Below are 60,948 nucleotides of genomic sequence, written 5' to 3' on the forward strand. Positions count from 1 at the left end.
GCCGACCTCTGATTCCCAGGCTATAGTATGAGTAAACAGCTCTGCAGACTCAACCATCTGTTCTACCTCATACTCAGACGGGCAGCTGGAGATTTGGGAGCTGTGAGGAAGCAACTGCGATTGGGGTGACACCTCTGAGGACTGGAGTATTTGTGATGTTGAAGTTGATGTGGAGGAGAGCCCACTTAAAGGAGCACTTGATATCCGTTGAAGCACCTGCTGTTTTTGTGCCTCATCTGGAATTTGTAGCGATTGGCGTGGCCATAAGAAAGGGATCTTATCACATTGTCCGCTAAAAGAAGTAGACATTTTAGTTTGGCTGGAAGATGGTCTTTCTTCTGCAGATGTAACTGTTGCTTTAACACCTACCCCATGGACACAACCTTTTTTCCCCTTCCCAACACGCCTATTCCCCTTTCCACCAGCAGCAGTCCTTTTTCCACTCATTTTGGTGGTTAACTAATTCACAACTCTGGAGTTGTTTGCACAAAATAACAATGGATGGGAACCGAGCAGAGCTGAGAGGCCAAACTGTGATATTAGGCCAAAACTAGCGTCTGGGTTAGATGCAGAAAAAAATTATATTCAATTTGCAACCTGATGGAGGTCAGTATAGATGGACTAATAGAACAAGTCCCACACACTGCTAGAAACTCAATTATTTTTTTAGAGCTAGATGCAGAAAAAAATTATATTCAATTTGCAACCTGATGGAGGTCAGTATAGATGGACTAATAGACCAAGTCCCACACACTGCTAGAAGGCCAAATATTTTTTCAGAGCTAGATGCAGAAAATTTTTTTTAATTTGCAACCTGATGTAGGTCAGTATAGATGGACTAATAGAACAAGTCCCACACACTGCTAGAAGGGAAAATATTTTTTCAGAGCTAGATGCAGATAAAAATTATTTTTAATTTGCAACCTGATGGAGGTCAGTATAGATGGACTAATAGAACAAGTCCCACACACTGCTAGAACTGCAAATATTTTTTCAGAGTTAGATGCAGACAAAAAATTATTTTTAATTTGCAACCTGATGGAGGTCAGTATAGATGGACTAATAGAACAAGTCCCACACACTGCTAGAAGGCCAAATATTTTTTCAGAGCTAGATGCAGATAAAAATTATATTCAATTTGCAACCTGATGGAGGTCAGTATAGATGGACTAATAGAACAAGTCCCACACACTGCTAGAAGCCCAAATATTTTTTCAGAGCTAGATGTAGAAAAAAATTATATTCAATTTGCAAACTGATGGAGGTCAGTATAGATGGACTAATAGACCAGTTCCCACACACTGCTAGAAGCCCAAATATTTTTTCAGAGCTAGATGCAGAAAAAAATTATTTTCAATTTGCAACCTGATGGAGGTCACTATAGATGGACTAATAGACCAAGTCCCACACACTGCTAGAAGCCCAAATATTTTTTCAGAGCTAGATGCAGAAAAAAATTATATTCCATTTGCAACCTGATGGAGGTCAGTATAGATGGACTAATAGACCAAGTCCCACACACTGCTAGAAGCCCAAATATTTTTTCAGAGCTAGATGCAGATAAAAATTATTTTTAATTTGCAACCTGATGGAGGTCAGTATAGATGGACTAATAGAACAAGTCCCACACACTGCTAGAAGGGCAAATATTTTTTCAGAGCTAGATGCAGATAAAAAATTATATTCAATTTTGCAACCTGATGGAGGTCAGTATAGATGGACTAATAGAGCAAGTCCCACACACTGCTAGAAGCCCAAATATTTTTTCAGAGCTAGATGCAGAAAAAAATTATTTTTAATTTGCAACCTGATGGAGGTCAGTATAGATGGACCAATACACCAAGTCCCACACACTGCTAGAAGCCCAAATATTTTTTCAGAGCTAGATGCAGATAAAAATTATTTTTAATTTGCAACCTGATGGAGGTCAGTATAGATGGACTAATAGAACAAGTCCCACACACTGCTAGAATGGCAAATATTTTTTCAGAGCTAGATGCAGAAAAAAATTATATTCAATTTGCAACCTGGTAGAGGTCAGTATAGATGGACTAATAGAACAAGTCCCACACACTGCTAGAAGGCCAAATATTTTTTCAGAGCTAGATGCAGAAAAAAATTATATTCAATTTGCAACCTGATGGAGGTCAGTATAGATGGACTAATAGAACAAGTCCCACACACTGCTAGAAGCCCAAATATTTTTTCAGAGCTAGATGTAGAAAAAAATTATATTCAATTTGCAACCTGATGGAGGTCAGTATAGATGGACTAATAGACCAAGTCCCACACACTGCTAGAAGCCCAAATATTTTTTCAGAGCTAGATGCAGAAAAAAATTATATTCAATTTGCAACCTGATGGAGGTCAGTATAGATGGACTAATAGAACAAGTCCCACACACTGCTAGAAGGGCAAATATTTTTTCAGAGCTAGATGCGGACAAAAAATTATTTTTAATTTGCAACCTGATGGAGGTCAGTATAGATGGACTAATAAACCAAGTTCCACACACTGCTAGAAGCCCAAATATTTTTTCAGAGCTAGATGCAGATAAAAATTATTTTTAACTTGCAACCTGATGGAGGTCAGTATAGATGGACTAATAGAACAAGTCCCACACACTGCTAGAAGGGCCAATATTTTTTCAGAGCTAGATGCGGACAAAAAATTATTTTTAATTTGCAACCTGATGGAGGTCAGTATAGATGGACTAATAGAACAAGTCCCACACACTGCTAGAAGGCCAAATATTTTTTCAGAGCTAGATGCAGATAAAAATTATTTTTAATTTGCAACCTGATTGAGGTCAGTATAGATGGACTAATAGAACAAGTCCCACACACACTGCTAGAAGACCAAATATTTTTTCAGAGCTAGATGCAGAAACAAATTATATTAAATTTGCAACCTGATGGAGGTCAGTATAGATGGACTAATAGAACAAGTCCCACACACTGCTAGAAGCCCAAATATTTTTTCAGAGCTAGATGCAGAAAAAAATTATATTCCATTTGCAACCTGATGGAGGTCAGTATAGATGGACTAATAGACCAAGTCCCACACACTGCTAGAAGCCCAAATATTTTTTCAGAGCTAGATGCAGAAAAAAATTATTTTCAATTTGCAACCTGATGGAGGTCACTATAGATGGACTAATAGACCAAGTCCCACACACTGCTAGAAGCCCAAATGCTTTTTCAGAGCTAGATGCAGAAAAAAATTATATTCCATTTGCAACCTGATGGAGGTCAGTATACATGGACTAATAGACCAAGTCCCACACACTGCTAGAAGCCCAAATATTTTTTCAGAGCTAGATGCAGATAAAAATTATTTTTAATTTGCAACCTGATGGAGGTCAGTATAGATGGACTAATAGAACAAGTCCCACACACTGCTAGAAGGGCAAATATTTTTTCAGAGCTAGATGCAGATAAAAAATTATATTCAATTTTGCAACCTGATGGAGGTCAGTATAGATGGACTAATAGAGCAAGTCCCACACACTGCTAGAAGCCCAAATATTTTTTCAGAGCTAGATGCAGAAAAAAATTATTTTTAATTTGCAACCTGATGGAGGTCAGTATAGATGGACCAATACACCAAGTCCCACACACTGCTAGAAGCCCAAATATTTTTTCAGAGCTAGATGCAGATAAAAATTATTTTTAATTTGCAACCTGATGGAGGTCAGTATAGATGGACTAATAGACCAAGTCCCACACACTGCTAGAAGCCCAAATATTTTTTCAGAGCTAGATGCAGAAAAAAATTATTTTCAATTTGCAACCTGATGGAGGTCACTACAGGTGGACTAATAGACCAAGTCCCACACACTGCTAGAAGCCCAAATATTTTTTCAGAGCTAGATGCAGAAAAAAATTATATTCCATTTGCAACCTGATGGAGGTCAGTATACATGGACTAATAGACCAAGTCCCACACACTGCTAGAAGCCCAAATATTTTTTCAGAGCTAGATGCAGAAAAAAATTATTTTTAATTTGCAACCTGATGGAGGTAAGTATAGATGGACCAATACACCAAGTCCCACACACTGCTAGAAGCCCAAATATTTTTTCAGAGCTAGATGCAGATAAAAATTATTTTTAATTTGCAACCTGATGGAGGTCAGTATAGATGGACTAATAGAACAAGTCCCACACACTGCTAGAATGGCAAATATTTTTTCAGAGCTAGATGCAGAAAAAAATTATATTCAATTTGCAACCTGGTAGAGGTCAGTATAGATGGACTAATAGAACAAGTCCCACACACTGCTAGAAGGCCAAATATTTTTTCAGAGCTAGATGCAGAAAAAAATTATATTCAATTTGCAACCTGATGGAGGTCAGTATAGATGGACTAATAGAACAAGTCACGCACACTGCTAGAACGGCAAATATTTTTTCAGAGCTAGATGCAGACAAAAGATTATTTTTAATTTGCAACCTGATGGAGGTCAGTATAGATGGACTAATATAACAAGTCCCACACACTGCTAGAAGCCCAAATATGTTTTCAGAGCTAGATGTAGAAAAAAATTATATTCAATTTGCAACCTGATGGAGGTCAGTATAGATGGACTAATAGACCAAGTCCCACACACTGCTAGAAGCCAAATATTTTTTCAGAGCTAGATGCAGAAAAAAATTATATTCAATTTGCAACCTGATGGAGGTCAGTATAGATGGACTAATAGAACAAGTCCCACACACTGCTAGAAGGGCAAATATTTTTTCAGAGCTAGATGCGGACAAAAAATTATTTTTAATTTGCAACCTGATGGAGGTCAGTATAGATGGACTAATAAACCAAGTTCCACACACTGCTAGAAGCCCAAATATTTTTTCAGAGCTAGATGCAGATAAAAATTATTTTTAACTTGCAACCTGATGGAGGTCAGTATAGATGGACTAATAGAACAAGTCCCACACATTGCTAGAAGGGCAAATATTTTTTCAGAGCTAGATGCGGACAAAAAATTATTTTTAATTTGCAACCTGATGGAGGTCAGTATAGATGGACTAATAGAACAAGTCCCACACACTGCTAGAAGGACAAATATTTTTTCAGAGCTAGATGCAGATAAAAATTATTTTTAATTTGCAACCTGATGGAGGTCAGTATAGATGGACTAATAGAACAAGTCCCACACACTGCTAGAAGACCAAATATTTTTTCAGAGCTAGATGCAGAAACAAATTATATTAAATTTGCAACCTGATGGAGGTCAGTATAGATGGACTAATAGAACAAGTCCCACACACTGCTAGAAGCCCAAATATTTTTTCAGAGCTAGATGCAGAAAAAATTTATATTCAATTTGCAACCTGATGGAGGTCAGTATAGATGGACTAATAGACCCAGTCCCACACACTGCTAGAAGCCCAAATATTTTTTCAGAGCTAGATGCAGAAAAAATTTATATTCAATTTGCAACCTGATGGAGGTCAGTATAGATGGACTAATAGACCAAGTCCCACACACTGCTAGAAGCCCAAATATTTTTTCAGAGCTAGATGCAGAAAAAAATTATATTCAATTTGCAACCTGATGGAGGTCAGTATAGATGGACTAATAGAACAAGTCCCACACACTGCTAGAAGGGCAAATATTTTTTCAGAGCTAGATGCGGACAAAAAATTATTTTTAATTTGCAACCTGATGGAGGTCAGTATAGATGGACTAATAAACCAAGTTCCACACACTGCTAGAAGCCCAAATATTTTTTCAGAGCTAGATGCAGATAAAAATTATTTTTAACTTGCAACCTGATGGAGGTCAGTATAGATGGACTAATAGAACAAGTCCCACACACTGCTAGAAGGGCAAATATTTTTTCAGAGCTAGATGCGGACAAAAAATTATTTTTAATTTGCAACCTGATGGAGGTCAGTATAGATGGACTAATAGAGCAAGTCCCACACACTGCTAGAAGGCCAAATATTTTTTCAGAGCTAGATGCAAATAAAAATTATTTTTAATTTGCAACCTGATGGAGGTCAGTATAGATGGACTAATAGAACAAGTCCCACACACTGCTAGAAGACCAAATATTTTTTCAGAGCTAGATGCAGAAACAAATTATATTAAATTTGCAACCTGATGGAGGTCAGTATAGATGGACTAATAGAACAAGTCCCACACACTGCTAGAAGCCCAAATATTTTTTCAGAGCTAGATGCAGAAAAAAATTATATTCCATTTGCAACCTGATGGAGGTCAGTATAGATGGACTAATAGACCAAGTCCCACACACTGCTAGAAGCCCAAATATTTTTTCAGAGCTAGATGCAGATAAAAATTATTTTTAATTTGCAACCTGATGGAGGTCAGTATAGATGGACTAATAGAACAAGTCCCACACACTGCTAGAAGGGCAAATATTTTTTCAGAGCTAGATGCAGATAAAAAATTATATTCAATTTTGCAACCTGATGGAGGTCAGTATAGATAGACTAATAGAGCAAGTCCCACACACTGCTAGAAGCCCAAATATTTTTTCAGAGCTAGATGCAGAAAAAAATTATTTTTAATTTGCAACCTGATGGAGGTCAGTATAGATGGACCAATACACCAAGTCCCACACACTGCTAGAAGCCCAAATATTTTTTCAGAGCTAGATGCAGATAAAAATTATTTTTAATTTGCAACCTGATGGAGGTCAGTATAGATGGACTAATAGAACAAGTCCCACACACTGCTAGAATGGCAAATATTTTTTCAGAGCTAGATGCAGAAAAAAATTATATTCAGTTTGCAACCTGGTAGAGGTCAGTATAGATGGACTAATAGAACAAGTCCCACACACTGCTAGAAGGCCAAATATTTTTTCAGAGCTAGATGCAGAAAAAAATTATATTCAATTTGCAACCTGATGGAGGTCAGTATAGATGGACTAATAGAACAAGTCCCACACACTGCTAGAAGGGCAAATATTTTTTCAGAGCTAGATGCGGGCAAAAAATTATTTTTAATTTGCAACCTGATGGAGGTCAGTATAGATGGACTAATAAACCAAGTTCCATACACTGCTAGAAGCCCAAATATTTTTTCAGAGCTAGATGCAGATAAAAATTATTTTTAACTTGCAACCTGATGGAGGTCAGTATAGATGGACTAATAGAACAAGTCCCACACACTGCTAGAAGGGCAAATATTTTTTCAGAGCTAGATGCGGACAAAAAATTATTTTTAATTTGCAACCTGATGGAGGTCAGTATAGATGGACTAATAGAACAAGTCCCACACACTGCTAGAAGGCCAAATATTTTTTCAGAGCTAGATGCAGATAAAAATTATTTTTAATTTGCAACCTGATGGAGGTCAGTATTGATGGACTAATAGAACAAGTCCCACACACTGCTAGAAGACCAAATATTTTTTCAGAGCTAGATGCAGAAACAAATTATATTAAATTTGCAACCTGATGGAGGTCAGTATAGATGGACTAATAGAACAAGTCCCACACACTGCTAGAAGCCCAAATATGTTTTCAGAGCTAGATGCAGAAAAAAATTATATTCCATTTGCAACCTGATGGAGGTCAGTATAGATGGACTAATAGACCAAGTCCCACACACTGCTAGAAGCCCAAATATTTTTTCAGAGCTAGATGCAGAAAAAAATTATTTTCAATTTGCAACCTGATGGAGGTCACTATAGATGGACTAATAGACCAAGTCCCACACACTGCTAGAAGCCCAAATATTTTTCAGAGCTAGATGCAGAAAAAAATTATATTCCATTTGCAACCTGATGGAGGTCAGTATACATGGACTAATAGACCAAGTCCCACACACTGCTAGAAGCCCAAATATTTTTTCAGAGCTAGATGCAGATAAAAATTATTTTTAATTTGCAACCTGATGGAGGTCAGTATAGATGGACTAATAGAACAAGTCCCACACACTGCTAGAAGGGCAAATATTTTTTAAGAGCTAGATGCAGATAAAAAATTATATTCAATTTTGCAACCTGATGGAGGTCAGTATGGATGGACTAATAGAGCAAGTCCCACACACTGCTAGAAGCCCAAATATTTTTTCAGAGCTAGATGCAGAAAAAAATTATTTTTAATTTGCAACCTGATGGAGGTCAGTATAGATGGACCAATACACCAAGTCCCACACACTGCTAGAAGCCCAAATATTTTTTCAGAGCTAGATGCAGATAAAAATTATTTTTAATTTGCAACCTGATGGAGGTCAGTATAGATGGACTAATAGAACAAGTCCCACACACTGCTAGAAGGGCAAATATTTTTTCAGAGCTAGATGCGGACAAAAAATTATTTTTAATTTGCAACCTGATGGAGGTCAGTATAGATGGACTAATAGAGCAAGTCCCACACACTGCTAGAAGGCCAAATATTTTTTCAGAGCTAGATGCAGATAAAAATTATTTTTAATTTGCAACCTGATGGAGGTCAGTATAGATGGACTAATAGAACAAGTCCCACACACTGCTAGAAGACCAAATATTTTTTCAGAGCTAGATGCAGAAACAAATTATATTAAATTTGCAACCTGATGGAGGTCAGTATAGATGGACTAATAGAACAAGTCCCACACACTGCTAGAAGCCCAAATATTTTTTCAGAGCTAGATGCAGAAAAAAATTATATTCCATTTGCAACCTGATGGAGGTCAGTATAGATGGACTAATAGACCAAGTCCCACACACTGCTAGAAGCCCAAATATTTTTTCAGAGCTAGATGCAGATAAAAATTATTTTTAATTTGCAACCTGATGGAGGTCAGTATAGATGGACTAATAGAACAAGTCCCACACACTGCTAGAAGGGCAAATATTTTTTCAGAGCTAGATGCAGATAAAAAATTATATTCAATTTTGCAACCTGATGGAGGTCAGTATAGATAGACTAATAGAGCAAGTCCCACACACTGCTAGAAGCCCAAATATTTTTTCAGAGCTAGATGCAGAAAAAAATTATTTTTAATTTGCAACCTGATGGAGGTCAGTATAGATGGACCAATACACCAAGTCCCACACACTGCTAGAAGCCCAAATATTTTTTCAGAGCTAGATGCAGATAAAAATTATTTTTAATTTGCAACCTGATGGAGGTCAGTATAGATGGACTAATAGAACAAGTCCCACACACTGCTAGAATGGCAAATATTTTTTCAGAGCTAGATGCAGAAAAAAATTATATTCAGTTTGCAACCTGGTAGAGGTCAGTATAGATGGACTAATAGAACAAGTCCCACACACTGCTAGAAGGCCAAATATTTTTTCAGAGCTAGATGCAGAAAAAAATTATATTCAATTTGCAACCTGATGGAGGTCAGTATAGATGGACTAATAGAACAAGTCCCACACACTGCTAGAAGGGCAAATATTTTTTCAGAGCTAGATGCGGGCAAAAAATTATTTTTAATTTGCAACCTGATGGAGGTCAGTATAGATGGACTAATAAACCAAGTTCCATACACTGCTAGAAGCCCAAATATTTTTTCAGAGCTAGATGCAGATAAAAATTATTTTTAACTTGCAACCTGATGGAGGTCAGTATAGATGGACTAATAGAACAAGTCCCACACACTGCTAGAAGGGCAAATATTTTTTCAGAGCTAGATGCGGACAAAAAATTATTTTTAATTTGCAACCTGATGGAGGTCAGTATAGATGGACTAATAGAACAAGTCCCACACACTGCTAGAAGGCCAAATATTTTTTCAGAGCTAGATGCAGATAAAAATTATTTTTAATTTGCAACCTGATGGAGGTCAGTATTGATGGACTAATAGAACAAGTCCCACACACTGCTAGAAGACCAAATATTTTTTCAGAGCTAGATGCAGAAACAAATTATATTAAATTTGCAACCTGATGGAGGTCAGTATAGATGGACTAATAGAACAAGTCCCACACACTGCTAGAAGCCCAAATATGTTTTCAGAGCTAGATGCAGAAAAAAATTATATTCCATTTGCAACCTGATGGAGGTCAGTATAGATGGACTAATAGACCAAGTCCCACACACTGCTAGAAGCCCAAATATTTTTTCAGAGCTAGATGCAGAAAAAAATTATTTTCAATTTGCAACCTGATGGAGGTCACTATAGATGGACTAATAGACCAAGTCCCACACACTGCTAGAAGCCCAAATATTTTTCAGAGCTAGATGCAGAAAAAAATTATATTCCATTTGCAACCTGATGGAGGTCAGTATACATGGACTAATAGACCAAGTCCCACACACTGCTAGAAGCCCAAATATTTTTTCAGAGCTAGATGCAGATAAAAATTATTTTTAATTTGCAACCTGATGGAGGTCAGTATAGATGGACTAATAGAACAAGTCCCACACACTGCTAGAAGGGCAAATATTTTTTAAGAGCTAGATGCAGATAAAAAATTATATTCAATTTTGCAACCTGATGGAGGTCAGTATGGATGGACTAATAGAGCAAGTCCCACACACTGCTAGAAGCCCAAATATTTTTTCAGAGCTAGATGCAGAAAAAAATTATTTTTAATTTGCAACCTGATGGAGGTCAGTATAGATGGACCAATACACCAAGTCCCACACACTGCTAGAAGCCCAAATATTTTTTCAGAGCTAGATGCAGATAAAAATTATTTTTAATTTGCAACCTGATGGAGGTCAGTATAGATGGACTAATAGAACAAGTCCCACACACTGCTAGAAGGGCAAATATTTTTTCAGAGCTAGATGCGGACAAAAAATTATTTTTAATTTGCAACCTGATGGAGGTCAGTATAGATGGACTAATAGAGCAAGTCCCACACACTGCTAGAAGGCCAAATATTTTTTCAGAGCTAGATGCAGATAAAAATTATTTTTAATTTGCAACCTGATGGAGGTCAGTATAGATGGACTAATAGAACAAGTCCCACACACTGCTAGAAGCCCAAATATTTTTTCAGAGCTAGATGCAGAAAAAAATTATATTCCATTTGCAACCTGATGGAGGTCAGTATAGATGGACTAATAGACCAAGTCCCACACACTGCTAGAAGCCCAAATATTTTTTCAGAGCTAGATGCAGATAAAAATTATTTTTAATTTGCAACCTGATGGAGGTCAGTATAGATGGACTAATAGAACAAGTCCCACACACTGCTAGAAGGGCAAATATTTTTTCAGAGCTAGATGCAGATAAAAAATTATATTCAATTTTGCAACCTGATGGAGGTCAGTATAGATGGACTAATAGAGCAAGTCCCACACACTGCTAGAAGCCCAAATATTTTTTCAGAGCTAGATGCAGAAAAAAATTATTTTTAATTTGCAACCTGATGGAGGTCAGTATAGATGGACCAATACACCAAGTCCCACACACTGCTAGAAGCCCAAATATTTTTTCAGAGCTAGATGCAGATAAAAATTATTTTTAATTTGCAACCTGATGGAGGTCAGTATAGATGGACTAATAGAACAAGTCCCACACACTGCTAGAATGGCAAATATTTTTTCAGAGCTAGATGCAGAAAAAAATTATATTCAGTTTGCAACCTGGTAGAGGTCAGTATAGATGGACTAATAGAACAAGTCCCACACACTGCTAGAAGGCCAAATATTTTTTCAGAGCTAGATGCAGAAAAAAATTATATTCAATTTGCAACCTGATGGAGGTCAGTATAGATGGACTAATAGAACAAGTCCCACACACTGCTAGAAGGGCAAATATTTTTTCAGAGCTAGATGCGGGCAAAAAATTATTTTTAATTTGCAACCTGATGGAGGTCAGTATAGATGGACTAATAAACCAAGTTCCATACACTGCTAGAAGCCCAAATATTTTTTCAGAGCTAGATGCAGATAAAAATTATTTTTAACTTGCAACCTGATGGAGGTCAGTATAGATGGACTAATAGAACAAGTCCCACACACTGCTAGAAGGGCAAATATTTTTTCAGAGCTAGATGCGGACAAAAAATTATTTTTAATTTGCAACCTGATGGAGGTCAGTATAGATGGACTAATAGAACAAGTCCCACACACTGCTAGAAGGCCAAATATTTTTTCAGAGCTAGATGCAGATAAAAATTATTTTTAATTTGCAACCTGATGGAGGTCAGTATTGATGGACTAATAGAACAAGTCCCACACACTGCTAGAAGACCAAATATTTTTTCAGAGCTAGATGCAGAAACAAATTATATTAAATTTGCAACCTGATGGAGGTCAGTATAGATGGACTAATAGAACAAGTCCCACACACTGCTAGAAGCCCAAATATTTTTTCAGAGCTAGATGCAGAAAAAAATTATATTCCATTTGCAACCTGATGGAGGTCAGTATAGATGGACTAATAGACCAAGTCCCACACACTGCTAGAAGCCCAAATATTTTTTCAGAGCTAGATGCAGAAAAAAATTATTTTCAATTTGCAACCTGATGGAGGTCACTATAGATGGACTAATAGACCAAGTCCCACACACTGCTAGAAGCCCAAATATTTTTTCAGAGCTAGATGCAGAAAAAAATTATATTCCATTTGCAACCTGATGGAGGTCAGTATACATGGACTAATAGACCAAGTCCCACACACTGCTAGAAGCCCAAATATTTTTTCAGAGCTAGATGCAGATAAAAATTATTTTTAATTTGCAACCTGATGGAGGTCAGTATAGATGGACTAATAAAACAAGTCCCACACACTGCTAGAAGGGCAAATATTTTTTCAGAGCTAGATGCAGATAAAAAATTATATTCAATTTTGCAACCTGATGGAGGTCAGTATAGATGGACTAATAGAGCAAGTCCCACACACTGCTAGAAGCCCAAATATTTTTTCAGAGCTAGATGCAGAAAAAAATTATTTTTAATTTGCAACCTGATGGAGGTCAGTATAGATGGACCAATACACCAAGTCCCACACACTGCTAGAAGCCCAAATATTTTTTCAGAGCTAGATGCAGATAAAAATTATTTTTAATTTGCAACCTGATGGAGGTCAGTATAGATGGACTAATAGAACAAGTCCCACACACTGCTAGAATGGCAAATATTTTTTCAGAGCTAGATGCAGAAAAAAATTATATTCAATTTGCAACCTGGTAGAGGTCAGTATAGATGGACTAATAGAACAAGTCCCACACACTGCTAGAAGGCCAAATATTTTTTCAGAGCTAGATGCAGAAAAAAATTATATTCAATTTGCAACCTGATGGAGGTCAGTATAGATGGACTAATAGAACAAGTCACGCACACTGCTAGAACGGCAAATATTTTTTCAGAGCTAGATGCAGACAAAAGATTATTTTTAATTTGCAACCTGATGGAGGTCAGTATAGATGGACTAATATAACAAGTCCCACACACTGCTAGAAGCCCAAATATGTTTTCAGAGCTAGATGTAGAAAAAAATTATATTCAATTTGCAACCTGATGGAGGTCAGTATAGATGGACTAATAGACCAAGTCCCACACACTGCTAGAAGCCCAAATATTTTTTCAGAGCTAGATGCAGAAAAAAGTTATATTCAATTTGCAACCTGATGAAGGTCAGTATAGATGGACTAATAGAACAAGTCCCACACACTGCTAGAAGGGCAAATATTTTTTCAGAGCTAGATGCGGACAAAAAAATATTTTTAATTTGCAACCTGATGGAGGTCAGTATAGATGGACTAATAAACCAAGTTCCACACACTGCTAGAAGCCCAAATATTTTTTCAGAGCTAGATGCAGATAAAAATTATTTTTAACTTGCAACCTGATGGAGGTCAGTATAGATGGACTAATAGAACAAGTCCCACACATTGCTAGAAGGGCAAATATTTTTTCAGAGCTAGATGCGGACAAAAAATTATTTTTAATTTGCAACCTGATGGAGGTCAGTATAGATGGACTAATAGAACAAGTCCCACACACTGCTAGAAGACCAAATATTTTTTCAGAGCTAGATGCAGAAAAAAATTATTTTTAATTTGCAACCTGATGGAGGTCAGTATAGATGGACCAATACACCAAGTCCCACACACTGCTAGAAGCCCAAATATTTTTTCAGAGCTAGATGCACATAAAAATTATTTTTAATTTGCAACCTGATGGAGGTCAGTATAGATGGACTAATAGAACAAGTCCCACACACTGCTAGAATGGCAAATATTTTTTCAGAGCTAGATGCAGAAAAAAATTATATTCAGTTTGCAACCTGGTAGAGGTCAGTATAGATGGACTAATAGAACAAGTCCCACACACTGCTAGAAGGCCAAATATTTTTTCAGAGCTAGATGCAGAAAAAAATTATATTCAATTTGCAACCTGATGGAGGTCAGTATAGATGGACTAATAGAACAAGTCACGCACACTGCTAGAACGGCAAATATTTTTTCAGAGCTAGATGCAGACAAAAGATTATTTTTAATTTGCAACCTGATGGAGGTCAGTATAGATGGATTAATAGAACAAGTCCCACACACTGCTAGAAGCCCAAATATTTTTTCAGAGCTAGATGTAGAAAAAAATTATATTCAATTTGCAACCTGATGGAGGTCAGTATAGATGGACTAATAGACCAAGTCCCACACACTGCTAGAAGCCCAAATATTTTTTCAGAGCTAGATGCAGAAAAAAATTATATTCAATTTGCAACCTGATGGAGGTCAGTATAGATGGACTAATAGAACAAGTCCCACACACTGCTAGAAGGGCAAATATTTTTTCAGAGCTAGATGCGGACAAAAAATTATTTTTAATTTGCAACCTGATGGAGGTCAGTATAGATGGACTAATAAACCAAGTTCCATACACTGCTAGAAGCCCAAATATTTTTTCAGAGCTAGATGCAGATAAAAATTATTTTTAACTTGCAACCTGATGGAGGTCAGTATAGATGGACTAATAGAACAAGTCCCACACACTGCTAGAAGGGCAAATATTTTTTCAGAGCTAGATGCGGACAAAAAATTATTTTTAATTTGCAACCTGATGGAGGTCAGTATAGATGGACTAATAGAACAAGTCCCACACACTGCTAGAAGGCCAAATATTTTTTCAGAGCTAGATGCAGATAAAAATTATTTTTAATTTGCAACCTGATGGAGGTCAGTATAGATGGACTAATAGAACAAGTCCCACACACTGCTAGAAGACCAAATATTTTTTCAGAGCTAGATGCAGAAACAAATTATATTAAATTTGCAACCTGATGGAGGTCAGTATAGATGGACTAATAGAACAAGACCCACACACTGCTAGAAGCCCAAATATTTTTTCAGAGCTAGATGCAGAAAAAAATTATATTCCATTTGCAACCTGATGGAGGTCAGTATAGATGGACTAATAGACCAAGTCCCACACACTGCTAGAAGCCCAAATATTTTTTCAGAGCTAGATGCAGAAAAAAATTATTTTCAATTTGCAACCTGATGGAGGTCACTATAGATGGACTAATAGACCAAGTCCCACACACTGCTAGAAGCCCAAATATTTTTTCAGAGCTAGATGCAGAAAAAAATTATATTCCATTTGCAACCTGATGGAGGTCAGTATAGATGGACTAATAGACCAAGTCCCACACACTGCTAGAAGCCCAAATATTTTTTCAGAGCTAGATGCAGATAAAAATTATTTTTAATTTGCAACCTGATGGAGGTCAGTATAGATGGACTAATAGAAAAAGTCCCACACACTGCTAGAACGGCAAATATTTTTTCAGAGCTAGATGCAGACAAAAGATTATTTTTAATTTGCAACCTTTTGGAGGTCAGTATAGATGGATTAATAGAACAAGTCCCACACACTGCTAGAAGCCCAAATATTTTTTCAGAGCTAGATGTAGAAAAAAATTATATTCAATTTGCAACCTGATGGAGGTCAGTATAGATGGACTAATAGACCAAGTCCCACACACTGCTAGAAGCCCAAATATTTTTTCAGAGCTAGATGCAGAAAAAAATTATATTCAATTTGCAACCTGATGGAGGTCAGTATAGATGGACTAATAGAACAAGTCCCACACACTGCTAGAAGGGCAAATATTTTTTCAGAGCTAGATGCGGACAAAAAATTATTTTTAATTTGCAACCTGATGGAGGTCAGTATAGATGGACTAATAAACCAAGTTCCATACACTGCTAGAAGCCCAAATATTTTTTCAGAGCTAGATGCAGATAAAAATTATTTTTAACTTGCAACCTGATGGAGGTCAGTATAGATGGACTAATAGAACAAGTCCCACACACTGCTAGAAGGGCAAATATTTTTTCAGAGCTAGATGCGGACAAAAAATTATTTTTAATTTGCAACCTGATGGAGGTCAGTATAGATGGACTAATAGAACAAGTCCCACACACTGCTAGAAGGCCAAATATTTTTTCAGAGCTAGATGCAGATAAAAATTATTTTTAATTTGCAACCTGATGGAGGTCAGTATAGATGGACTAATAGAACAAGTCCCACACACTGCTAGAAGACCAAATATTTTTTCAGAGCTAGATGCAGAAACAAATTATATTAAATTTGCAACCTGATGGAGGTCAGTATAGATGGACTAATAGAACAAGTCCCACACACTGCTAGAAGCCCAAATATTTTTTCAGAGCTAGATGCAGAAAAAAATTATATTCCATTTGCAACCTGATGGAGGTCAGTATAGATGGACTAATAGACCAAGTCCCACACACTGCTAGAAGCCCAAATATTTTTTCAGAGCTAGATGCAGAAAAAAATTATTTTCAATTTGCAACCTGATGGAGGTCACTATAGATGGACTAATAGACCAAGTCCCACACACTGCTAGAAGCCCAAATATTTTTTCAGAGCTAGATGCAGAAAAAAATTATATTCCATTTGCAACCTGATGGAGGTCAGTATAGATGGACTAATAGACCAAGTCCCACACACTGCTAGAAGCCCAAATATTTTTTCAGAGCTAGATGCAGATAAAAATTATTTTTAATTTGCAACCTGATGGAGGTCAGTATAGATGGACTAATAGAAAAAGTCCCACACACTGCTAGAAGGGCAAATATTTTTTCAGAGCTAGATGCACATAAAAAATTATATTCAATTTTGCAACCTGATGGAGTTCAGTATAGATGGACTAATAGAGCAAGTCCCACACACTGCTAGAAGCCCAAATATTTTTTCAGAGCTAGATGCAGAAAAAAATTATTTTTAATTTGCAACCTGATGGAGGTCAGTATAGATGGACCAATACACCAAGTCCCACACACTGCTAGAAGCCCAAATATTTTTTCAGAGCTAGATGCAGATAAAAATTATTTTTAATTTGCAACCTGATGGAGGTCAGTATAGATGGACTAATAGAACAAGTCCCACACACTGCTAGAATGGCAAATATTTTTTCAGAGCTAGATGCAGAAAAAAATTATATTCAATTTGCAACCTGGTAGAGGTCAGTATAGATGGACTAATAGAACAAGTCCCACACACTGCTAGAAGGCCAAATATTTTTTCAGAGCTAGATGCAGAAAAAAATTATATTCAATTTGCAACCTGATGGAGGTCAGTATAGATGGACTAATAGAACAAGTCACGCACACTGCTAAAACGGCAAATATTTTTTCAGAGCTAGATGCAGACAAAAGATTATTTTTAATTTGCAACCTGATGGAGGTCAGTATAGATGGACTAATAGAACAAGTCCCACACACTGCTAGAAGCCCAAATATTTTTTCAGAGCTAGATGTAGAAAAAAATTATATTCAATTTGCAACCTGATGGAGGTCAGTATAGATGGACTAATAGACCAAGTCCCACACACTGCTAGAAGCCCAAATATTTTTTCAGAGTAAGATGCAGAAAAAAATTATATTCAATTTGCAACCTGATGGAGGTCAGTATAGATGGACTAATAGAACAAGTCCCACACACTGCTAGAAGGGCAAATATTTTTTCAGAGCTAGATGCGGACAAAAAATTATTTTTAATTTGCAACCTGATGGAGGTCAGTATAGATGGACTAATAAACCAAGTTCCATACACTGCTAGAAGCCCAAATATTTTTTCAGAGCTAGATGCAGATAAAAATTATTTTTAACTTGCAACCTGATGGAGGTCAGTATAGATGGACTAATAGAACAAGTCCCACACACTGCTAGAAGGGCAAATATTTTTTCAGAGCTAGATGCGGACAAAAAATTATTTTTAATTTGCAACCTGATGGAGGTCAGTATAGATGGACTAATAGAACAAGTCCCACACACTGCTAGAAGGCCAAATATTTTTTCAGAGCTAGATGCAGATAAAAATTATTTTTAATTTGCAACCTGATGGAGGTCAGTATAGATGGACTAATAGAACAAGTCCCACACACTGCTAGAAGACCAAATATTTTTTCAGAGCTAGATGCAGAAACAAATTATATTAAATTTGCAACCTGATGGAGGTCAGTATAGATGGACTAATAGAACAAGTCCCACACACTGCTAGAAGCCCAAATATTTTTTCAGAGCTAGATGCAGAAAAAAATTATATTCCATTTGCAACCTGATGGAGGTCAGTATAGATGGACTAATAGACCAAGTCCCACACACTGCTAGAAGCCCAAATATTTTTTCAGAGCTAGATGCAGATAAAAATTATTTTTAATTTGCAACCTGATGGAGGTCAGTATAGATGGACTAATAGAACAAGTCCCACACACTGCTAGAAGCCCAAATATTTTTTCAGAGCTAGATGCAGAAAAAAATTATATTCAATTTGCAACCTGATGGAGGTCAGTATAGATGGACTAATAGAACAAGTCCCACACACTGCTAGAAGGGCAAATATTTTTTCAGAGCTAGATGCGGACAAAAAATTATTTTTAATTTGCAACCTGATGGAGGTCAGTATAGATGGACTAATAAACCAAGTTCCACACACTGCTAGAAGCCCAAATATTTTTTCAGAGCTAGATGCAGATAAAAATTATTTTTAACTTGCAACCTGATGGAGGTCAGTATAGATGGACTAATAGAACAAGTCCCACACACTGCTAGAAGGGCAAATATTTTTTCAGAGCTAGATGCGGACAAAAAATTATTTTTAATTTGCAACCTGATGGAGGTCAGTATAGATGGACTAATAGAACAAGTCCCACACACTGCTAAAAGGCCAAATATTTTTTCAGAGCTAGATGCAGATAAAAATTATTTTTAATTTGCAACCTGATGGAGGTCAGTATAGATGTACTAATAGAACAAGTCCCACACACTGCTAGAAGGGCAAATATTTTTTCAGAGCTAGATGCAGATAAAAATTATTTTTAATTTGCAACCTGATGGAGGTCAGTATAGATGGACTAATAGAACAAGTCCCACACACTGCTAGAAGGCCAAATATTTTTTCAGAGCTAGATGCAGACAAAAAATTATATTCAATTTGCAACCTGATGGAGGTCAGTAAAGATGGACTAATAGAACAAGTCCCACACACTGCTAGAAGCCCAAATATTTTTTCAGAGCTAGATGCAGAAAAAAATTATATTCAATTTGCAACCTGATGGAGGTCAGTATAGATGGACTAATGCACCAAGTCCCACACACTGCTAGAAGCCCAAATATTTTTTCAGAGCTAGATGCAGATAAAAATTATTTTTAATTTGCAACCTGATGGAGGTCAGTATAGATGGACTAATAGAACAAGTCCCACACACTGCTAGAAGCCCAAATATTTTTTCAGAGCTAGATGCAGATAAAAATTATTTTTAATTTGCAACCTGATGGAGGTCAGTATAGATGGACTAATAGAACAAGTCCCACACACTGCTAGAAGGGCAAATATTTTTTCAGAGCTAGATGCAGATAAAAATTATTTTTAATTTGCAACCTGATGGAGGTCAGTATAGATGGACTAATAGAACAAGTCCCACACACTGCTAGAAGGCCACATATTTTTTCAGAGCTAGATGCAGACAAAAAATTATATTAAATTTGCAACCTGATGGAGGTCAGTATAGATGGACTAATAGAACAAGTCCCACACACTGCTAGAAGCCCAAATATTTTTTCAGAGCTAGATGCAGAAAAAAATTATATTCAATTTGCAACCTGATGGAGGCCAGTATAGATGGACTAATAGATCAAGTCCCACACACTGCTAGAAGCCCAAATATTTTTACAGAGCTAGATGCAGAAAAAAATTATATTCAATTTGCAACCTGATGGAGGTCAGTATAGATGGACTAATACACCAAGTCCGACACACTGGTAGAAGCCCAAATATTTTTTCAGAGCTAGATGCAGAAAAAAATTATATTCCGTTTGCAACCTGATGGAGGTCAGTATCGATGGACTAATAGACCAAGTCCCACACACTGCTAGAAGCCCAAATATTTTTTCAGAGCTAGATGCAGATAAAAATTATTTTTAATTTGCAACCTGATGGAGGTCAGTATAGATGGACTAATAGAACAAGTCCCACACACTGCTAGAAGCCCAAATATTTTTTCAGAGCTAGATGCAGAAAAAAATTATGTTCAATTTGCAACCTGATGGAGGTCAGTATAGATGGACTAATAAACCAAGTTCCACACACTTCTAGAAGCCCAAATATTTTTTCAGAGCTAGATGCAGATAAAAATTATTTTTAACTTGCAACCTGATGGAGGTCAGTATAGATGGACTAATAGAACAAGTCCCACACACTGCTAGAAGGCCAAATATTTTTTCAGAGCTAGATGCAGACAAAAAATTATATTCAATTTGCAACCTGATGGAGGTCAGTATAGATGGACTAATAGAACAAGTCCCACACACTGCTAGAAGCCCAAATATTTTTTCAGAGCTAGATGCAGAAAAAAATTATATTCAATTTGCAACCTGATGGAGGTCAGTATAGATGGACTAATGCACCAAGCCCCACACACTGCTAGAAGCCCAAATATTTTTTCAGAGCTAGATGCAGATAATAATTATTTTTAATTTGCAACCTGATGGAGGTCAGTATAGATGGACTAATAGAACAAGTCCCACACACTGCTAGAAGCCCAAATATTTTTTCAGAGCTAGATGCAGATAAAAATTATTGTTAATTTGCAACCTGATGGAGGTCAGTAGAGATGGACTAATAGAACAAGTCCCACACACTGCTAGAAGGCCAAATATTTTTTCAGAGCTAGATGCAGACAAAAAATTATATTCAATTTGCAACCTGATGGAGGTCAGTATAGATGGACTAATAGAACAAGTCCCACACACTGCTAGAAGCCCAAATATTTTTTCAGAGCTAGATGCAGAAAAAAATTATATTCAATTTGCAACCTGATGGAGGCCAATATAGATGGACTAATAGATCAAGTCCCACACACTGCTAGAAGGCCAAATATTTTTTCAGAGCTGGATGCAGAAAAAAATTATATTCAATTTGCAACCTGATGGAGGTCAGTATAGATGGACTAATACACCAAGTCCCACACACTGGTAGAAGCCCAAATATTTTTTCAGAGCTAGATGCAGATAAAAATTATTTTTAATTTGCAACCTGATGGAGGTCAGGATAGATGGACTAATAGAACAAGTCCCACACACTGCTGGAAGGCCAAATATTTTTTCAGAGCTAGATGCAGATAAAAATTATTTTTAATTTGCAACCTGATGGAGGTCAGTATAGATGGACTAATATAACACGTCCCACACACTGCTAGAAGAGCAAATATTTTTTCAGAGCTAGATGCAGACAAAAAATTATTTTTAATTTGCAACCTGATGGAGGTCAGTATAGATGGACTAATAAAACAAGTCCCACACACTGCTAGAAGGCCAAGTATTTTTCAGAGCTAGATGCAGATAAAAATTATTTTTAATTTGCAACCTGATGGAGGTCAGTATAGATGGACTAATACACCAAGTCCCACACACTGGTAGAAGCCCAAATATTTTTTCAGAGCTAGATGCAGAAAAAAATTATATTCCGTTTGCAACCTGATGGAGGTCAGTATAGATGGACTAATAGACCAAGTCCCACACACTGCTAGAAGCCCAAATATTTTTTCAGAGCTAGATGCAGATAAAAATTATTTTTAATTTGCAACCTGATGGAGGTCAGTATAGATGGACTAATAGAACAAGTCCCACACACTGCTAGAAGCCCAAATATTTTTTCAGAGCTAGATGCAGAAAAAAATTATATTCAATTTGCAACCTGATGGAGGTCAGTATAGATGGACTAATAGAACAAGTCCCACACACTGCTAGAAGGGCAAATATTTTTTCAGAGCTAGATGCGGACAAAAAATTATTTTTAATTTGCAACCTGATGGAGGTCAGTATAGATGGACTAATAAACCAAGTTCCACACACTTCTAGAAGCCCAAATATTTTTTCAGAGCTAGATGCAGATAAAAATTATTTTTAACTTGCAACCTGATGGAGGTCAGTATAGATGGACTAATAGAACAAGTCCCACACACTGCTAGAAGGGCAAATATTTTTTCAGAGCTAGATGCGGACAAAAAATTATTTTTAATTTGCAACCTGATGGAGGTCAGTATAGATGGACTAATAGAACAAGTCCCACACACTGCTAGAAGGCCAAATATTTTTTCAGAGCTAGATGCAGATAAAAATTATTTTTAATTTGCAACCTGATGGAGGTCAGTATAGATGGACTAATAGAACAAGTCCCACACACTGCTAGAAGACCAAATATTTTTTCAGAGCTAGATGCGGACAAAAAATTATATTCAATTTGCAACCTGATGGAGGTCTTTATAGATGGACTAATAGAACAAGTCCCACACACTGCTAGAAGCCCAAATATTTTTTCAGAGCTAGATGCAGAAAAAAATTATATTCAATTTGCAACCTGATGGAGGCCAGTATAGATGGACTAATAGATCAAGTCCCACACACTGCTAGAAGGCCAAATATTTTTTCAGAGCTAGATGCAGAAAAAAATTATATTCAATTTGCAACCTGATGGAGGTCAGTATAGATGGACTAATACACCAAGTCCCACACACTGCTAGAAGGCCAAATATTTTTTCAGAGCTAGATGCAGATAAAAATTATTTTTAATTTGCAACCTGATGGAGGTCAGTATAGATGGACTAATATAACACGTCCCACACACTGCTAGAAGAGCAAATATTTTTTCAGAGCTAGATGCAGACAAAAAATTATTTTTAATTTGCAACCTGATGGAGGTCAGTATAGATGGACTAATAAAACAAGTCCCACACACTGCTAGAAGGCCAAGTATTTTTCAGAGCTAGATGCAGATAAAAATTATTTTTAATTTGCAACCTGATGGAGGTCAGTATAGATGGACTAATAGACCAAGTCCCACACACTGCTAGAAGGGCAAATATTTTTTCAGAGCTAGATGCAGATAAAAATTATTTTTAATTTGCAACATGATGGAGGTCAGTATAGATGGACTAATAGAACAAGTCCCACACACTGCTAGAAGGCCAAATATTTTTTCTGAGCTAGATGCAGAAAAAAATTATATTCAATTTGCAACCTGATGGAGGTCAGTATAGATGGACAAATTGAACAAGTCCCACACACTGCTAGAAGCCGAAATATTCTTTCAGAGCTAGATGCAGATAAAAAATATTTTTAATTTTCAACCTGATGGAAGTCAGTATAGATGGACTAATAGACCAAGTCCCACACACTGCTAGAAGCCCAAATATTTTTTCAGAGCTAGATGCAGAAAAAAAGTTATATTCAATTTGCCACCTGATGGAGGTCAGTATAGATGGACTAATAGAACAAGTCCCACACACTGCTAGAAGCCCAAATATTTTTTCAGAGCTAGATGCAGATAAAAATTATTTTTAATTTTCAACCTGATGGAGGTCAGTATAGATGGACTGATAGAACAAGTCCCCCACACTGCTAGAAGCCCAAATATTTTTTCAGAGCTAGATGCAGATAAAAATTATTTTTAATTTACAACATGATGGAGGTCAGTATAGATGGACTAATAGAACAAGTCCCACACACTGCTAGAAGGCCAAATATTTTTTCAGAGCTAGATGCAGATAAAAATTATTTTTAATTTTCAACCTGATGGAGGTCAGTATAGATGGACTAATAGACCAAGTCCCACACACTGCTAGAAGCCCAAATATTTTTTCAGAGCTAGATGCAGAAAAAAATTATATTCAATTTGCAACCTGATGGAGGTCAGTATAGATCGACTAATAGAACAAGTCCCACACACTGCTAGAAGACCAAATATTTTTTCAGAGCTAGATGCAGATAAAAATTATTTTTAATTTGCAACCTGATGGAGGTCAGTATAGATGGACTAATAGAACAAGTCCCACACACTGCTAGAAGCCCAAATATTTTTTCAGAGCTAGATGCAGAAAAAAATTATATTCAATTTGCAACCTGATGGAGGCCAGTATAGATGGACTAATAGATCAAGTCCCACACACTGCTAGAAGCCCAAATATTTTTACAGAGCTAGATGCAGAAAAAAATTATATTCAATTTGCAACCTGATGGAGGTCAGTATAGATGGACTAATACACCAAGTCCCACACACTGGTAGAAGCCCAAATATTTTTTCAGAGCTAGATGCAGAAAAAAATTATATTCCGTTTGCAACCTGATGGAGGTCAGTATCGATGGACTAATAGACCAAGTCCCACACACTGCTAGAAGCCCAAATATTTTTTCAGAGCTAGATGCAGATAAAAATTATTTTTAATTTGCAACCTGATGGAGGTCAGTATAGATGGACTAATAGAACAAGTCCCACACACTGCTAGAAGCCCAAATATTTTTTCAGAGCTAGATGCAGAAAAAAATTATGTTCAATTTGCAACCTGATGGAGGTCAGTATAGATGGACTAATAGAACAAGTCCCACACACTGCTAGAAGGGCAAATATTTTTTCAGAGCTAGATGCGGACAAAAAATTATTTTTAATTTGCAACCTGATGGAGGTCAGTATAGATGGACTAATAAACCAAGTTCCACACACTTCTAGAAGCCCAAATATTTTTTCAGAGCTAGATGCAGATAAAAATTATTTTTAACTTGCAACCTGATGGAGGTCAGTATAGATGGACTAATAGAACAAGTCCCACAGACTGCTAGAAGGCCAAATATTTTTTCAGAGCTAGATGCAGACAAAAAATTATATTCAATTTGCAACCTGATGGAGGTCAGTATAGATGGACTAATAGAACAAGTCCCACACACTGCTAGAAGCCCAAATATTTTTTCAGAGCTAGATGCAGAAAAAAATTATATTCAATTTGCAACCTGATGGAGGTCAGTATAGATGGACTAATGCACCAAGCCCCACACACTGCTAGAAGCCCAAATATTTTTTCAGAGCTAGATGCAGATAATAATTATTTTTAATTTGCAACCTGATGGAGGTCAGTATAGATGGACTAATAGAACAAGTCCCACACACTGCTAGAAGCCCAAATATTTTTTCAGAGCTAGATGCAGATAAAAATTATTGTTAATTTGCAACCTGATGGAGGTCAGTATAGATGGACTAATAGAACAAGTCCCACACACTGCTAGAAGGCCAAATATTTTTTCAGAGCTAGATGCAGACAAAAAATTATATTCAATTTGCAACCTGATGGAGGTCAGTATAGATGGACTAATAGAACAAGTCCCACACACTGCTAGAAGCCCAAATATTTTTTCAGAGCTAGATGCAGAAAAAAATTATATTCAATTTGCAACCTGATGGAGGCCAGTATAGATGGACTAATAGATCAAGTCCCACACACTGCTAGAAGGCGAAATATTTTTTCAGAGCTGGATGCAGAAAAAAATTATATTCAATTTGCAACCTGATGGAGGTCAGTATAGATGGACTAATACACCAAGTCCCACACACTGGTAGAAGCCCAAATATTTTTTCAGAGCTAGATGCAGATAAAAATTATTTTTAATTTGCAACCTGATGGAGGTCAGGATAGATGGACTAATAGAACAAGTCCCACACACTGCTGGAAGGCCAAATATTTTTTCAGAGCTAGATGCAGATAAAAATTATTTTTAATTTGCAACCTGATGGAGGTCAGTATAGATGGACTAATATAACACGTCCCACACACTGCTAGAAGAGCAAATATTTTTTCAGAGCTAGATGCAGACAAAAAATTATTTTTAATTTGCAACCTGATGGAGGTCAGTATAGATGGACTAATAAAACAAGTCCCACACACTGCTAGAAGGCCAAGTATTTTTCAGAGCTAGATGCAGATAAAAATTATTTTTAATTTGCAACCTGATGGAGGTCAGTATAGATGGACTAATACACCAAGTCCCACACACTGGTAGAAGCCCAAATATTTTTTCAGAGCTAGATGCAGAAAAAAATTATATTCCGTTTGCAACCTGATGGAGGTCAGTATAGATGGACTAATAGACCAAGTCCCACACACTGCTAGAAGCCCAAATATTTTTTCAGAGCTAGATGCAGATAAAAATTATTTTTAATTTGCAACCTGATGGAGGTCAGTATAGATGGACTAATAGAACAAGTCCCACACACTGCTAGAAGCCCAAATATTTTTTCAGAGCTAGATGCAGAAAAAAATTATATTCAATTTGCAACCTGATGGAGGTCAGTATAGATGGACTAATAGAACAAGTCCCACACACTGCTAGAAGGGCAAATATTTTTTCAGAGCTAGATGCGGACAAAAAATTATTTTTAATTTGCAACCTGATGGAGGTCAGTATAGATGGACTAATAAACCAAGTTCCACACACTTCTAGAAGCCCAAATATTTTTTCAGAGCTAGATGCAGATAAAAATTATTTTTAACTTGCAACCTGATGGAGGTCAGTATAGATGGACTAATAGAACAAGTCCCACACACTGCTAGAAGGGCAAATATTTTTTCAGAGCTAGATGCGGACAAAAAATTATTTTTAATTTGCAACCTGATGGAGGTCAGTATAGATGGACTAATAGAACAAGTCCCACACACTGCTAGAAGGCCAAATATTTTTTCAGAGCTAGATGCAGATAAAAATTATTTTTAATTTGCAACCTGATGGAGGTCAGTATAGATGGACTAATAGAACAAGTCCCACACACTGCTAGAAGACCAAATATTTTTTCAGAGCTAGATGCGGACAAAAAATTATATTCAATTTGCAACCTGATGGAGGTCTTTATAGATGGACTAATAGAACAAGTCCCACACACTGCTAGAAGCCCAAATATTTTTTCAGAGCTAGATGCAGAAAAAAATTATATTCAATTTGCAACCTGATGGAGGCCAGTATAGATGGACTAATAGATCAAGTCCCACACACTGCTAGAAGGCCAAATATTTTTTCAGAGCTAGATGCAGAAAAAAATTATATTCAATTTGCAACCTGATGGAGGTCAGTATAGATGGACTAATACACCAAGTCCCACACACTGCTAGAAGGCAAAATATTTTTTCAGAGCTAGATGCAGATAAAAATTATTTTTAATTTGCAACCTGATGGAGGTCAGTATAGATGGACTAATATAACACGTCCCACACACTGCTAGAAGAGCAAATATTTTTTCAGAGCTAGATGCAGACAAAAAATTATTTTTAATTTGCAACCTGATGGAGGTCAGTATAGATGGACTAATAAAACAAGTCCCACACACTGCTAGAAGGCCAAGTATTTTTCAGAGCTAGATGCAGATAAAAATTATTTTTAATTTGCAACCTGATGGAGGTCAGTATAGATGGACTAATAGACCAAGTCCCACACACTGCTAGAAGGGCAAATATTTTTTCAGAGCTAGATGCAGATAAAAATTATTTTTAATTTGCAACATGATGGAGGTCAGTATAGATGGACTAATAGAACAAGTCCCACACACTGCTAGAAGGCCAAATATTTTTTCTGAGCTAGATGCAGAAAAAAATTATATTCAATTTGCAACCTGATGGAGGTCAGTATAGATGGACAAATTGAACAAGTCCCACACACTGCTAGAAGCCGAAATATTCTTTCAGAGCTAGATGCAGATAAAAAATATTTTTAATTTTCAACCTGATGGAAGTCAGTATAGATGGACTAATAGACCAAGTCCCACACACTGCTAGAAGCCCAAATATTTTTTCAGAGCTAGATGCAGAAAAAAAGTTATATTCAATTTGCCACCTGATGGAGGTCAGTATAGATGGACTAATAGAACAAGTCCCACACACTGCTAGAAGCCCAAATATTTTTTCAGAGCTAGATGCAGATAAAAATTATTTTTAATTTTCAACCTGATGGAGGTCAGTATAGATGGACTGATAGAACAAGTCCCACACACTGCTAGAAGCCCAAATATTTTTTCAGAGCTAGATGCAGATAAAAATTATTTTTAATTTACAACATGATGGAGGTCAGTATAGATGGACTAATAGAACAAGTCCCACACACTGCTAGAAGGCCAAATATTTTTTCAGAGCTAGATGCAGATAAAAATAATTTTTAATTTTCAACCTGATGGAGGTCAGTATAGATGGCCTAATAGACCAAGTCCCACACACTGCTAGAAGCCCAAATATTTTTTCAGAGCTAGATGCAGAAAAAAATTATATTCAATTTGCAACCTGATGGAGGTCAGTATAGATCGACTAATAGAACAAGTCCCACACACTGCTAGAAGACCAAATATTTTTTCAGAGCTAGATGCAGATAAAAATTATTTTTAATTTGCAACCTGATGGAGGTCAGTATAGATGGACTAATAGAACAAGTCCCACACACTGCTAGAAGCCGAACTATTTTTTCATAGCTAGATGCAGAAAAAAATTATATTCAATTTGCAACATTATGGAGGTCAGTATAGATGGACTAATAGACCAAGTCCCACACACTGATAGAAGCCCAAATATTTTTTCAGAGCTAGATGCAGAAAAAAATTATATTCAATTTGCAACCTGATGGAGGTCAGTATAGATGGACTAATAGACCAAATCCCACACACTGCTAGAAGCCCAAATATTTTTTCAGAGCTAGATGCAGATAAAAATTATTTTTAATTTGCAACCTGATGGAGGTCAGTATAGATGGACTAATAGAACAAGTCCCACACACTGCTAGAAGGCCAAATATTTTTTCAGAGCTAGATGCAGACAAAAAATTATATTCAATTTGCAACCTGATGGAGGTCAGTATAGATGGACTAATAGAACAAGTCCCACACACTGCTAGAAGCCCAAATATTTTTTCAGAGCTAGATGCAGAAAAAATTATATTCAATTTGCAACCTGATGGAGGCCAGTATAGATGGACTAATAGATCAAGTCCCACACACTGCTAGAAGCCCAAATATTTTTTCAGATCTAGATGCAGAAAAAAATTATATTCAATTTGCAACCTGATGGAGGTCAGTATAGATGGACTAATACACCAAGTCCCACACACTGGTAGAAGCCCAAATATTTTTTCAGAGCTAGATGCAGATAAAAATTATTTTTAATTTGCAACCTGATGGAGGTCAGTATTGATGGACTAATAGAACAAGTCCCACACACTGCTAGAAGGCCAAATATTTTTTCAGAGCTAGATGCAGATAAAAATTATTTTTAATTTGCAACCTGATGGAGGTCAGTATAGATGGACTAATATAACACGTCCCACACACTGCTAGAAGAGCAAATATTTTTTCAGAGCTAGATGCAGACACAAAATTATTTTTAATTTGCAACCTGTTGGAGGTCAGTATAGATGGACTAATAAAACAAGTCCCACACACTGCTAGAAGGCCAAGTATTTTTCAGAGCTAGATGCAGATAAAAATTATTTTTAATTTGCAACCTGATGGAGGTCAGTATAGATGGACTAATAGACCAAGTCCCACACACTGCTAGAAGGGCAAATATTTTTTCAGAGCTAGATTCAGATAAAAATTATTTTTAATTTACAACCTGATGGAGGTCAGTATAGATGGACTAATAGAACAAGTCCCACACACTGCTAGAAGGCCAAATATTTTTTCTGAGCTAGATGCAGAAAAAAATTATATTCAATTTGCAACCTGATGGAGGTCAGTATAGATGGACAAATTGAACAAGTCCCACACACTGCTAGAAGCCGAAATATTCTTTCAGAGCTAGATGCAGATAAAAAATATTTTTAATTTTCAACCTGATGGAGGTCAGTATAGATGGACTAATAGACCAAGTCCCACACACTGCTAGAAGCCCAAATATTTTTTCAGAGCTAGATGCAGAAAAAAGTTATATTCAATTTGCCACCTGGTGGAGGTCAGTATAGATGCACTAATAGAACAAGTCCCACACACTGCTAGAAGCCCAAATATTTTTTCAGAGCTAGATGCAGATAAAAATTATTTTTAATTTTCAACCTGATGGAGGTCAGTATAGATGGACTGATAGAACAAGTCCCACACACTGCTAGAAGCCCAAATATTTTTTCAGAGCTAGATGCAGATAAAAAATATTTTTAATTTGCAACATGATGGAGGTCAGTATAGATGGACTAATAGAACAAGTCCCACACACTGCTAGAAGGCCAAATATTTTTTCAGAGCTAGATGCAGATAAAAATTATTTTTAATTTTCAACCTGATGGAGGTCAGTATAGATGGACTAATAGACCAAGTCCCACACACTGCTAGAAGCCCAAATATTTTTTCAGAGCTAGATGCAGAAAAAAATTATATTCAATTTGCAACCTGATGGAGGTCAGTATAGATCGACTAATAGAACAAGTCCCACACACTGCTGGAAGACCAAATATTTTTTCAGAGATAGATGCAGATAAAAATTATTTTTAATTTGCAACCTGATGGAGGTCAGTATAGATGGACTAATAGAACAAGTCCCACACACTGCTAGAAGCCGAACTATTTTTTCATAGCTAGATGCAGAAAAAAATTATATTCAATTTGCAACATTATGGAGGTCAGTATAGATGTACTAATAGACCAAGTCCCACACACTGCTAGAAGCCCAAATATTTTTTGAGAGCTAGATGCAGAAAAAAATTATATTCAATTTGCAACCTGATGGAGGTCAGTATAGATGGACTAATAGACCAAGTCCCACACACTGCTAGAAGCCCAAATATTTTTTCAGAGCTAGATGCAGATAAAAATTATTTTTAATTTGCAACCTGATGGAGGTCAGTATAGATGGACTAATAGAACAAGTCCCACACACTGCTAGTGTGGCACCCCAGGGGTCTGGTTACCACAGTAATAGAGATATTATGTCTGAGAGCAAGTGGGAGGTTTCTCCGGTCAGGAGCCTTAAGTATGCAACACTGCCCGCCCAGACCTGGGAGGGGAGGAATCTGCCCTTATAAACTGGGTCTGGGGCAGGATTAGGGAGTGAAGTCCCAGACAGAGACAGAGCCTGCAGAACAAGCAGAGCAGTCAGAGCCTGGAGAGGGAAAGTAAGAATCAGGAGCTCTGTAGGAACAGTAGCTGAATACCAGGGGCTGGAGCTGAGCAGAGTTCGCCCTGGTTGAAGACACTGAACCCGGACACGGAGTCCGAGGCTGTGGGGACATCCAGATCCAGCAGCAGAATCCAACCGGTAGGGGATTCCATGTCCTCTGGCCTTAGAAACCCGAAGGCACGGTCACAAGCAAGGGACCAGCACCGCCACCGTGAAGCGGAGGCTAACGGATGGCCCCAAGTCACCGGCCATACGGGTGAGCACCACACGGTATACTCAGGGACGTGGGCTACTTCTACCCGCATAGAGCAACTTAGCCAGGAAAGAGTGCAGATAGTCGGGGAGGCCTACAACTCCACCTGGCCAGGGGAGATCCTGCTTGCTCACAGACTGACCAGGCCCCTACTGCTAACCAGTACTCCCGGGAGGGTCTGCTTTATACCATCAGTAAAGACCCTGAACTGCACCACACGTCTCTGTGTTTCATCGCCGCACCAGCACCATTACTACTGGGACGCTCACACCATCACTCCCATCATCCACACTAGCTGCCCTGAGGCAATACTTCTCCCGTGGGGAGTTATCCCATACTCGGCTGCGCAAACAACATCAGCCTCAGCGGTCGGCAGCGCAGTGGCGGTCCCCACTGACCGCAATCCACGGGTGGCGTAGTCGGACATTGTTATTACTTAAGACCGCCACTGGTTTGACCGCCCTGGGCACGGACCGGGTCACCGCCACGGAGAACTACAACCCCCAGCGATCCGGCTCCCGGTATCCCCCTGCACAGCACAGGCCCAGGGGGCACGTTACTAGAAGGGCACATATTTTTTCAGAGCTAGATGCAGACGAAAAATTATTTTTAATTTGCAACCTGATGGAGGTCAGTATAGATGGACTAATACACCAAGTCCCACACACTGCTAGAAGGCCAAATATTTTTTTCAGAGCTAGATGCAGATAAAAATTATTTTTAATTTGCAACCTGATGGAGGTCAGTATAGATGGACTAATAGAACAAGTCCCACACACTGCTAGAAGGCCAAATATTTTTTCAGAGCTAGATGCAGATAAAAATTATTTTTAATTTGCAACCTGATGGAGGTCAGTATAGATGGACTAATAGAACAAGTCCCACACACTGCTAGAAGGCCAAATATTTTTTCATAGCTAGATGCAGAAAAAAATTATATTCAATTTGCAACCTGATGGAGGTCAGTATAGATGGACTAATAGACCAAGTCCCACACACTGCTAGAAGGCCAAATATTTTTTCAGAGCTAGATGCAGATAAAAATTATTTTTAATTTGCAACCTGATGGAGGTCAGTATAGATGGACTAATAGAACAAGTCCCACACACTGCTAGAAGGCCAAATATTTTTTCATAGCTAGATGCAGAAAAAAATTATATTCAATTTGCAACCTGATGGAGGTCAGTATAGATGGACTAATAGACCAAGTCCCACACACTGCTAGAAGGCCAAATATTTTTTCAGAGCTAGATGCAGATAAAAATTATTTTTAATTTGCAACCTGATGGAGGTCAGTATAGATGGACTAATAGAACAAGTCCCACACACTGCTAGAAGGCCAAATATTTTTTCATAGCTAGATGCAGAAAAAAATTATATTCAATTTGCAACCTGATGGAGGTCAGTATAGATGGACTAATAGACCAAGTCCCACACACTGCTAGAAGGCCAAATATTTTTTCAGAGCTAGATGCAGATAAAAATTATTTTTAATTTGCAACCTGATGGAGGTCAGTATAGATGGACTAATAGAACAAGTCCCACACACTGCTAGAAGGCCAAATATTTTTTCATAGCTAGATGCAGAAAAAAATTATATTCAATTTGCAACCTGATGGAGGTCAGTATAGATGGACTAATAGACCAAGTCCCACACACTGCTAGAAGGCCAAATATTTTTTCAGAGCTAGATGCAGAAAAAAATTATATTCAATTTGCAACCTGATGGAGGTCAGTATAGATGGACTAATAGAATGATACTATGCCCAAAAGGTTTTACTTCACTAGGTGCAGTAAAAAAATTGGTATTCTATACATAGTTGACGTAGCTTGCAACACAGATAGGCTACTCCACTGACTAACACACTCTGCAATTGGCCAAAAAGGATTAGCTTTGCTAGATTTAGCCAAATGCTGTGAAAAAAACTTGCACAGCACTGGCACAGACCCGCCTGGCAAAAACTGATAGGAACTGATGTAACTTAGTCCTGAAAAGGACTACAATTGCAATTAGTCTTTACTCCCAACCTATCTATTTAAGAGCACAGACCTGCCTGATAAAAGTCGTAGGAAATGCTGTAACCTAGTCCTTAAAAGTACTGCAATCACAACTATTCCCTATTCCCAAGCTATCTGTAGATTTGTGCGAAAATTGGCTTGAAATTAACAAGGTATAGCGCACACAGCAACAGCGGTGCCGTCTAACACGCAGCTGCAGCAGTGAGAAAATGGTGGCGACAGGGAAAATGGCTGGGTCTTATAGGGCAAGGACATGTGACATACACTGCCAATGACACATGCCCTTGCTTGTGTGAAAAAAAGCAGTTCGCTCCGTTTGTGCTCTGCTGATAGGCTGACAGATTGCACCTCCCCACTGTAAATGCAGGAAAGAGAAAAAAAAAATGGAGATCTTCATTATTCCTGCAGAGATCCATCCCCTGCCCCTCCCCCTGCCCCGCTGTACACACAAACTGCGTATTAACATTAATTTTCAGCATTACTGAGAAAAAATCCAGTTATGATTTTGGTGCACAAACAGTTATCGAACATAACCTCGAACAGCCTAATTTTTTTCAAATCGTTCGTGTTCGCCAAACGGCTCGAACACCGCCCAAAACAGCTCGAATTTGAGATTGGCGAACAGTTCGAGTCGAACAACGCTCATCTCTAGTCCCGTTACTGTCGGACCTATAGAACTCATATTATTTCATAACTAATATCGGAGTCAGTTCGTCTACAAACTTTCCTTTGAGGCTCAGGATCTAGTCTTCACAAGTACACGTAAATTAGTGCAAGCCTGCGGTTGTAATTACCCCCCGCTCTCTCAGAGACAAGAGGCTTGGTTCCCTAACGAAGTTTTAACACTTCTTCCCTGGCCGTGTGTGAATAACTATTTATCAGTCGTGCGTTAATTGGGTCTTTGTGCTGGCAGAAGGAGTGGGTGAGGGAGGGGGTGAACATGTGTGTCACGCAGATGGAAGGACATTTTCCTGATATTAATATTTTCCTTACATCTCCCCCTCTTTGAGGTGGCATAAGGGGTGATTTCCAGATCGCCCCTTGAGCCCACCTCCTGGCCCACCCTTCCAGCTGATCCGACAAGCCTCAGATCCACTTGCCCACCAACCTGTGGGTCCAGCTTTCCGATCACCCTGACTGGTTTGGGATACATTTTCCCCACACCTCTGACAGGCTATGGGTACCTTCCTCCTATTCTCCTGACAGACAGGGGGACACACTTTCCTGTTACCTTGCCTATTTGTGGGGCCTACCTTTTTACCTGTCATCTTCTTTACCTTGGGAGCTGTGCTCTCTAAGGGGGAGCTATGACCGGCCATGTCACTGTCCGTCGTGACACTGGTCATCGGCACGGGACCACTTTCCCTATGATCCCCGTGTTTCTCCCCATCCTTCCACATCACCTCTGGAGCCGTGCTAGTCATGGGGCAGCTACCACTGACCATGTTACCATCTGGTGTGACACTGGTCACCTGCACGGGACGACCTACTTCCTGGTGTCTGTGCCTGCTCCCCTTGCCCCTAGCATTTATACTGGCTCGCTTTAGGGGATCCTCAGCAGCATCACCCCGCGGGGTGAGGTGGCCGAGTTCCCCTTTATCACAACACACACTTTTATTAGACATCACATTGACATTACTGACAGTTGTATTACATGACATATCAGATCTGGGAGGGTTGTCAGGAATGTATAGGGTAACCAACCGTCCCAGATCAGTTCCCAATAGCACATTAATGGGGAGATTCTCCGACACCCCCACTTCCCTTAACCCCCTCCCCGCACCCCAGTCCAGGAAAACTCGGGCCATCGGTATGGGACGGCGAACACCCCCAAACCCGGTGACAGTCAGGGTCTTCCCAGGAATGAGTTCCTCTGGTAACACAAACTCAGGGCGGATCAGGGTGCGTTCTGCGCAAGTGTCCTTAAGGCCGACAGTGACTGTGTTTCCCACGGTAAAGGGTTGTAAGTTCTCCCGGGCCCGGCCAAACGCCCCACCCACAAAAAGAATGGCTGCAGTAGGCCCTGGGGCCTCAGGTGTGGGGTTCATCTTCTGCCTCTCTGGGCAGACAAGGCTGTTGTGACCCGTTTGGTCACAAGTACAGCACTTACGGGAGTCAAATGCAGTCCAGGTTCTGGAAGAAGGGGCAGGACCCACTGAGGGCCGGCTGGCTGGCACACTTGGGGTGGTTGTCAGCTTACCCTCTTTCCAGCTGGCGGTGGCTGACTTCCGCACCTCTGGTGTACGGTTGGCCTCATAGGTATCCGCGATCTGGGCTGCTTTGGCGGCTTCCTTCAGCTCCCGGTCAAGCACAAACTGTCTCACATCCACTGGGCAAAGATGAAGAAATTGGTCCTTCACCATCAGATCCTTCAGGTCCTCAAAGGTGGTGACTGACAGTCCTCAGATCCACTGCTCAAAGTTGGTTCTGAGCCTGTCTACCACATCGCTGTAGGTGTCATGTGGTCCACGTTGGAGAGCTCTGAACTTTTTCCGGTAAACCTCCGGAGTCAGCTGGTACTTTTTTATTAGGGCCTGCTTGACAGCCTCATAGTCTCCATCTTGTTCTCGAGGGAGGGAAGCGAACACCTCCAAGGCTTTTCCTCGGAGCCCTGGAGTTAAATATCTTGCCCACTGGTCGGTGGGCAGCTGATACTGTCTGCAGGCCTTTTCAAAGCCTCGCAGAAATGTGTCCAAGTCCCCATCCTTTTCCATCACAGGGAAGTGCTCAGGACAGGGTTTAAAGCAGCTGGCACTGTTGGACTCTCGGGTCTGCGTAGAGGGTGACTCCTTCTGAATCCGGCTAGCTCCAGCTGGTGTTGTCGGTCAGCTTGTGCCTGGCGTTCAGCTCTCTCAGCCTCTCGCTCCTGGAATTTCAGGATCAGCTGCAGTCGTCCATCACGATCATCTGCGGCGAGCTGCTCCAAGGCCATCTGCAGTTGGGGGTCCACACTACCCTGGTTGCGGGTATGGCTGGCAATCACAGGTGGGACCCCTGCAGCAGCGCCATCCGGGCCTTGGCTGGCCGCCCCATCATCAGGGCTCTGTTGTCGGACAGGTTCTGCATCACCGTGCAACAGTTCAGCAATCATTTGGACCTTGCTTTTGCCCTTGGGGTCAATCTGCCTCAGCTCACAGAGGGCAGTGATAGTGGTCTTCGTCTGCTGGTGATACCAGGGCTCTCCACGTGTAGTCATTATTGCCAAATAAAAGATAGGACAGAAAAACAAGAGAAGGGGAGGGAATTCAACTGCTACACGTATGATAATGTCCCAGATAAAAAATATTAAAACACTGAGTCTGATTTCTTAAAACTCTGCACAGAATTCTCGCAAGAACCGTGCAAGTTTTCAGTGAAAGGAATGATTGCTCAATCCAGCCACTGATGTTCTGTAATATCCCACTGCTGCCACCAATTTGTCAGGAAAACTTGCCGGCCGGTGGGTGCCACTCTCTGGCGCCCCCTTACCTCTCAGGTCAGTCAAGGTACTGCACCTAGAGTAAGTAGTGCCAGGAAGATGCCACCAGCGGGGGAAGACACTGTGGGGGTGTGTGTTGTCCCTTACACGTCACCAATCCGTCACGCCACGATACAGGCACAGCTCTCTGGTGCCCCCTCGCCTCTCAGGTCAGTCAAGGTACTGCACCTAGAGCGAGTGGTCGCCGGAGAGGCCGTCCTGTAGCCCAGTGGGTATTTGAGGCCCTCTGCATTGAGGGCGGTATATATATATATATATTTCCCTGGCCGCGCCAGTAATATATATCCACACCTCTGACCGTCACTGCCAGCCTTCCTCAAATCCCCCAGAAGGTATGCTGCCACCAGTCCTCATTTGATACAAGTCCGTTAAAAGACTGATATCGGGTCAGGAACCAACCCGGTAGCGTTTATGGCTTCGGGGAGGAGAACGATTACAGAACAAAAGAAACAGAACTATTAAATTTTATATTTAATCCAAAAAGGGAGGCAGTGTTTAGGAAAAATATATACAAGGATGTTACAAAGGGGACATTAAAATACATAAACAGTTGCATAAAATAAAAGATAAAGAATGAAACTTACACTATAACGTTCGCTGTGACGACTCAATATAGTGGGAGGAGGGGTTCTCCAGATTGCTGTTATTTGAACAGGACCCGTTGCATAGAATTCTTATACCCCCAGCAATGAGTGCTTCTGTCTTCCCCCTAGATAACTTTATACCTAAGGAGAGACCTGGCCACACGCCCCTTGCGGTGACATCATGTGGGCCGGTCTTCAGCCTGTACATTTTTATTAGAAATGCTGACTTTTGCGATAACTCATCGCCCGTTAATCGCAGAAGCTCGTAAACTACGCCATATTTTCCCTCATGATTTTATCTTTATTTTGACATCACGCATCACATCGCTGCAGTCTGCTATTCCGGAGTTCTTGCACTATGGCCCCCTGATGTTGGTTACGGCCCTGGAAAGCCAACCTACATAATCCGGGGCTGATTTGGTCACTACACATATGGGTCCCGTTACTGTCGGACCTATAGAACTCATATTATTTCATAACTAATATCGGAGTCAGTTCATCTACAAACTTTCCTTTGAGGCTCGGGATCTAGTCTTCACAAGTACACGTAAATTAGTGCAAGCCTGCGGTTGTAATTACTCCCTGCTCTCTCAGAGACAAGAGGCTTGGTTCCCTAACAAAGTTTTAACACTTCTTCCCTGGCCGTGTGTGAATAACTATTTATCAGTCGTGCGTTAATTGGGGCTTTGTGCTGGCAGAAGGAGTGGGTGAGGGAGGGGGTGAACATGTGTGTCACGCAGATGGAAGGAAATTTTCCTGATATTAATATTTTCCTTACAGAGAACTTCCTGGAAGAAATGACAGCTGGAGTACATACGGTTTCCCAAATCCTTTCACCAAGCTAAAGAATATGGCTGAGGTGAAATACAACTCTCAGCAAAAAGAGCTGTGGACTGGCTCTGCACCGTCCCTGGCCACATTCACTTGACCACGTGTTTGTGGTTAGGTGGTACTTCCCAGTAAGTCCACTGGGGAGGGCACGGGTAATGTTGTGGGACCCGTGCCTGTGGAAGGCAGAGACGACACCAGGAGAAATAGTGGCGGCTGGGGACCGAGTATGGACACCCGGCCGCCACCGGCATGAGGTTGTGGACAGCTTCTGCCTCCACGAGCATAAAAGGCCACATTTCAAGTGCAAGCCGCTTTAGAGGACTTCCTGGGAGAAAAGACAGATGGAGTAGATATGGTTTCCCAAGTCCTTTCACCAAGCTAAAGAATATGACTGTGGTGAAATACAACTCTCAGCAAAAAAAGCTGTGGACTGGATCCGTACCGTCCCTAGCCACATTCATTTGACCATGTATTTGTGGCCAGGCGGTCCATCCCAGTAAATCCACTGGGGAGGGCTTGGGTAATGTTGTGGGACCTGTGCTTGTGGAAGGCGGAGACAACACTAGGAGAAATAGTGGCGGCTAGGGACCGATTATGGACACCCAGCCGCCGGCATGAGGTTGTGGACAGCTTCCACCTCCACAAGCCTAAAATGTCACATTTGAAGTGCAAGCAGCTGTCCAAAAATGTGGCAGTATAGTATTGCAGCCTGTGGGTGGGTGGGTGTCTGGCTGCATACTTGCACTTGCATTCCAAAGAATGGGGTAGGGAGAACTGAATGCTGCGGTGGGACAAGGACATGGACAGTGATTGTTGCAAGTCTGCAATGACAGGTGCATGGGCACACTTTTACGCAGAAACCTGGGAGTCAGAGATGCTTCTAGGGTTCCTTCCCATGCTGTTCCCATGTCTTTTCAGCACTGTATGCATGTGTCACAGAGCACATGGCCAGATAAGGTTGTAAAACGTTAAAATGATATTTCCCAGTGAATGCATACAGTACAGACCAAAAGTTTGGACACACCTTCTCATTTAAAGATTTTTCTGTATTTTCATGACTATGAAAATTGTACATTCACACTGAAGGCATCAAAACTATGAATTAACACATGTGGAATTATATACTTAGCAAAAAAGTGTGAAACAACTGAAAATATGTCTTATATTCTAGGTTCTTCAAAGTAGCCACCTTTTGCTTTGATGACTGCTTTGCACACTCTTGGCATTCTCTTGATGAGCTTCAAGAGGTAGTCACCGGAAATGGTCTTCCAACAATCTTGAAGGAGTTCCCAGAGATGCTTAGCACTTGTTGGCCCTTTTGCCTTCACTCTGCGGTCCAGCTCACCCAAACCATCTCGATTGGGTTCGGGTCTGGTGACTGTGGAGGCCAGGTTATCTGATGTAGCACCACATCACTCTCCCTCTTGGTCAAATAGCCCTTACACAGCCTGGAGGTGTGTTTGGGGTCATTGTCCTGTTGAAAAATAAATGATGGTCCAACCAAACGCAAACCGGATGGAATAGCATGCCGCTGCAGGATGCTGTGGTAGCCATGCTGGTTCAGTATGCCTTCAATTTTGAATAAATCCCCAACAGTGTCACCAGCAAAGCACCCCCACACCATCACACTTCCTCCTCCATGCTTCACGGTAGGAACCAGGCATGTAGAGTCCATCCGTTCACCTTTTCTGTGTCGCACAAAGACAAGGTGGTTGGAACCAAAGATCTCAAATTTGGACTCATCAGATCAAAGCACAGATTTCCACTGGTCTAATGTCCATTCCTTGTGTTCTTTAGCCCAAACAAGTCTCTTCTGCTTGTTGCCTGTCGTTAGCAGTGGTTTCCAAGCAGCTATTTTACTATGAAGGCCTGCTGCACAAAGTCTCTTCTTAACAGTTGTTGAAGAGATGTGTCTGCTAGAACTCTGTGTGGCATTGACCTGGTCTCTAATCTGAGCTGCTGTTAACCTGCGATTTCTGAGGCTGGTGACTCGGATAAACTTATCCTCAGAAGCAGAGGTGACTCTTGGTCTTCCTTTGCTGGGGCGGTGCTCATGTGAGCCAGTTTCTTTGTAGCGCTTGATGGTTTTTGCAACTGCACTTGGGGACACTTTCAAAGTTTGCCCAATTTTTCGGACTGATTGACCTTCATTTCTTAAAGTAATGATGGCCACTCATTTTTCTTTACTTAGCTGCTTTTTTCTTGCCATAATACAAATTCTAACAGTCTATTCAGTTGGACTATCAGCTGTGTATCCACCTGACTTCTGCACAACACAACTGATGGTCCCAACCCCATTTATAAGGCAAGAAATCCCACTTATTAAACCTGACAGGGCACACCTGTGAAGTGAAAACCATTTCCGGTGACTACCTCTTGAAGCTCATCAAGAGAATGCCAAGAATGTGCAAAGCAGTCATCAAAGCAAAAGGTGGCTACTTTGAAGAACCTAGAATATAAGACATATTTTCAGTTGTTTCATACTTTTTTGTTAAGTATATAATTCCACATGTGTTAATTCATAGTTGTGATGCCTTCAGTGTGAATGTACAATTTTCATAGTCATGAAAATACAGAAAAATCTTTAAATTAGAAGGTGTGTCCAAACTTTTGGTCTGTACTGTATATATATATATATATATATATATATATATATATATACAGTGGGTACGGAAAGTATTCAGATCCCTTTAAATTTTTCACTCTTTCTTTCATTGCAGTCATTTGGTAAATTTTAAAAAGTTCATTTTTTTTCTCATTAATGTACACTCTGCACCCCATCTTGACTGTAAAAAACAGAAATGTAGAAATGTTTGCAAATTTATTGAAAAAGAAAAACTGAAATATCACATGGTCATAAGTATTCAGACCCTTTGCTCAGACATTCATATTTAAGTCACATGCTGTCCATTTCCTTGTGATCCTCCTTGAGATGGTTCTACTCCATCATTGCAGTCCAGCTGTGTTTAATTAAACTGATAGGACTTGATTTGGAAAGGTACACATCTGTCTATATAAGACCTCACAGCTCACAGTGCATGTCAGACCAAATGAGAATTATGAGCTCAAAGGAACTGCCCAAGGAGCTCAGAGACAGAATTGTGGCAAGGCACAGATCTGGCCAAGGTTACAAAAGAATGTCTGCAGTACTCAAGGTTCCTAAGATCACAGTGACCTCCATAATCCTTAAATGGAAGAAGTTTGGGACCACCAGAAGTCTTCCTAGATCTTGCCATCCAGCCAAACTGAGCAATCGTGGGAGAAGAGCCTTGGTGAGAGAGGTAAAGAAGAACCGCAAGATCACTGTGGCTGAGCTTCAGAGAGCAAACCTCTTCCAGAGTGCTCTGGACCTCAAACTTGTCCGAAGGTTCACCTTCCAACAAGACAATGACCCTAAGCGCACAGCTAAAATAACAAAGGAGTGGCTTCAGAACTAACCTATGACCATTCTTGACTGGCCCTGCCAGAGCCCTGACCTAAACCCAATTGAGCATCTCTGGAGAGACCTCAAAATGGCTGTCCACCAATGTTCACCATCCAACCTGACGGAACTGGAGAGGATCTGCAAGGAAGAATGGCCGAGGATCCCCAAATCCAGGTGTGAAAAACTTGTTGCATCATTCCCAAGAAGACTCATGGCTGTACTAGCTCAAAAGGGGGCTTCTTCTACTCAATACTGAGCAAAGCATCTGAATACTTATGACTATGTGATATTTCAGTTTTTCTTTTTTAATAAATTTGCAAAAATTTCTACAATTCTGTTTTTGTTCAGTCAAGATGGGGTGCAGAGTGTATATTAATGAGATAAAAATTAACTTTTTAGAATTTATCAAATGGCTGCAATGAAACAAAGAGTGAAAAATGTAAAGGGGTCTGAATACTTTCCGTACCCACTGTATGTATATATATATATGTCAGGAACATATTAATGTCAGGAACATATTAGCAGAATATTAGCCCCTTCTCCCATGCCCTCTCCTGTAGTGTTTGTCCAGAGATGACAATTATACTGTGTCTTCCTGCAAATTATCACCCACAGCCAAAAGGCCTTACACAAACATGCCGGCCATGAAGTGTTACAAGCTAAAATGCAAATGTATTTCCTCTTAACACAGAGCTGAGATAGATTGACACATTCTCCCAGGCCAGAGGTTGGAAGAAAGAGGAAATGGTTCATTAAGTTCAAGGCACTCAAAAACAATTCCCGGCCACCAGCCATAGCCAGATCGACTCCAATATGAAATATGAAATATTGTGCGTTTCATAGGTCCTACAGTAACGGGAGCCATATGTTTAGTGACCAAATCAGCCCAGGAATGTATATGTAGTTTTCTAGGGCTGTAAGCAAAATCAGGGAGCGGTAGAGCAAAAACACCAAAATAGCAGACTGCAGCTATGCGATGCGTGGTCTTTAACCAAAGATAAAATCATAAGGGAAAGCATGATATCACTTTTGGGCTTCTGGGATCAACACGCAATGAGTTATGCCAAAAAACATGTTTTTAATACAAATCTGAAGGGTGGAGCCCAGCCCCTGTGATGTCATCACAGGGGGGTCTCTCCCTTCAGCATAAAATAGTTTGTTGAGGCTGAAACCCTGTTCTTTGCCCGGGAGTATATCTCTATCATAGCGGAGGACCCTGTTCGATAACAGTAAACGGAGCGTCTCCCCTCCACCTACACTGTGTGCAGAATTATTAGGCAAGTTGTGTTTTAGAGGATTATTTTTATTATTGATCAACAACTATGTTCTCAATCAACCCAAAAGACTCATAAATATCCAAGCTTAATATTTTTGGAAGTTGGAGTGGTTTTTTTTTAGATTTGGCTATCTTAGGAGGATATCTGTTTGTGCAGGTAACTATTACTGTGCATAATTATTAGGCAACTTAATAAAACCAAATATAATCCCATCTCACTTGTTTATTTTCACCAGGTAAACCAATATCAGTGCACAAAATATAGAAGTAAACATTTCTGACATGAAAAAAACAAAAAACAAAAAAATTAGTGATCAACATAGCACCTTTTCTTTATGATGACACTCAAAAGCCTTCCATGTGTGTCACCCTGGCCTGGATGACACAAAATCTAATAAAGCTGTGTCTGAGAGCAAGGGGGAGGTTCTCTAGTCAGGGGAACATTAGCATGCAATACCTCCTGTCTCAGGCCAGTAGGGGGAGCAGGCTGCCCCTATAAAAGCTGGAACTGGGGGCAGGGTTAGGGAGAACTGGACGACCTGTCTCAGGACTGAGACGTGTCCCAGAGCAGAGAGGGACAGTTGTATTGCACCCTAAGAGGAAGTGTGGCAGTAGGAGAGCCACAAGCCAGAGACAAGAGGCGAAGTGAGCCTGTCTTGGCAGACAAAGAACTCAATTTACCAGACTTTGGTGTCTGAGGCTGTGAGGGTTCCACGTCCTGCAGCAGATAACCAGTCCGCAGGGGACTGTATGTTCCTTGGCCTAAGAAGCCTGGAGGCCCTGCCACAATAGAAGGGACCAGCAATGCCGTACCAGGCCGGGAGCAGAAAGGAACCCACGTTGCAGGCCATACAGGCGAAAATACACGGAGAGCTAGGAAACGTGGGCTGTTACCCTATAAGGAGGAGATAGCCAGAAGGAGCGCAGAAAGCACGGTAGGCCTACACCCTCACACTGACCAGGGCCACTTTCCCAATTGCTCTCAGACATCCAGGTCCCCTCCTAGCTGGGACTGTTTGTGGGTCAGTTTACCTGTTCTAGTAAAGACCCTGGACTGCAACCTGTAGTCTGTGTGCTCCTTGCTCCTCCAGCACTAACGGCACTGGGACTCTCGTCACCATCACCCCCATCTTCCATCATACTGCCCTGGGGCCGCATTCTTCCCATGGGGTGTCACACTATCCCAGCTGCATACATCATCAGGAGGGCGACTAAGGTAATAAAGGGAATGGAGGGACTAGAATACCCAGAGAGGTTGTCAAAATTAGGCCTATTTACGTTGGAAAAGAGAAGGCTTAGGGGAGACCTCATAAACATGTATAAATACATCAGGGGGCAGTACAGAGATATCTCCCATGACCTGTTTATACCAAGGATGGTGACAAAGACGAGGGGGCACACTATGCGTCTGGAGTAAAGGAGGTTCCTGCACCAGCATAGAAGGGGATTCTTTACGGTCAGAGCCGTGAGACTCTGGAACTCTCTGGGAGAGGAAGTGGTGATGTCCAACTCACTTAATGAGTTCAAGAGAGGCCTGGACGCCTTTCTTAAGAACAATACAATTACATTTTATGCTTAGTGATAGTTAATTAATCCAGGGATTTAATATGACTGCCAGATTGGTGTCGGGAAGTAAATTTTTCCTCAGTGATGTAAATTGGCCTATACCGCATGTTTTTTTTTTGCCTTCCCCTGGATCAACGCTGCGGAATAGCTGCAGTGCACAAGAAATAGGCTGAACTGGATGGACGCTTGTCTTTTTTCGGCCTTATAAACTATGTAACTATGTAATCAGCCCCAGCAGTCTGCCTGGCAGCGGCGGTCCGCACTGACCGCAATCCACGGGTGGCGTAGTCGAACATACCAACAGCACGTAGCAGACACGTCGGACCACCCTGAGCCACGGAACCAGGTTGCCACTACTACCCCAATCGTTCCCTACTGCCCGGATCCGAGTGCCCCACGGCCCAGGGGGCGAGTCACATGCATAGATTCTGTCAGTTGCTTCATCTGTTTTCGATTAACATTGCGTGCAGCAGCCACCACAGCCTCCCAGACACTGTTCCGAGAGGTGTGCTGTTTTCCCTCCCTGTAGATCTCACATTTTATGATGGACTACAGGTTCTTTATGGGGTTCAGATCAGGTGAATAAGGGGGCCATGTCATTATTTTTTCTTCTTTTAGACCTTTACTGGCCAGCCATGCTGTGGAGCAGTTGGATGCATTTGATGGAGCATTGTCCTGCATGAAAATCATGTTTTTCTTGAAAGACACCGATTTCTTTCTGTACCACTGCTTGAAGAAGTTGTCTTCCAGAAACTGGCTGTATGTCTGGGAGTTGAGCTTCACTCCATCCTCAACCCGAAAAGGCCCTACAAGTTCATCTTTGATGATACCAGCCCATACCAGTACTCCACCTCCACCTTGCTGGCGTCTGAATCGGAGTGGAGCTCACTGCCCTTTACTGATCCAGCCTCTGGCCCATCCATCTGGCCCATCAAGAGTCACTCTCATTTCATCAGTCCATAAAACCTTTGAAAAATCAGTCTTAAGATATTTCTTGGCCCATTCTTGACGTTTTATCTTATGTTTCTTGTTCAAAGGTGGTCGTTTTTCAGCCTTCCTTACCTTGGCCATGTCCCTGAGTATCGCACACCTTGTGCTTTTTGATACTCCAGTAACGTTGCAGCTCTGAAATATGGCAAAACTTGGCAGCTTCACGCTTGATTTTCCTCAATTCATGGGCAGTTATTTTGCTCCTTTTTTGGCCAACACGCTTCTTGCGACCCTGTTGGCTATTTGCCATGAAATGCTTGATTGTTCGCTGATCACGCTTCAAAAGTTTGGAAATTTCAAGACTGCTGCATCCCTCTGCAAGACATCTCACAATTTTGGACTTTTCAGAGCATGTCAAATCTCTCTTCTGACCCATTTTGCCAAAGGAAAGGAAGTTGCCTAATAATTAAGCACACCTTATATAGGGTGTTGATGTCATTAGTCAACACCCCTCCTCAATAAAAAGATGCACATCACCAGATTTACTTAATTGGTAGTTGACTCTCAAGCCTATGCAGCTTGGAGTAGGACAACATGTATAAAAAGTATCATGTGATCAAATACTCATTTGCCTAATAATTCTGCACACAATGTATACTGAGTCGTCGCAGCAAACTTTATAATGTAAGCTTCACCTGTTTATCCTATTTTATTTGTGTAACTGCTTATGTATTTTAATGTCTCCTTTGTAACAGCAGAGCCCTGATGATGGGGCGGCCAGTGAAGGCCTGGATGGCACTGCTGCAGGGGTCCCACCTGTGATTGCCAGCCATACCTGTAGCCAGGGTAGTGTGGACCCCCACCTGCAGATGGCCTTGGAGCAGCTCGCCGCAGATGATCTTGACGGACGACTGCAGCTGATCCTGAAGTTCCAGGAGCGAGCAGAGCAACAGGCCAAAGCAGACCAAGAGGAGCGCCAGGCCCGAGCTGACCGAGAGGAGCGCCAGGCACAAGCTGACCGACAACATCAGCTGGAGCTAGCCCGGATTCAGAAGGAGTCATCCTCCATGCAGACCTGTGAGTCCAACAGTGCCAAATGCTTTAAACCCCGTCCTGAACATTTCCCTGTGATGGAAAAGGATGGGGACTTGGACACATTTCTGCGAGGCTTTGAAAAGGCCTGCAGGCAGTATCAGCTGCCCATGGACCAGTGGGCAAGGTACTTAACTTCATGGCTCCGAGGAAAAGCCCTGGAGGTGTTTGCTTCTCTCCCTCGAGGACAAAATGGAGACTATCAGGCCATCAAGCAGGCCCTGATAAGAAAGTACCAGCTGACTCCGGAGGTTTACCGGAAGAAGTTCAGAGCCCTCCAATGTGGAGCCCATGATAGCTACAATGATTTGGTGGACTCCGATATGAAATATGAAATATTGTGCGGTCCATAGGTCCGACATTAACGGGACCCATATGTTTAGTGACCAAATCAGCCCAGGAGTGTATATGTAGTTTTCCAGGGCTGTAAGCAAAATCAGGGAGCTGTAGCACAAAAACACCAGAATAGCAGACTGCAGCTATGCGATGTGTGGTATTTAACCAAAGATAATATCATAAGGGAAAACATGATATCACTTTTGGGCTTCTGGGACCAACGCACGATGAGTTATCCCAAAAGACAGGTTTTTAATACAAATCTGAAGGGTGGATCCCAGCCCCTGTGATGTCATCACAGGGGGGTCTCTCCCTTAAGCATAAAATAGTTTGTTGAGGCTGAAGCCGTGTTCTTTGCTCGGGAGCATATGTCTATCATAGCGGAGGACCCTGTTCGATAAAAGTAAACAGAGCGTCTCCCCTCCACCTATACTGAGTCGTCACAGCAAACTTTATAGTGTAAGTTTCACCTGTTTATCCTGTTTTATTTGTGTAACTGCTTATGTATTTTAATGTCTCCTTTGTAACATCCTTATATATATTTTTCTTAAACACTGCCTCCCTTTTGGATTAAATATAAAATATAATAGTTCTGTTTCTTTTGTTCTGTAATAGTTCCCTTCCCCGAAGCCATATATGCTACCAAAACGCAGGCGTCCGGCCAGGCCTGTATTATATTTAAAACTCGGGTGGTGGTGGCAGCGAATATTAATAATAATTGGGCTATCGCGAACCTGACAGTGACCGTACGGAGGGCGTTCAACACGGATTCCAGTCTTTGGAATCCCCGACGTGTGATGCCTGATGCTCACTGGTCGCTTGCCGATATCCACGTAGCGAGTAGTCTGGATTGTGTGCTCGCGACTCTGGATGAAAGACGGACAGCGTGACGGCAATGGCGAGATATTGCGTAATTTCCCTGGTGTCATCTCGCTCCTGTATGTTGTAATTTCTGACTATATATATATATGTATATACAGTACAGACCAAAAGTTTGGACACACCTTCTCATTTAAAGATTTTTCTGTATTTTCATGACTATGAAAATTGTACATTCACACTGAAGGCATCAAAACTATGAATTAACAATTGTGGAATTATATACTTAACAAAAAAGTGTGAAAACAACTGCACTTGGGGACACTTCCAAAGTTTTCCCAATTTTTCACACTGACTGACTTTCATTTCTTAAAGTAATGATGGCCACTCGTTTTTCTTTACTTAGCTGTTTTTTTCTTGCCATAATACAAATTCTAACAGTCTATTCAGTAGGACTATCAGCTGTGTATCCACCAGACTTCTGCACAACAAAACTGATGGTCTCAACCCCATTTATAAGGCAAGAAATCCCACTTACTAAACCTGACAGGGCACACCTGTGAAGTGAAAACCATTTCCGGTGACTACCTCTTGAAGCTCATCAAGAGAATGCCAAGAGTGTGCAAAGCAGTCATCAAAGCAAAAGGTGGCTACTTTGAAGAACCTAGAATATAAGACATATTTTCAGTTGTTTCAACTTTTTTGTTAAGTATATAATTCCACATGTGTTAATTCATAGTTTTGATGCCTTCAGTGTGAATGTACAATTTTCAAAGTCATGAAAATACAGAAAAATCTTTAAATGAGAAGGTGTGTCCAAACTTTTGGTCTGTACTGTATAAATATGAAAAAAACTAAGAACAATGCTGGATGAACCATTCTTCCTCTTTTGTAACCCCTCCCTCTCTCACTCTGGCAAAGTGCTATAAAAGAAGGGTCAAATTCATTTTTCCCATACACCTGAAGAAGGCTTCAAACAGTCGAAATACGTTGTGTATACAGTTTTTATTTGTTTTAGATTAGTTTGAATACATTTTTTTTACTTACAAGCAACCTGAAGTTCCTGCACCTTGATCTCACTTGGTGGCAAAGACAGCGCCATCACCTGGTTCTCCCTTTTGGCATCCTCGTTGTGGGATACTCCTGCCTCAGGGTTCAATCCTACCTCACCAGGTCGGCTGCAGTCTTTTGGAAATTCACCCATACTACAAGCGGGAGTTGTGCCTCTGTTTGCACAACCGCATCAGGTGAGATATTTCCTATAGATACTCACCCTTTTAATTGATCAAATCTTACTACGCTTAGATAGCGCCATGTTTTTTCTCCTTTAGGAAATCTATTATTGTAGAATATAAAGTTGCTAGAATAGACCATACATCATAGTTTGTTGGGTATTAGGCTGCGTAATCAATTACCAGTCAGAGTGTCCATGCTGATCCCTGTCCAAACGTACCTACAATGGGCATGTGAATGTAAGGGGGTGGGAGTTGAAGATGCGTTCATCAAAGTCCCACGGCACTTGTGACCAAATGTTGCCATCTACTGAGCAAGCTTTCCAATAATCCTAGGGTTGCCATGGCTACGGACTCAAAATCCCACAATCAATTGGGAAACCAAACTAGTGTCTTTTCCATCTACTGTCCACTCCCCACAGGCTTCACCAAATGAAGAAGTTGTAAACAATCCTGAACAATCTTCTAAACTACCATCTATTTATAAGAAATTTGCTGATGTAGGTGAGAAGAAAAATGCCGACCAAAATCCCTCCTCATCGGCCATATGATTGTCCAATTGATCTACTACCTGGAGCAACAATACCTTTAGAAAGCATTTACCCGCTGGCAGAGCAGGAATTAAAAACACTCAAGGAATACATTGATGAAAATGTAGCTAAAGGGTTTATTCGTCCATCTTCATCACCAGCCGGTGCGCCTATATTTTTTGTCAAAAAGAAAGATGGTTCCTTAAAACCCTGCATTGATTGCAGAGAATTGAATAAAATTACTGTAAAGAATCGTTACCCTCTGCTTTTGATCCCTGAGTTGCTGGACAGAGTTCGTCATGCAAAGTGTTCACAAAACTAAATCTTCGAGGGCCATACAACTTAGTTCATGTTAGACCAGGTGATGAATGGAAAACGGCATTCAGATCATGTTATGGGCACATTGAGTACTTAGTCATGTTGTTTGGACTGTGCAATGCTCCTGGAACGTTTCAGCATTTTGTTCATGACATTTTCAGAGACATGCTTGATCAATATGTAGTAGTTTATCTGGATGATATACTAATCTTTTCTAACTCTGCAGAACAGCATCAGAATCATGTGAAAACTGTGCTTGAGCATCTAACAGAGATCCAGTTCTGTGGCTATATAATCTGTACTCAAGGATTGCAAATGGACTCGAGCAAGATTCAAGCTATCACTGAGTTGCCAACGCCAAAAAAGTCCAACGATTTATGGGCTTTCACAATTTTTACAGATGTTTCATTAAGAATTTTTCAGGTGTAATTGCACCAATCACCGAATTAACAAATAAAGGCATATCGCTTGTTTGGTCTACTCAAGCACAAGATGCTTTTTCTTGCCTGAAGATGAAGTTCACCACAGCTCCTATACTAATTTATCCCAATTCTGAACATGCCTTTATTGTAGAAGTGGATGCTTCAGACAATGCAGTAGAGGCCATTCTATCACAAAGAACAGGAACATAAGATTTGCTACATCCTTGTGCTTATTTCTCAAGAAGTTTGACCATGTCAGAGAAGAATTATGATGTGGGAAACAAAGAGCTCTTAGCTATCATTGCTTCTTTCAAGGATTGGAGACATTATCTAGAAGGAGCAGCTCAACGAATTGTTGTTCTAACTGACCATCGTAACCTTGAATTTATGAGTTCTGACAAATGTTTGTTCCCCTGCCATGCTCAATGGAGCCTCTTTCTTAATCGATTCAACTTTGTTATCTCTTACAGAACTTGATCCTGTAATGGTAAGGCTGATGCATTATCTAGTATCTTTTTCAAAGATCCTTTACAGCAGCACCACCAACAACTAAACTGCCTGAGTCCAACTTCCTGGGGGTTATCCATAAAGATGTGATGGAAGATATACGGAAGCATACGAGACAGACCCAATTCTTCTGCATCTGACGCGCCCCCTGGGCCATATTCTTTAGGGGAATACCCGGGGCCGGATCAGATGGGGGTTGTAGTCTCCGAGTGGCTGTGACCCGGTCCGTGCCCAGGGTGTCAAGCTCAGAGTATGTGGCAGTCCTACAGATGTTATAAAGTTCTTTATGTCGACTACGCCACCCGTTGTATTGCGGTCACTACGGCCGCCGCTGCAGCAGGGTCCGCTGAGGCTGATGGTGTTGGTGCAGCTTTTGATAGTATAACCCCCAACGGGTGGGGTATAGCCTCAGGGGGTCAGGTGCAGAGGATGGGGGTTGTGGTGGTGCAGCATAGATGTTAAAAGAAGACAGAGTCGGGTTGTGCAGTTTAGGGTATTTACTCACTGCTGATGTTCCGGTCACTCCAGCTTCAAGTGACCACCCGAGCCGTGCTGCGTCCACCAGGTCCTGGATTCAGCAAACCCCCAAACAAGTCCGGAGCGTGACCCTGAGCTCTCCTTCTGTCCTTTCCTCTGGCCGTCCCCACTAGTGATCCACCTAGGTCCAGCTCCCTCGGGCCTTCTGTTGGGAGACCCTTGGCCTTGGGTTCCCTGACCCTCCACGTGGTTTGCCTTCGGGGTGGATGTGGTGGGTGGCCGTGGCAGACGCTGCCCACGGCCTCCGGTCTCTGGCTAGGGTGTGCTTTTGCCCCCACCAGTTTGGGATCCGGTACCCTATTGCCGACTCTTCACCCGGGGATTGAATTTGGGTTCTCAGAGTCCTCTCTTTGTCCCCTCTGGGTCTTTCCTTCTCTGCTCCACTCTCTCTCTGCAGGCTCATCTGGACCTCTGCTTCTTACTCTGACAGACTGACCCTGATCTAAGATGGTGCCCACCTTATATACTCCCTCTATGTGTGAGCTCAGGTGACCAGCACCCAATGAGCTCCTATCTTTACCCAGGCTGCTCCCCCTATCTGCCCCTACACTACTTGGGATGTACCACCCCCCTCCCACTCCAGCCAGGAACAGACTCGGTCGTACCTGCACATTTCTAAGTGGGAGTACCGTTGGTCTGCTCCTCGGAAATGGGATGTGTGTAGTGCATGCAGCCTACCGAGCTCAGGTCCACACTCCATCCTTACCCGGGAGTGGAATATCACACCTCTGGGTTGAGGTGCAATACCCCTGTAGCAGCCGAATCCTCAGGGTGCTACACATCCACCAGATGATATATCTCTTACCTTTCAAAATAAAGTATGGACTCATAATCATTGCATATATGTTCCAGAAACTGTGAGACTTAAAGGATTAAAACTAATCCATGACTCCATAAGTTAGCAAGGACACAAAGGAATTCAAAAAACACAAGAATGTCTGTCTCATTTCTTTTGGTGGCCCAATTGCCAAAAAGATGTTGAACAATATGTATCTTCCTGTAGCACCTGTGCCATGTATAAAACTTCCCACACATCACCAATGGGATTATTGCAGCCTCTGAAAATTCCATCTCATCCGTGGGGCTCTAGATCTATGGACTTTATTGTGCAACTACCAGTTTCAAAGGGGAAGAGTTCAATCCTAATAGTAGACCAACTCACCAAAGCAGCACATTTTGTGCAGCATTGGACATTGAAGTCAGTTTATCTTCTACATTCCATCCCCAATCTAATGGTCATACTGAACATACAAACCAAACCTTAGAGCAGTATCTCAGATGTTACATTTGTAATCTCCAGGATGACTGGGTTCATTTGCTTTTTGTGGCAGAAGTTTCATACAACAATTCTCAAAACGCTTCAACCAAATAAACACCATTCTTCGCAAATTCTGGGTACCATCCAAGTATCCTTCTTAATTTTCCCAGAGAAACACCTATCCCTGCTATCACTGATAGAATACAATCTATGCAACAGAATCTGGAAATACTAACTTAGTAACATAGTAATGTAGGTTGAATAAATACCTAGGTCTATCCAGTTCAACCTTTCTACCCCAATTGTTCTCCCTACACTAACATAATGTCAGGATTTTGGTTGCCTTCTACAGTTTTACCATTAGTGGCTGCTATTGTTCACTTTAATAATTGTGCTGCATTTTCACTCTTTATCACTGGAGGCTGCTGTTGTGTTCTGCAATTGCCCTTTACCAAGATAGAATATTCTGAATATACGAAAGCCATCTTGTTTCCTGTTTGGGCCTACTTGAAGCCGCATGCATCTCTCACTCATTGCTTGAGTATTGTGTCTAGCTGTTAGCCTAGTTTCAGTCTCCAGCTTCTGAACATTCTTACCCAGACTGTTCTAATTTATCTACGGATTGTTTCCTACAACTCCTTGCTGTCTCCAAGAACTTCTACTACCGCTTGCTCTTCCTGCTTGTGCTCCTTTGGCCACTGGATTCCAGCAGTGCAATGCCAGGATCGTAATAGACTGCTGCATTCTTAAACTCGATCTGATAAAATGAAAGCCAGGAAGAATGGGATCTTAAAGTTGCTACACAGCTAGAATAATTAATTCATTACAAGTCATCTGAAAAAAACTGAACATTGGACCTGTCAAGAAGGCAAACAAATATATTGAATACTGAACAAAATGAGAGACAAAACATTGTGGAAAGGCAACTGCAATTTAAAAACAACATTTGAAATAGAAAAAGGAAAGAAGAAAAACATACATCAATTGGATACATAAATATGAACAAAAAATTACTAAATAGTTCGTAATGTAACATGATTTCTCATTTTAAATTTAATCCTGCGAGGACTTGTGTATTGAGGAGAAAAATCCAAAATGCTTCCCTGTTGCGTAGGGTTTTTTCTCTGTCTCCTCCACGTTTATATTTGGGAATATGTTCTATGGTACAAACAGGGGCAGATTAAAAGTGGTCAGGACTAGAGATGAGCGTTGTTCTACTCGAACTGTTCGCCAATCTCAAATTCGAGCTGTTTTGGGCGGTGTTCGAGCCGGTCGGCGAACACGAACAATTTGAGAAAAATTCGGCTGTTCGAGGTTATGTTCGATAACTGTTCGTGCACCAAAATCATAACTGGATTTTTTCTCAGTAATGATGAAAATTAATGTTAATACGCAGTTTGAGTGTACAGCGGGGTGGGGGGAGGGGCAGGGGATGGATCTCTGCAGGAACAATGAAGATCTCCATTTTTTTTTCTCTTTCCCGCATTTGCAGTGGGGAGGTGCAATCTGTCAGCCTATCAGCAGCGCACACACGGAGCGAAGTGCTTTTTTTCACACAAGCAAGGGCATGTGTCATTGGCAGTGTATGTCACATGTCCTTGCCCTATAAGACCAAGCCATTTTCCCCGTCGCCACCATTTTCTCACTGCTGCAGCTGCGTGTTAGACGGCACCGCTGTTGCTGTGTGCGCTATACCTTGTTAATTTCAAGCCAATTTTCGCACAAATATACAGATAGCTTGGGAGTAGGGAATAGTTGTGATTGCAGTCCTTTTAAGGACTAGGTTACAGCATTTCCTACGACTTTTATCAAGCAGGTCTGTGCTCTTAAATAGATAGATTGTGGGAGTAAAGACTAATTGTAATTGGAGTCCTTTTCAGGACTAGGTTACATCAGTTCCTATCAGTTTTTGCCAGGCAGGTCTGTGCCAGTGCTGTGCAAGTTTTTTTCACAGCATTTGGCTGAATCTAGCAAAGCTAATCCTTTTTGGCCTATTGCAGAGTGTGTTAGTCAGTGGAGTAGCCTATCTGTGTTGCAAGATATACCACCTGTGTATAGAATACCAATTTTTTTACTGCACCTAGTGAAGTAAAATCTTTTGGGCATAGCATCATTCTATTAGTCCATCTATACTGACCTCCATCAGGTTGCAAATTAAAAATAATTTTTTTCTGCATCTAGCTCTGAAAAATTATTTGGGCTTCTAGCAGTGTGTGGGACTTGGTCTATTAGTCCATCTATACTGACCTCCATCAGGTTGCAAATTAAAAATAATTTTTTTCTTCATTTATCTCTGAAAAAATATTTGGGCTTCTAGCAGTGTGTGAGACTTGTTCTATTAGTCCATCTATACTGACCTCCATCAGGTTGCAAATTAAAAATAATTTTTTTCTGCATCTAGCTCTGAAAAAAATATTTGGGCTTCTAGCAGTGTGTGGGACTTGGTCTATTAGTCCATCTATACTGACCTCCATCAGGTTGCAAATTAAAAATAATTTTTTTCTTCATTTATCTCTGAAAAAATATTTAGGCTTCTAGCAGCGTGTGGGACTTGTTCTATTAGTCCATCTATACTGACCTCCATCAGGTTGCAAATTAAAAATAATTTTTTTCTGCATCTAGCTCTGAAAAAATATTTGGGCTTCTAGCAGTGTGTGGGACTTGGTCTATTAGTCCATCTATACTGACCTCCATCAGGTTGCAAATTAAAAATATTTTTTTTCTTCATTTAGCTCTGAAAAAATATTTGGGCTTCTAGCAGTGTGTGGGACTTGTTCTATTAGTCCTTCTATACTGACCTCCAGCAGGTTGCAAATTGAATATAATTTTTTTCTGCATCTAGCTCTGAAAAAATATTTGGGCTTCTAGCGGTGTGTGGGACTTGGTCTATTAGTCCATCTATACTGACCTCCATCAGGTTGCAAATTAAAAATAATTTTTTTCTGCATCTAGCTCTGAAAAAATATTTGGGCTTCTAGCAGTGTGTGGGACTTGGTCTATTAGTCCATCTATACTGACCTCCATCAGGTTGCAAATTGAATAAAAAAATTTTCTGCATCTAGCTCTGAAAAAATATTTGGGCTTCTAGCGGTGTGTGGGACTTGGTCTATTAGTCCATCTATACTGACCTCCATCAGGTTGCAAATTAAAAATAATTTTTTTCTGCATCTAGCTCTGAAAAAATATTTGGGCTTCTAGCAGTGTGTGGGACTTGGTCTATTAGTCCATCTATACTGACCTCCATCAGGTTGCAAATTGAATAAAAAAATTTTCTGCATCTAGCTCTGAAAAAATATTTGGGCTTCTAGCGGTGTGTGGGACTTGGTCTATTAGTCCATCTATACTGACCTCCATCAGGTTGCAAATTAAAAATATTTTTTTTCTGCATCTAACCCAGCCAATAGTTTTGGCCTAATACCACAGTTTGGCCACTCAGCTCTGCTCGGTTACCATCCATTGTTTTTTTGTGCAAACAACTCCAGAGTTGTGAATTAGTTAACCACCAAAATGAGTGGAAAAAGGCCTGCTGCTGGTGGAAAGGGGAATAGGCGTGTTGGGAAGGGGAAAAAAGGTTGTGTCCGTGGGGTAGGTGCAGAAGAAAGACCATCTTCCAGCCAAACTAAAATGTCTACTTCTTTTAGCGGACAATGTGATAAGATCCCTTTCTTACGGCCACGCCAATCGCTACAAATTCCAGATGAGGCACAAAAACAGCAGGTGCTTCAACGGATATCAAGTGCTCCTTTAAGTGGGCTCTCCTCCACATCAACTTCAACATCACAAATACTCCAGTCCTCAAAGGTGTCACCCAAATCGCACTTGCTTCCTCACAGCTCCCAAATCTCCAGCTGCCCGTCTGAGTATGAGGTAGAACAGATGGTTGAGTCTGCAGAGCTGTTTACTCATACTATAGCCTGGGAATCAGAGGTCGACTCCAGCGCTTCTGTGAATCCAGACGAGGAAATGATCTGCACTGATGCCCAGAATCTTTATGAGTCGGATCCAGGACCAGACGCAGAAGGTTCTGACCATAATGTAGACCCTCATTCCCAAACTGTAACTCCTGTTGGTGGAGACAATGAGGAAGACGATGATAAGACTCAAATACCTGATTGGAGCGACAACTTTAGTTTTTTGTCAGGGCAGGAACAGGTTGGCTCTGAGGACGACGGGTGTGATAACGCACAGGGTGATGATGATGAGGTCGGAGATCCCACTTACTGTCAACCCACAGTCAGCCAAGAGATGAGGTCAGCAGAGGAGGTGGAGGAAGATGCTAGTGACGACGAGGTCAGGTTGCGCCTTCCTGGACAGAGACGTAGTACTGGAAGCACGTCAACAACTGCATCCTCAAACACAACTCTGCCTCTCACCACAAGTCGTGGTGGCTCTTCAGGTCGCATGGGTGCTAAGCCTTGCATAGCCTGGGCATTTTTTCAGATCGATAAAGATGACCCAACTCGTGTTATCTGTAACATTTGTCAGCAAAAGCTAAGTAGAGGCCAAAAAATACATAGTTTGAGTACTTCATGCATGAACCGGCACATGGACATGAAGCATAAGTTGCAGTGGGAAGCTCAGTGTGCTACAATGCGCCCTAGCCGGCCGGGCCAACCACCGTCTGCCATATCTTGTGCATCCGCGGCCTCTTCATCCTCTGTGACTGGGGGGACAGCAGTCACACCTGTTTTGGGGCGCAGACCTGCCACCTCTTTACCCGCAACAGCCAGCGTGATTGGCAGGTCATCATTTTCTTTGGAGGTGGTAACACCAGCTGGTCTTGAGCGCTGTCCGACATCGATAGCACCACCTTTGGATCAAGGCAACCTAACATGTCCGCCTGCATCTTCCTCACAGACCGGCAGTTTGCCGGGGACACCCTTATCAACCCCGTCTAAGCACAATAGCCAGCCCTCGGTCCCTCAGATGTGGACAAGTAAAAGACCATTTCCTCCTAGCCATGAGAAAGCTAAGAGGTTGAATTTCACCATCTGCAAGCTCTTGGCTACAGAAATGCTGCCTTTCCGCCTGGTGGACACAGAGGATTTTCGAGACCTTATGTCCGTCGCAGTGCCCCAGTACCAGATGCCCAGTCGGCACTACTTCTCAAAGAAAGGTGTGCCTGCGCTCCACCAGCATGTCGCACACAACATCACCGCTTCTTTGAGAAACTCTGTGTGTGACAGGGTGCATTTCACCACAGACACTTGGACGAGTAGGCATGGACAGGGGCGTTACATGTCGCTGACTGGGCACTGGGTAACTATGGTGACAGCAGGACAAGGGGCTGCTGTCCAAGTCTTGCCGTCCCCACGAGTTGTGCGTCAATCCTCTTTATGTCAAAGTTCCTCCACTGCTTCTGCCTCCTCAACCTCCTCTCGGTCTTCCACCTGCACCCAAAGCCTGTCTGGTCATGCCACAAGCTTTCTAACTGCGCAGAAGGGATCCTGCACACCTCCTTACTATGCTGGCAGTAGGGCTCAACGTCATCAGGCGGTTTTTACATTGAAATGTCTGGGAAATGTGAATCACACAGCTGAGGAGTTGTGGTCAGCTCTGGAGAACCAATTTCATGAATGGTTGTCTCCACTGGACCTGAAACCAGGGAAGGCCGTGTGCGACAATGCTGCAAACCTGGGTGCGGCCCTTCGCCGGGGCAATGTCACACACGTGCCTTGTATGGCTCACGTGTTGAACCTGGTTGTCCAGCAATTTTTAGCCCACTATCCCAGACTAGATGGCCTTCTGCAGAGGGCACGGTCGCTGTGTGCTCACTTCCGCCATTCGCATCCCGCAGCTCAGCGACTTACATCTCTACAGAAGTCGTTGGGCCTGCCACTTCACCGGCTAAAATGCGATGTGCCTACCCGGTGGAATTCAACTCTGCACATGTTGCAGCGACTGTGGCAGCACCGACAAGCCCTGGTGCAATACGTTCTGACGTATAGCCTGGGCCAACGAGATTCAGAGGTGGGGCAAATCACGCTGGAGGAGTGGTCTCAGATCAGGGACCTATGCACCCTTCTGCACAGTTTTGAAATGGCGACGAAGATGTTTAGTGCTGACGATGCCATTATCAGCATGACTATTCCGGTGATTTACATGCTGGAGCACATGTTAAACAGAATTCGGAGTCAGGTGGTGGCACAAGAGGAGGTGGAGGAAGTAGAGGAGGAGGAGTTGTATGCGGAAGGGCTAACATCTGCAAGGTCCAGACGGTCGGCAGCACCAAGGCGGCAGGCATGTGAGGGTGGGGGAGATGATTTTACCAGGGCGCATGGTAGCAGCCAAACTAGTGAGGAAGGTGCAGGAGCCCAGGAAGAAGTGGAGGACGAACTGATGGAAGACTCATCAGATGAGGGAGACCTTGATCACATTTCTGTTGTGCGAGGTTGGGGGGAGAGGACAGAGGAAGGAAGCATGATTGTTACCTCGCCACCAACACAACAGGGACTTGGTGCTCCTGGATGCGCAACACACATGAGTGCCTTCTTGCTGCACTACCTGCAACATGACCCTCGAATTGTGAGAATTAGAAATAATCCTGACTACTGGGTTGCCACACTGTTAGATCCCCGGTACAAAAGTAAATTTGCAGAAATTATTCCTGCCATAGAAAGGGATGCACGCATGCAGGAGTATCAGCAGAGACTGTTGCAGAATCTTACATGTGCTTTTCCACAAAATACCAGTGGTGCACGTAGTGAATCTCACAGTTCCAACTTGCCAACCGTGGGACCGTCAAGTGTTCAGCACTCAAACCGTAACAGAACCACAGTATCTGCTGGTAACATCAATTTTGCGGAATCATTTCACCACTTTTTTAGCCCATCCTTTGCAAGGCCACAGGAGACAAGAAGTCTGACACATAGTCAACGCCTAGAGACGATGGTACAGGAGTATCTCCAAGTAAACATTGAAGCCACGACTGTGTCACTGGACCCTTGCTCTTTTTGGGCTTCCAATCTGGATAAATGGCCGGAGCTAGCCACTTACGCCTTGGAGATCTTGTCATGCCCCGCAGCCAGCGTTCTGTCTGAACGTGTGTTCAGCGCTGCTGGTGGTGTGCTGACAGATAAGCGCACGCGGCTCTCCACTGATAATGTAGACAGACTCACGTTCATAAAGATGAACAAATCATGGATCTGAAACGACTTTTCTACCCCTGTGTCATCCTGGGGAGAGTAAAAGCTTGATGATTGGTTAAAATCACCCTACCAACCGTTTTAAGCTTTCAAATTACTAATCATGTTTATCTGTATCTTGACTGGAAAATAATTTGGGCTTTGTAGCAGTGTGCAGCACTGATCCTATTAGGCCATCTATAATAAGCTTCACCAGATTTAAAATTAAAAATAATTTTTAGCTGCATCTAGCCCGGAAAATAATTTTGGGGCTCCGAGATGCGCAAGACACATAAGTGCCTTCTTGCTGCACTACCTGCAGCATGACCCTCATATTGTCAGAATTCGAAGTAATCATGACTACTGGGTTGCCACACTCTTAGATCCCCCAAACTTTTCGATCAACCTTTTCATTTTAATAAAGACCAAAAAAATGGTCATTTTTGAAATTATAAGCATTAGCAGGTTGTTAGAAACTGAAATCAAACAGTTTTCAACTCAAAACTTTATTCTAGGTGATGTTACATTTTCACATAGGACCCCTTGTTCGAAAGGAGCTTCTGAACTCTCTCGTCCATTGAATTTGTCAGGTTTTGGATGGTTTCTGCTTCAATTGTTTTGCATGAGGACAGAATACCCTCCCAGAGCTGTTGCTTAGATGTGAACTGCCTCCCGCCATCATAGACACTCCTTTTAATGATGCTCCAAAGGTTCTGAATGGGGTAGAGGTCAGGGGAGCATGGGGGTCACACCTTAAGTTTGTCCCCTTTTATGCCCATATCAGCCAGAGATGCAGATGTTTTATGTGCAGCATGAGATGGTACATTATCATGCAGAAAAATGATCTTGCTGTGAAATACACGGTTCTTCTTCTTGAACCATGGCAGGAAGTGCTGTTTGAGAAAATCCACATACATTATGGAGTTCATCTTTAGCGCCTTCAGGGATCCTAAAGGGGCCGACAATCTCTCTCCCCATGATTCCAGCCCAAAACATTACTCCACCTCCTCCTTGTTGGCGCTGTAGCCGTGTTTGCGTGGGGTGTCCATCAACCAGCCATCCTCCACTCCATTCATCTGGACCATCGAGCGCTGCACGGCACTCATCCG

General features: G+C 41.0%; 1 pseudogene; it reads right to left on the reverse strand.

Annotated features, from left to right (window-relative positions):
- Positions 1 to 34,258: 34,258 nt before the first annotated feature.
- Positions 34,259 to 49,115, reverse strand: LOC141155466 (uncharacterized; annotated as a pseudogene).
- Between the last annotated feature and the right edge of the window lie 11,833 nt (positions 49,116 to 60,948).

The sequence above is a fragment of the Phyllobates terribilis genome, unplaced genomic scaffold (genome assembly GCF_046119375.1).
Source record: "Phyllobates terribilis strain yellow unplaced genomic scaffold, ASM4611937v1 Scaffold_7__3_contigs__length_470593459, whole genome shotgun sequence".
In the NCBI taxonomy this organism is placed as follows: domain Eukaryota; kingdom Metazoa; phylum Chordata; class Amphibia; order Anura; family Dendrobatidae; genus Phyllobates; species Phyllobates terribilis.